The following is a 72,089-nucleotide window of genomic DNA, read 5'->3' on the forward strand; positions in this document are numbered from 1 at the left end:
CTTTACAAGCACCATAAGGCGACGAGAGTTGAGGGAAATGAGAGAGTCTTATTAATGAAAACCCCTCGAAGGGCACTATAAGGCGACGAAGGGTCAAAAGAGGCAAACAAGATAAGATTGACGGAAAGGATCCGTCGCGATATCAAGCAGTGCAAAGATGTTGAGTCGACAAAAGAATTGGGCGCTTACGTATCCCCGACGAAGTAAGGCCATCAGAAAGATTGATTGATATAAATAGACTGGGTTGGCTAATCCAAAATTCACGACGTGATCATTGGGATCGGTTGTACCATTCAGATAAGCTCTTTTCTTTTTCTTCTCCCCAACATTTTTCAGAAAACTATTCTTCTCTTATTTTTCTTGAATTCATCATTTTTTATTTTTAAAAGACTTTATCTCCCCAGCAGTTTGTTTTTGAAAAGGATTTTCAGAGCTTATTACCAGTTGCCACGATGGTGCAAAAACACAATGTGGATAGGACGGGCCAAAGGTAATGCAATGGAATGAGAAAGACGTTCGTTGCAAAACCAAATGATGGATTGGTCTAGGGTTTCGGGGAGAGTATGGAGAAAAGTGGGAAGCGACAATTGGTGAATAAAGAATCGTCAAGAAACAAGAGCATCCCTGGCAGATTATCGACCAAGTTCCAAGAGGGTCGAACAACACGGAGCGGGGAAAGAAGAGGGGAAAACCAGCCCCAGCAGGAATATGATCGCCAGCAGGAATATCATCCCCAACAAATAATCTCATCCCCAGCAAGCTTTGGTGATGTAATGGAACACAAAGCTGGGAAAAGAGAAAGAGAAAACCATCCCCAGCAGGAGTGGCACGACCATTCACCACGTTTTAAACTAACAAAATTTTTCTTTGATTTAAAGCAAGGATAGGAAATGTTATAGATGATGAAAAGACATCATGATACAAGAAAGATTGTCAAATTGGGGCAGAAATTTTTCTTTCATTTTGAAAAATTTTCTGGAAGTCCGGTACCCACTTGGGGAAGAAGCAAGATAACACAAGTTTGGGGGAAAATGGTATCCCCAGCAGTTTTCGGAAGAAGGCCAAACAAGTTTTAATGGAAGAAACTTCGGAAGGAAGATGACACAAGTCTTAAGGGAAGTAGTTTTAGTGGAAGGAAAGCACCAACTTAAGGGAAGTAGTCTTTGAAGGAGGAAAATAACATATTTTTGAATAAAACACCGGTGTTATCCCCAGCAGTTTTCAGAGGAATGAAACACCAGATTTGAGGGAAGCAGTTCTGAAAGGAGATGATTCAAGTTAGAAGGAAAATAGTTCAAGAGGCAGGAAGGAACCACGGCGATAGAACTCATTTTTAAGAAATAGTTGAAGTCAGGAGCCCGCCTGGAGAATGGAGGTGTTATATTTTCAAGTCGTAGTTGAAGTCAGGAGCCCGCCTGGAGAATAGAGGTATTACATTTCAAGTTGAAGTTGAAGTCAGGAACCCGCCTGGAGAATGGAGGTGTTATAATGTTAAGAAGCTGTTGAAGTCAGGAGCCCGCCTAGAGAATGGAGGTGTTATATTTTAAGGTTTATTGAAGTCAGGAGCCCGCCTGGAGAACGAAGGTGGTACATTTTAAGAAGTTGCTGGAGTCAGAAGCCCGCCTGTAGAACAGAGGTTGTTATGTTTTAAGTTGAAGAAGTCACGAGCCCGCCTGTTAGATTGGAGGTTGTTATATTTGAAGTTGATGAAGTCAGGAGCCCGCCTGTAGAACGGAGGTTGTTATATTTTAAGTTAAAGGAGTCAGGAGCCCCCCTGTTAGAACGTAGGTTGTTATATTTTAAGTTGAAGAAGTCAGGAGCCCGCCTGTTAGAACGGAGGTTGTTATATTTTAAGTTGAAGAAGTCAGGAGCCCGCCTGTAGAATAGAGGAGTACATTTCAAAACAAGTCAGGAGCCCGGCTGTAGAACAAAGGAATAAATTTCAAGTTCGAAGTCAGGAGCCCGCCTGTAGAACAGAGGACTACACTCAATTTCAAGTCAGAAGTCAGTAAAGCGGAGGGTTACAACAAAATATCCTCAGCATAAATTCCGCTGCAGAAATCAGAAGGAAGACTACAAGAGCAAGTTTGAAGATAGATAAGATGTTGTAATCCCTACTTTAGTCTAGCTTCTTGTTTTCTTTTGGCGTGGTGTAATAAGGAGATCGAAAAGCAGTAGCAACATCATGCAGCAACAGTAACAGCAAAAATGCAGTCCCATGGTAGTCCCAACTACCAAAACTTCCCGAACTACATTAACCTGATTCCCTTTTAGCCAGGGATATGTAGAAAACCTTTGAAGCAAAGGTTCGGTTAAATCTTTTCAAAAATGCTTCACACGGATTATTCCAACGGGCAAAAATCGCTCGTATCCGCTCACTTTATCTTTGCACGAAAACTCTTTGTGTTTTCGGACAAAGAGGGGCAGCTGTGAGCACGTGATTTTTGCTTCACGAAAACTACTCCAAAAGAAATCAAAAAATAAAACAAATTGCCTTTGGGTACAATTTTGAGAATTTTTGCGTAACATTTTGGATAATTATTTTTGTCTGTGAATGTTTATCTTGTTTTAATTAATTGAAAAATACCAAAATACATGTTGCATGTATATTTAGGATTTAATTGTGCATTTTTGAATTAATTAAACCATATCCTATTTTTAAAAGAATGAAAATCACAAAAATATGAATTTTGGTAGCTTTGTCATTTTTATTGTTTAATTGTGTGATTTTATTTTAATCAATATTTGATCTTGTGTGTTAATTATTGTTAAGGGTTAATTAATATATTTTTAAAAATAATCTTGGTTTTACAATTTAATTTAGGAATTTTGGTTTTTAGAATTAAAAGAAAATGAAAAAAAAGAAAGGAGTGAAAATTGGACCAAATCGGAACTGGGCCAATTTCAATGCAAAATCAGGCCCAAATCATATTAAACGATCCAGTCCAATAAGCCTGGTCTCTCAGAAAATCCAAACGACGCCGTTTCGGTGCCTCAGATCTAAGCCGTTGATTTGTTTCCATCAGACGGCTCAGTTCAACCCAGCATTATTTGAAACGATGCCGTTTTAGGCAAATTGATCCGAGTCGTCCGTTCCCAGTGATCTAATGGTCCCAACCTTCCCCCATAACCCGGTCCATTTCAACCCGGGTCGACCTAGTCTCGATGCATGACCAAACGTCACTGTTTCCTTTGAGTGAATTAATCCAGGCCGTTGATCGTGCTTGATCCAACGGCCAAGATTAAACCACCCCCTCCCTATATAACCTTAATCTCTACCCAGCCCACCCAAACCAGACCCCCCTGTTCATCGTCTCTCTTAGAGGCGGAGCCTCACCCTAGCCCAAACCCTGCCGCCCTCTCACACCTTCGTCTGAAACCCGGCGGCAACAACGCCGCCGGTCACCAAACTAACACCCCTAGAGCACCTAAACACCCCTGATCCAAATCCATGAACCACTTGCCTCGAATCAACCTGGAACTTCTCGAATCTCCATTTGGAGATTCGAGCAGAACTCGAACCTACCCCAACCAAGCCCAAATTCATACCCTGGCACCCCCTGACCTCCCTCGTGCCCAAACCGCCTTTGGTTTGGGTCGAATCTGGCTAGAAACACTCGAACCCCAAATCGAAATGTAAGAACCCTAGAAAACCAAAACTGGTTTCTGTCCGAAATTGAAGGGAATTTTGGTGTTTAACTGACCTTAGTCGAAGTGTTCTCAGTTGAGAACACTCGATTAAGGTCCGTTTGACCTCAAAAAGTTCAAGTCCGAGTCAATTCAAGTCCGTCTGTTCTTTGTTCCATTTAAGGTATTTTTCTTTCTTTCCTTTTTTTTTATTTTTGATGTTTTAAATGTTTGTTTATTTGTTTAGAATTGTTATATTAATTTTTTCATTTTTGTCAATTGTTCTGTTCTTCTCACTCGGACCTTTTTATTTGGTCAAATTTGCTTCTGTTCGTTGCTGTGTATATATTATAGGTTGTATAATCGATTCGAATAGTTTCGTCGATTAGTTAAGTCTTATTATAAATCCATGTTCTTGTCAATGCCGCTTGAATTGCCTGATTATCTATTTCTGATTGTTTGTTGTCAGTTGTTATAGGCAATCAGTTAATTAGTTATCGTCGATTAATTCAGTTTTATTAGTAGTTTTCGTCAAATGGTTTGATATAGAATGTTGTATGTACTGATCTTTAGGCAATTAGCTTCAGGGCATTGTCAATATACTGAAAATGATCCTGCATTCTTGTATAGGTTTGACTTAGAATTATGTTAGTTTAAACCGTGCATTCATGTGATTTTGATTCAGTTTTAGCTTCAGCTTTAATGATTCTGTTGAGTTCTGTGTTGTGTTAGTTTGGTTTTGATTTAAATTCAGTTCATTTGTTTCAATTGGAATTCAACCTTAGTCATTCAGTTGTCAGGAGGATTGGTTATAGCTGTTAATCAGAGTTAGTTTTAGATAATTGTTAGCTTGAGCAGATTTTAGAGTTAAAGGTTTTAATGCAGAAGAATAGATTGTATTAGGGCAGTAGTATTAAGGGGTTTTAGGAGTGATTTGGGAATGGAACAGTTAGGATAATATTTTAATGATAGTGTCTTGTTAGTGGGGTATTAAATGTCTTTAAATTAATAAGTTAATGGGGAACAAGAGGGAATTGGGGAGGAAAATAAGGAAAAACATTCCTTAGTGGGTTTTAAGTGGAAATATGCAGATTTTGGTTGATGGGGGAGGGATCAAGAATTCAGAATTAGAAATATATAAAAATAGGCTGGCTTTTAAGGTGGATGAGTCAGTTTTAGTTTGAAAGAAAAAAGTGGCTGGATTTTAACAAAAAATTTCAATTAGTTAGAGAGTGAAAATAGGCTGCATTTCAATACTAAGAATTCAATATTGAGAGTAAGGAAGCCTAGTCTTCTTTGATTGCTGAAAATCATTTAAAAGAGTAGAGTTTCTTGAAAGTGTTCTTCTTTGATAGTTAAAGAATAGAGAATCAGAAAGTACTGTTTCATTGCATTTCTGAGTTGATTTCTGCCCCCTGCTTGTTTCTGGGAGTTCTCTGGTTCAGTTTGGTATTGTTGGGATTTTGCTGGTTTTAATCTGTTATTGGGTTGTTGCTGTTTGTTGTTGTTGCTGCGTTGCTACTGCATCTGCTGTTTCTCATCTTCCTCTTCTTTTGTTTCCAATACCAGGTACACGACTGTAATATTGGCTATTGTAAGCGGAAATATGTGGAAGCATGAATATATAAAAAAAGGAAGTCTGAAGTTTGATTCAGCTTTTTCTTTTTTTACTGATTGTAGTTAGAACATTTTGTATACTACTGTTATGTAAATTTCTGCTGCTTTGTATAGGTAGACTATTTTTAGTTGATTTGGATTAATTGAAGTTATAGTTATAATGAACTATTAGGTGGTATTTATAGTTGTAGTTGGTTTTGTTTGTATGATAGCATTTTTCTGTTCGAAGTTAAAAATTAGGAACAATTTAAGCAAGTTGTTAGATTGAAATCAGTAAGTCCATGCCTCCTTAGTAAATGCAATAGTTAAATATCAGTAGAGTAGGTTTCAATTGTCAAAATTAATATGCCTTTGAGTTCATTATTTTAGAGCAGACATTGGTAACTTCAGTAGTTGGCGTTATGAGTCACTAGAACCAAACTTGCAATCTCGTATGTTTTTTTTTATATAATTTCAATTGTAGCGATATTCGCTTATAGAATAAGGCACGAAACAATTTTCCGTTTTTATGAGTTCAAGTGCAATTTTCTGTTAGCATCTTTTGTAATTTAATAATTAATAAGAGGCCCGAACTTGCCAAGCATGTAATTTAATTAGGACTTTTTCTTCTTTCATTTTTGAGACGAACAAAAATAGAAAAAACGTAGTCATTTTAGGATTATCCTTTTAAAATAAATGAGACGAGCCTCGCTAAATAAAACGCACAAGCCGTGGGGCCCTCATAAATGCATATATATTAAAAACATTTAGAATTCGGGATGGGTCGTTTAGTAAGTTTTACGGCCCTTTCCAAAGATAATAACGCGCTAGTCACTTTAGGCGCGCTTTTTAATAATTTACTTTCTTAAACTTGGGTGCACATTTATGTGACCCAAATACGAATCTCGACGGAGTTGAAATGTGTCGATAACCACGGGTGCATTGATGTGACGTGGTTCGAGATGTATTTTTACGACGTTGCAATTCTTGTTAAAAATAATAATAATAAAAGCGGTAAAGAGTTTAAAATTTGCACATAGGTTTAAACATGTACTAAAATCAGATAATAAGCTAATTATAACAGTTGAGCGACCGTACTAGAACCACGTAACTCGGGAATGCCTAACACCTTCTCCTGGGTTAACGGAATTCCTTACTCGGATTTCTGTGTTCGCGGACTGTAAAACAAAGTCAATCTTTTCCTCGATTCGGGATTTGAACCGGTGACTTGGGACACCATAAAATATTCCCAAGTGGCGACTCTGAATTTTTAAATAAATGAATCCCGTTTCGATTGTCACTTTAATTGGAAAAAAACTCCCTTATATACTCCCTTCTCGGGGGTGTTGTGTAAAATGGAGGCGTGACAGGTAGTGCCAAAAGCTAAGGCACCAATTCCTAGGCCTTCTCCTCCATATCCTCAAAGGCTTGCCAAAAAAAAATGGTGAGAATCAATTCAAAAAGTTTATTGACATGATGAAGATTCTATCTATCAATGTGCCATTGGTTGAGGCTTTGGAGCAAATGTCCGGTTATGCAAAGTTCATGAAGGACTTGGTGACAAAGAAGAGGTAGATGAATTGTGAAACTATAAAGATGACTCATCAAGTGAGTGCAATTGTGCATTCAATGGCTCATAAATTGGAAGATCCCGGTGCTTTCACAAACCCTTATACCATTAGAAGTGCCGACTTTGCTAAAACTCTTTGTGATCTTGGGGTAAGTATCAATTTGATGCCCTATTCGGTTTTCAAGACTTTGGGAATTGGAAACCAAGACCCACATCTATGAGATTACAAATGGTGGATCGTACCATGAAGAGACCATTGGGTATGATTGATGATGTATTGGTTCGTGTTTCATTCTCCGTGGGGATTTTGTTATTCTTGATTGTAAGGTTGACTATGAGGTGCCGATTTTTCTTGGGAAACCTTTCCTTGCTACGGGGAAGGCTATAGTTGATGTTGAAGCCGAAGAACTTACCTTCCGGGTTGGTGATGAGAAAGTGTTTTTCCATGTGTGTAAGTCTACGAGGCAACCCAATAGCAATGAGGTGTGCTCTTTCGTGGACTTGGTGACCGATGTGATTATTGATGAAACAAGTCCCGCGATGAATGTTGATGATACTTTGAAGGACGTCTTGCTTAATTGTGATGATGAAGAAATGGGGGGTTACGTGGAATGTGTGAACGCTTTGCAAGGAATAGGGTCGTACACCTATGAGCCCCATAAATTGTCCTTGGATCTTGAGAATAGAACCACTCCTCCAACAAAGCCTTCAATTGAGGAGCCTCCCATCTTGGAGTTGAAGCCAATACCTCCACATATTCGGTATGCATTTCTTGGCCTTTCTTCTACTTTATCGGTTATTCATTCCTCTTGTTTGACTAATATGCAGGTAGATTCCACATTAGCGGTGCTACAAAAGAGGAAGAATGCTATTGATGGACATTGGCGGATATTCGGGTGATAAGCCCCGCATTTTGCATGCATAAGATCAACTTGGAGGAAGGTTCCAAACCATCTATTGAACATCAAAGGAGACTCAATAAACCCATGCAAGAGGTTGTCAAAAAGGAGGTCATCAAGTGGTTGGATGCTGGGGTTGTGTACCCCATTTTCGATAGTTCATGGATTTCTCTGGTTCAATGTGTCCCAAAGAAAGGGGTCATGACAGTGGTCACCAATGACAAGAATGAGTTGATTCATACAAGAACGGTGACCGGGTAGAGAGTATGTATGAACTATCTCAAGCTCAATAAAGTCACAAGGAAGGATCATTTCCCACTTCCTTTCCTATATCAAATGCTTGATAGATTGACCGGTCGTGCTTTCTATTGTTTCCTTGATGGGTATTCCAGCTACAATCAAATTCTTATTGCTCCGGAGGATCAAAAGAAAACTACTTTCACATTTCCTTATGGTACTTTCGCATTCTCGTGGATGCCATTTGGGTTATGCAATACAATGCCGACTTTTCAAAGATGTATGATGGGTATCTTCACAGATATAGTGGAAGATTTCCTTGAAATCTTCATGGATGACTTTTCGGTGGTCGGGGATTCTTTTGATGATTGTCTAGCAAACATGGACAAAGTGTTGGCAAGATGTGAAGAAATAAACTTGGTGCTCAATTGAGAGAAGTGTCATTTCATGGTTGAGGAAGGTATTATCCTTGGCCACAAAATCTCAAATAATGGCATTGAAGTCGACAAGGCAAAGATTGAGGTGATTTCTAAACTTCCACCTCCAACTTCAATCAAAGGCGTGCAGAGTTTCTAATCTTAGGCCACGCGGGATTTTACCGGCATTTCATCAAGTATTTCTCTAAAGTGGTAAACCCGTCGTGCAAGCTTTTGGAGAAAGATGCCAAGTTCCATTTCAATGATGATTGCATGAGAGCCTTTGAGTTGATAAAGCTCAAGTTGACTACTACTCCCATCATCACCGCTCCAAATTGGAGTGTTCCTTTTGAGCTTATGTGCGATGCAAGTGATATAGCTGTAGGGGCTATTTTGGGGAAACACATCAACAAGATCTTTCATCCGGTATATTATGAAATCAAGGCTATTAATAATGCCCAAGTCAACTACACCGTTACAGAGAAAGAGATTCTTTCCATTGTGTTTGCTATTGAGAAGTTTTGCCCGTACTTGATGGGTGTAAAAGTGATTGTTCATACAGATCATGCGGCACTTTGTTATCTCATGAGAAAAAAAGATTCCAAAGCCCATTTGATGAGATGGGTACTTTTGTTGAAAGAGTTTGATAATGATATCCAAGATCGGAAAGTGAGTAAAAACCAAGTGGCAGACCACTTGTTTCGTTTGGAGGAGGAGGGGAGGCCGCATAATGACCTTGAAATCAATGACTCCTTCCCGAATGAGCAAATCTTGGCTAATTCAATGAAAGAGGTGCCTTGGTTCGCGAATCTAGCAAACTATCTTATGAGTGGTATCATTTCGATTGAGTTCTCTTCAAACCAAAGAAAGAAGCGCAAACGGGATTGTCAAGACTACTATTGTGATGAGCAACACCTTTTCCAGATTTGTAAGGATGTAGTGATTAGAAGATGTGTACCGGAGGAGGAACAAGTTGAAATTCTTGGGGCTTGTCATTCTTCGCCTTATGGTGGTCACCACGGTGGGGCAAGAACGATAGCCAAAGTGTTACGTTGCAGTTTCTATTGGCCCACTCTCTACAAGGATGCAAAATCTTGTCAAGCGTTGTGATGAATGTCAAAGGGCTGCTGTAACCTCAAAGAAAAATGAAATTCCCCTCACCGCTATATAGGAGATTGACATTTTCGATGTGTGGGGTATTGACTTCATGGGTCCTTTTGTGAGTTCCTGTGGAAATACCTACATTTTGGTCACGGTTGATTATGTATCCAAATGGGTTGAGGCTGTTTCTTTGCCAACAATAAAGCGAGAAGTGTTGTGGCATTTTTTAAGAAGAACATCTTTACAAGATTTGGTACTCCAAGGGCTATCATAAGTGATGGGGGATCGCATTTTTGAAACAAACCTTTCGATACCTTACTATCTAAGTATGGTGTCACTCATAAAGTCACAACCCACTGTCATCCTCAAGAAAGTGGTCAAGTGGAAGTCTCCAACTAGGAGATAAAGAGTATTTTATCCAAAATAGTGAATGTCAACCGGACGGGTTGGTCAAAGAAACTTGATGATGCTTTATGGGGTTATAGGACGACTTACAAAACACCGATTTGGAATGTCTCCATACCGGTTGGTATTCGGGAAAGCTTGTTATCTTCCGGTGGAACTTGAGCACAAAGCCATGTGGGCATTAAAGAAGTTGAATCTTGAGTGGGATGTCGTCGCCAACTTAAGGATGGCATAATTAAATGAGCTAGATGAGTTCTGGTACCATGCATATACAAGTTTGTCCTTATACAAGGAGAAGATGAAGTACCTCCATGACAAGTACATTGGAAACAAGGATTTTAAAGAAGGTGATCTTGTATTGTTGTTCAATTCTCGGTTACGGATGTTTCCGGAAAAGTTGAAGTCTAAATGGAGTGAACCGTTTGAGGTTGTGAGCGTGACACCCTTTGGTGTATTGGAATTGAAAAATAAAAATGATGAGGTGTTTAGAGTCAATGGTCACCGGGTGAAGCACTATCTGGGAAAAGTTGATGATGGCCACGTCGTGGCGGTTCTTCATTTCAAGTGATGATGTTAATCAGGCACTTCTTGTGCTAACTGGTTTTGAAGTGTGTTGCAGGAATGAGTGTGCTTTGCAGGGACTGTGCTCAGAAAAACTAGCTAAGTATGGAAAAAGTGCAAACCATACATTTATTGTGCAAACCGCACAATTTTGAGTGCCACAACAGAAAGAGATCTGAGGCCGCACAGTTGGATGTCAAAAAGTGCACACTCTCTGAAATTTGCGTGTCAGAAAAATAGCCAAAGTGTGGATGCACAAGGAAATGTGCGATCCGCACCAAAATCTGCGACCACACTAAAAAATATGCGAACCGCAGATCATCAAAATGAAAATGTGTACCAGGTAAAGGAGTGTGGACCGCACATGAAATTGTGCGGCCGCACTCAACTCTTAAACCCTTGCCTAACCCGTTAAGTATAAATAGTGGCCTCCTCACTACTGTTGAAACTTTACAAACTCTGAGATTAAACACAAAGGCAAAAATAGTGCACTTAAATAATTCAAGCATCTGGAACTCAATTCTTCATCTTTGATTCTTTATTAGCATCACTACATACTAGTATGTTCAATTCATCTTTGAAATTTTTCAATTTTCTGAATTTTATTTATAATTAGTTTAGTTATTTTTAGACCTAATGTCAAATTCATCATAAGATGAGATGTAATTGGTGTTGGGTAACTTCCTATTTGTTATATGGGAGATGGGTACACTTTTTATCATGTTTAATTGGTATTACCATGTCCAATTTATGCTTAAAGTTAGAAACCCTAAGTTTACTGCCGATTGATTATGAATTGTGCTGCCGTACAAGAAATTGTGCGGTCTGCAAATTGCTAGTTTCGAGCATTTGGTGTGAATTGATTATACAAAACACGGTTGAAATTGTGTGATCCATAAAAATTGAACTGCGGCTGCAGAAAAATGTGTGCGGTCGCAGATCATGGCTTTCTCTGTTATCAGAGAGTTGTATTTTGAACTAGAAATAATGTGGTTGCACTCAAAATTGTGCGGTCCACATTTCAATTGTGCGGCTGCACTTGAAATTATATGGACCGCAGAATCACCATTACGGACGCACTTCAAAATTGTGCGGTCCGCACAAACCCATCTGCGGCCGCACTTCCCCATCCTGCATACTGTTTTATCTGCTAGTTCTGATACTCTAAATTTGAACTCTAACTGATTCCTGTTGCTATGTCTTGTGGACAATGTTTAGATCTCGGGAACAAGGTGATACATCCAAAAGGAGGGGTGAATCCTCACGAGGCCGAGGCAAAAGTACCATACCACTCTCCATGCAAAGAGTTATAGCCAAGAAGGCGACAACCGGGAGAGCCCCAGAACCTACTGAGTCTAGTTTGTATGTCCCATCTAGGGAAGCATCAGAGGGTAATTCAGTGCAAGAGTAGCATGATGCACAGTCTTAGCTAAGGCAGCTTCCGGGGAGGTTTCAGCTATGAGATGAGCCTTCCACCTTAACAAGCACTTTTGAGGGTTCGAAAGATGACAGTCAGGGTTTAAAGCCCTCATCTACTCGTGCCCCCGATGCACCAGTTATAGTTGATCATGGTGATGATATTCCGAATGACGGTCGAGGGGTGATACCAGAGTTGCCGGCCTGGAGAGGTCGAAGAAGAAGGAAGTGTGGGAAGACATATTTGTGAGCCTGACTACATTCAACAGGTTCCGAGAGTAGTAGCCTTAGAGATCGCTCACACTTGAGCGTCAGTTTGTTTTGAAAGATTTGGATAGATACAACCAAAATGTGGCAAGATAATTCCGGGAGAGAAAAGGGTGGGACATGGTTCACTCAGAGTGTGGTGGATGCCAAGTAGCACTTAGTCCAGGAATTCTACGCCAATGTAGCACATATCAAGAAGGGGACTAAGGTGACTAAAGTACGGAACTTGAAAGTCAGATTTGATCAGACCTCATTGAACACATATTTGGAGCTCGAGGATATGGAACCGGTGCAATATTTGGAGAAATTTGCACTGGGTGATGCAGCTCGCCCATGGCTAGCTGAGATCTTGGCAGCTCTTGGACCACCACACCATGGATCAATCAGGGGTTCCTATTCAGCGGAACACCTCAACTTTGAAGTAAAAGGGTAGCAGACCTTTGTGTGCAGTTGAATAGATCCAAGACAAAACAAAAACAATCTACCAATCCCGAGGCAATTCTAGTGGCTTCATTATGGCGGGGTACCCAATCAATGTGGGTGCCACCATGTCGGTCAACATGTCTCTGGTTGGTAGGTAGGGTGACAACTCCTACCTATATCCCAATACTATCACGGAGTATCTTACGGATGCGGGGGTAGAGTCCAAGAGCTCTGACACAAAGGTTCGGGCAAAGAAGTCCTTCACATGGTACTCTTTGAAAGACCCGAGGGACCCAAAGAACAAGGATCAACCGACTACTACTGTGGGCCAGTCTGATGAGCCTTCGGTGGTAGCCACAGATTCAGCTGACATTCCTACCACTACAGTCGGGCCTTCTAGTAGTACAACTGCCATTTCTTCCAGGCCGTCAACATCATTTCCATCCACTTCTTCTCTGAAGACAGTGCTTGTGCCAGCTCATCCACTTTCTGTGCTATGAGTCTCCCAGACACTAGCGAGTCTCAAAAACTGGATGCAGATAGCTACTACAAAACTATCTGACCTATCCAGTGTTATTGCAGCCCAAACATCTACCCCAACTCCCCGAATTCCTCCGACAGTGGAGGACACTTTGAAGAAGATTTTGGAGAACCAGAAGACCATCATAGACACCTTGTTGGCACATGGAGCAGCAATTGAGGATCTTGGGAAGAAGGTGAAGAAGATGAGGAAATCTTAGGCTTCGAAGAAATCAGTTGGCAGGTTGAGACGGGAGGTGACCAAGATAGCAGCCGCTGGGGATCTTCCATTTGACTTGCTGATGGAGACAGCTCCAATTGCACCAGCAGACCCAACAGTACCATCAATATCAGTGGAATCAGCTGCTTAGTCTAAGGAGCCAGACCTTGCTGCCCACACTGCTAAGGCGGTGCTACAGATGTTCACCAACCCAACTACTCTCCAAGCAGAGGATGATGAGATCCAGTTGGAGGAGCCTGAGGGAGGTGATGCTGATATGGACATGGAGACCACATAGGGAGTTCTCTATACTCTTTCCCTTCCTTATTTTTATTTTATTAAGCATTGGGGACAATGTTTATTCTTATTTGGGGGGGGGGGGTGGAGTTTATTTGATTTGATGACAGTTGATGTTGGCTTGTAATAACTGATAACATTCTCTTTTTTCTTTTCATTATGTACATATTCTTCTCTCTCTCTCTCTCTCTCTCTCTCTCTCTCTCTCTTTCTCTCTTTCTCTCTCTCTATTGATGTATATATTTTCTTTATTCCTCTCTCATTTGTATATTCATTTATGCTTTCAGTAGTTTACTTTATAGCTTCTTTATTTTATTTTCTTAGTAGTCAATGTTTAGTCTAATAGCTTCTTATTTATTTTAATACCTTCTTTTTAATTTAGTAGTTTCTCTTCATGTTTAAGTGATCAATAAGGCTTTGGTTTTCTTATTGCCACGGTTCTTTCCAAAGATGGTTTTTGTATGAACCAGGTGACTCTTCCCAATGGTGGATGGCGTGACAACCTTCTTAAGAGATTGAGTCCCTCTTTTGATGTTTAGGTAAGAATAACAGTAATAATGAATAAGAGGACCTAGTTGAGTAAAACTAGAAGAGTCAAGCATGCTTCATTTAGTACTAACACACTTAATACATGCTTATGATTAAAAACAAGTTCTTGAAATGAAATAACTCTAGTTGGTGACCTTTTGACTCTTGTGATAACTTAAGCAATCATCGAGTGGTTCAGTTGAAGCATTAGTGATTTTCAACCTTGAATATGGTTGTTGTGGGCCTTCAACTCTATCCTCTTTAACAATCCAGTTGTGTTAGAGGTGAGATATTTTTTTGCAAGTCCAAGTACCTGTGCGAATGGTCTAGAACTTGCCCCGAATGTGTTTCTAGGAGAAATTTTAAGTTTTACTTGGCTTGAGAAGTGATTGTAGGCTCTTTTTGACCTGCTGAAATTTTTCATGTCCCACAAATGTTACTATCCCTAGTCAACCCATTTGAGCCTAAGACCTTTCTCATTTGATAACCATGTTACAAGCCTTTACCAATTTTGTAGTGACCCTCTTTTGGCATCGAGCTTTCCTTAACACTTTTGAGAAACAATTGGCTAAAACATAAGTTTGGAGGAGAGGCAAGGAGTTTGAAAGTGGTATCAAGGCACAAAACACTACAAGAAATCACCCTTATTGTGGCGACGAAAGTCGCCACAAACTCCCTAGGAGTCGCTGCTAAAAGGTATTAGCGGCGATTTTTGTATTGCCACAAGGAAAACCGTAACTGAAGGTTATTTGTGGCGACATTTGTAGTCGCCACTAAAAGAATATATTTTGTGGCGACAGAGTTGCCACAAAAGGTTGGAAAAAACGCTACAAAAAACTATTCCATAAGAACAAATATTAGATGGGTCGCCACTATATATTCACCCTTAGCAGCGAGTATGGTCGCCACAAAATATATTTATGTTCAGTGGCAAGATTATGTCGCCACTATAAATTTTATTTAGTAGCAACTAAAATTGCCACAAAAAATATTTATGTTCAGTGGCAAGATTATGTCGCCACTATAAATGTCATTTAGTAGCGACTAAAGTGGTCACAATAGTTTTAACCATGAAAGACACAATATTTTTTGTAGCGACCTTAGTCACTGCAAAAGAATTGACCTTCTGTGGCAATTTATATATGGCAACAGTTACTAATTTTTTGACAAAACTATGTCGCCACTAAAAGTTATTTTCTCAGCAATTATAACGACCAAAATTATATGCATTTTCATGCCAGTAGGAACCTAATTCTCTAAAATTTCATATAGAGATATTCATATCAATTGACTATCAATATTAAAGAAACCAATAATGCTTGACAAAAACCAAAAGAATTTCTCAAGTCGAATATTATAGATATTATCATTACTAAAAAGTCAATTACATATATACTACCCGACACTTCATTGTGCATTGTAATTTTATGCATATACAAATCCCAAGAACGATAAAATATTAAGTACCTTGTAACGACTCTTTGCCCGACACCATCCTTGAACGATACCACTGTTTAAGTGCCTTGTCCCTGATAGACAAAAGTAACATATATAAAGAACATAATGAGATTTGTTATATCCAACTACTATAAAAATTATAAGAATTTATTAGAATTTTCAATCTATGTCAAAGGAAAGCTAGAAGTTGCAATATGGTTTTATTTGTAGGACTTTATTCATAATAGAGTCAGCTATCCAGATTTCCTAAAAATATTAACCTCAACAAGAAGTCTATGCCATGTATGTCAAATGAATCATCTTCACAATTATAATGATCATATTGAATAATGTATAATGCCTTTCATAAGACAAACACACAAAAAAAAAATAGAGGCGGCTGTTCAAGAATCATACGAGATGGACTTAGGAAATCTCATGGCTTCATACCCACGTCACAACTTTTATTCTCCACCTATTTCCAGGGAGGAACTTGTGAAGGAGTATTTACAGGAGGGAACCAAGTTAGTTCAAGCTATTGCAGATGCGCTATTCAACTTACCTTCAACAGAAAGTCATGATGGTCCTCTATTCAAGTTGCCTCAACCAAATACGAGATTGCCTCGACAGAAACCTCTTCCAAAGCCTAAACCTCCAACAAAATGTTATTTGGGCTCTCACATAGTTTTCTAAATATATATTAAGTAGTGTAACTTAATAACAGGGAATAACTCAAAAATTGAAAGTTGAGACTTCTTTCCTTTTTCTCTTTCTTTACTGTCATGATATATAAGTGGCAAATGACAAACAAGTTTGTCCTTGTTTCCTTCTATTTCTAGGTATTTTCTTGTTTTCTTTGTATTGACTATAACAACAACTTCTTGCCTCATTTGTTTCTCTTTAAGTCAACCTTGTATAGTACCAACTTAATTTTCTACTACTATGCTTTAAATTTAGAAGCTAGGCCTTTTTGGGTTCTTCAACTTACTCCAAAGGCCAAGAATATGAGTCAGGATTCCTTGTGAGTGTGGCTACTTTTTCTTTTTAATTGAATATACTCAAAAAAAGATCAAAGCTTTATTGCTTTATTGTTCAAGATTTTACATGACCATCAAATAACGTCCTACTTCTCCGCCATGGATGGTCCATGGGAAGGAAGCGACGATGACCCATATAATACAACTTACTACGCAAAGAAGTCGATTGCGTATCTTTATGGCAATAAGGGCATGCAAGCTTGCTTTTGGTTGACCATCCTGAAAGATTTCCATAAGCAAGAAAGTCATTGATCGTCCACATGATAGCCACACGCATCAGAAAATTAGATTTTGAGTGTGCATCATAAGTCTCCACCCCCTCCCATAATTCTTTCAACTCTTCAATCATTGGTTGTAAATATACATCGATATCATTGTCTGGACACTTGGGACCTGGAATAAGAAGCTTCATCATGAAATATGGATTTTTCATGCAATCCCATGGTAGCAAGTTATACGTAGCTAGTACGACTGGCCAAATGCTATGATTAGAACTCATGTTCCCAAAAGGTTGGAACCCGTCACTCGCCAAACCTAATCGAACATTTCTTAATTCAGCTGAAAAGTTGGGATGTCGTGCATCAAAGGATTTCCATGTTATTGAGTCAGATGGATGTCGCAAGACACCATCATCAACATTTCCCTCCTTGTGCCACCTCATCTTTTTAGCTATTTTTCTTGCCATGTACAATCTTTGAAGCCTTGGTTTGATTAGAAAATGCCGCAAGATTTTATGAGCTACTTTCTTGCCTTCGTGTTCTTCGGACTTCCATCTAGACTTACCACACTTAGGACATACTTGGACATTGGCATAATCACGCCAATATAAAATTCAATCATTCCGACATGCATCTATTTTGATGTACTCCAAGCCGAGGTCACAAAGAACTTTCTTTGCTTCATAGAAAGAATTAGGCACAAATGAACCCTCGGGAATAACTTATTTAAAGAAGCTCAATAATGCATCCATCGATTTGTTGCTCCAATGGTTAAGACACTTTAAGTGAAGTAGTTTAACAACAAAAGACAACTTTGAGACTTTTTTACAACCAAGATAAAGTTCTGTCTCAGCATCTTCTAACAGTTTGTAGAACTTTGTTGCATGTACATTTGGCTCTTCATTGTCCTATGAATTATTATTATTATCCTCCACATTTGTATATCCACAAGCATCGTGAATCATTTCAGTAATATTATCCTCTTCAATGCTATCATCTTCCGCTCATCACTAACTGCAGTATTAGAAGTTTAAACTCTAACTAACACTTCTCCATGCAAGTCCCATACTTTATAAGAATTACAGAAACCCTTCTTCAATAAATCTCCTCTTACACCAACCCTTAGCTTGAACACGGTATTCATACACCCTTTACAAGGACACCGAATCATAGTGCTCAATGTTGGTTGACTGAACCCAATTAAGTAAGTTGTCTACTCTATCTCTATATCTTTGGTCGACTCTATTCCTAATATTCAACCAACTTTTATCCATTCCTAATTTTAGAATAACAATCAATCAATCAATTAGTTAATAAATCTCAAGAACCACAAAAACCAATACAGCTACAAGAACATAACCAGATGTTACTATAACTCATCTTGCTTCCCTAAAGTAAGAAAAAATTTCTCTTTACAAAGAGTTCTCCATGGGTCAAAGTCAACACTTACCGATGATATATGTCATAGCAAAATATAATATCAAAAACATGGTACAAAGAGTGTCGCAATTAACTTTAAACCAATAGTTGCATCTGTCAACAAATAAAATTATATAACACAAACAAGAGTTCTTTTCTAGTATATCTCTAAAGATAAAGGAATGATAAAGTCATGAAATATTTTACATAAGGAATGACAAGGCTAGAACCTAGATACATTTATGAACTAATTAGACTAAGAAACAATTCATTTCAAGATTATGAAAATTTCAGCCGACCAAAAAGTTAAGAAAATATAACTTTCAAATGCAAAATTAAGTTATCTAAGGGGATATCATCAAAATACATTGGCTGCGATAAATAGATGAACTAGAACTTAATTGACTCCATTTATCTATTTAGTTTGTCTAAGTTATTTTCAATTTAACACTATAAATTGACCAATTATATTATCTATTAAATCAATTAGCAGAAAATATCAAGAACTAATTTAGCACTTGGTAGAGATATAAAGAAGCTCAAAAAATGAAAACAGATGTATATCACAAAGATGATGTACAAATAGAGAAGGGATGATGAACAAAATAAATGAAGTAACATCTTAAAAATAAATCCTAATGCTTTCCGCTTATGATATATTTCTTAATGTATAGCTCAAAAGAATATTCACTGATTTCACTACCTAAAATATTATTGGGTGAAGACAGAGGAGTACCTACATATATGGTAGAAGGGTCACGGGACCCCGTAAACATCGGAATAAATTCTGTATATATATGTATTATATGTAGATATATACCTTGAGAAATGGCTTTATATTTAATGAGGCACCCTAAAATACAAAAAGCATGTTGGGGGCATTGGTCAAAAGTGCTACTTACCTTTGCTTCCGTGCAGGATGTCCTAGGTTCGAATCTGGACTCCCTCACCTTCCTCAAATAATTTTCTTTTTCAGCTTAAATATTAATTGTATCCTAGACTTTTTATTTAGGTAGAATCTTGCCTTTTTAACTTAGGATTCAACCCCTCTCCCCCCAAGCCATTTTTTTTTAATTATTTTTTCAAATGTTTTGTGTTTTGATTAAACCCCAGCCTTAAAAGCTCTAAATCACTTCTCTCTTCCCTTTTCCCAAACTCCATACCCAACTTCACCTCCTAACTCACTTATATATGTCAATTATTACCGAAAGTTTGTCGGCATTCGGCAGGACCTAACAACTATTGGTAAAGTTCTCCACGAATAGTGCCCCCGTCATCTTCAAATCCTGGGTCCGCCTCTGAGTGAATATGTATGATACATATTAGATTTTTTCGGAAACAATCAGGAAAAATAACAGACCCATACTACAAAACATCTCATTTCAGCATTTTGAAAGGAATACCAAACATGCAATCACCAAAAAGTTCATAATTTCAAAAAAAAAACTTACCCATTTAAAGAGATCGTCAACACCGAGAAGGGCTTTACACAATGATATTGTTGAAAAAATTACTTTCTACTCCCGTAGATTTCAAATGGGTTAAAGAAATTAGAGGTAAAATTGATGAAATAGTCATTCTCGCTAACTGTATTTAACACCCAAAAGGATTTAGGGTTTGAGAACATTACCTGATTTGAATACAATCTTAGAATAAAAATGGTGTTAGGGCTTTTGGGTTTCATAAATTAGGTTCACATCTTGTGATTAAACAAAAGTGAAAGATTAAAATTTGAGAAACTTGAAGAAGTAATGGAGCTTTTGCAGAGAGAGTTCGAGAAGAGGGAAGAAGAAAATGGAGCTTTGGTCTTCTTTTGTATAGAGCTTTTTTAGGACTTAAGTATTTTTAGGTCCTTTAATTTAGTTTTTTATTTTTATATCTCAGATATTTATACAATTAGAGGCGACCCAGTCGCCACAAAACACCTTCAGAGGCGACTCTCTATTAGTCGCTACTAAACATTTGGAGCCAAATTTATGGTCATAGTGGGAACTAATAATTTAGGATTTAGTGGCACATATTAGAGGCGACCTACAAAAGTCACCGCTAAAAGTTTATATATTGTAGCGACATATTAAGTCGCCACAATAAATATACCATTTGTAGTAATAAATATAGTCGCTACTAAATATCGCCACTAAAGGACAGATTTCTTGTAGTGAAAAGAGAAAAGAAATGAAAAAAGGGAAGGCAAAGAAAAAGAAAGAAAGAACAAAAGAAAAATGCAAAAAGAAAGTGAATAAGTTGAAGGGTTGAAGGGATTCAAAAAAAGGCAATGATGCAAAGCACGGAGAAAAAAAAAAGAAAGAGAAAATGAATATCATGACCAAGAAAGAATTATGTTAAGTCTCTCTAGTTCCCCTAAGGAAAAAGAAAATGCCTCAAAGAGTCGGCAAAACATGAGCCAAAAAAAGAGAAAATGGAGTGCTTAAGGAAAGATGAACCCGTTCTATTCCAACATTTCCTACCTTAGTCCAAAAGCCTTCATTACATTCCAAAAAAGCCCTACGTGATTTCAAGCCGAGTGAACTTACATTAGTGGTGATTTACATGAGGGACAAGCATATGGTACTTAGAGTCGTACTTGTGACATTCTTTTGAGAGAGATGAGCAAACTTTTCACAAATCTTTGAATTGAGTGCTTCGTTCTAAAGTGAGATATGCTAACAGAGAGTAGAGGAGGAGGAGTTTGGGATCCACAATGACCTGCATGAAAGAGCGAGCTTCCTTGATGAATAAAGTCAACTCTTGATGCTCCAGTGTCACATTAGAATTATTTGTGCTTAATAACTCAAATCATTGTCTTGTTGATAATTCATAAGTATTGTGGATAATTGTTGGTCCCAATTGATGTGTGATTGATGCACCTTAGATTAGCTATAATAGATCTTAACTTGTGGAGGTGAAAATTACTTTATTTGCTTGAGGAAAAGCAAAAGCTTAAGTTTGGGGGAGTTGATAAGTGGGGACTTTGACTACTTATTAGCGCCTTTTAGCTTTCGTTTTAGTCCAAAGTGTTTAGTTGTATTCCCGAAAACTGATGAAATATATTTAATTGCATGAGTATTAGAAAATAAGCCATAAAGATAAAAATCCAACTCAAAAAGGAGTGATATGAACTCAAGGACAACAATCAGGCACAAAGACTTAAAGTGCGGACCGCAGATTTTCCATTTGCGGCCGCAGAATGTGAAGGGAAGTCTATCAGAAGACCAGTGCAATGTGGAGACCGCACAAGCTATGCCAGAGCTACACTTCAGAGAAGTCTCATTTCAAGTTCAAAGGAGAATGCGGACCGCACAATTATTGTGCGGCCGCAGAAGTCAGCTATGCAGTCGCACTCAGAAATGTGCGGTCCGCGTAAGAGCCCTGTGCAGCGGTACCAAGATTTGTGCGAACCGCAGAACATGAGACATGCGGTCGCATTCTAGAATTGTGCAGCCACAGATTCCACTCCTGTCAAGTCTGAGGCAAAGTGCGAACAACACATGGACTAGTTTGACGAAATTAGGTCAAGTTTTGAATATTGAAACTCTTGTAGCCACTTTTTCTTACCGCTTTAGGCAACTTTAGTTTACTTTGGTGATTTAACATTGTATTTTTATCTTTTAATCTTTCAATATGAGTTTTATCATCTTTTCTTCCTTGTTTTCTTTTATACCCATTATGAGTAGCTAGATTTTTAACTAGGGTTGTGACCCAATCTTAGTGTGTAAACCTAATGGGTATTTAATTTATGGCTTGTTTATGATTTTGTGTTTATTATTTAGCCTTGTTCTGGCTTTTAATTGTAGAATTAATAGTTGCAATATTAGTTCATGCCTTTGACTTGGTATCTACTTGAGAAAGAGAGATTTAGTCCAGGAAAACTTAGCTAACAAGAATTTGGGATGAAATCAAGAGATTGATAGTCCCAATTAAAGGGTTGAACCTAGAGATAGTAAAATCCAACTTGAGCATTTTATCAATTGTTTGGTTCAATACCCATTTGGACTTGAGAAAGCCAAATTGGGCGAAATCACCCTCTTATCGAGAGGTATTGAGTGAGTGCTTGATTTGATAGATATAATACATCCCAACCAACAAAACAAGCTTTAAACTTTACAACCCGTTAGGCAAACACCTAGGTGAAGGTCATAGCCCTAAGCCTTTTACATTATTTGAAAACAACAACAAAAATACAATTTCTTAGTTTCAATTGTTTATCTTGCAATCTTAGTTTAAATTAGACCTAGACACAACCAATTTTGTGGAAGTTCAATCTAAGATAGTTTAAGCTCATTCACTACAATATATACTGCTAAATCGCGTTCATATAGCTCCCTGTGGAATTTGACCCCGACTCTCAATTGGGTATTACTATTGCATTGACTGTTTCATAACTTCGAATAGAGGTGTGACTTGGACAATATCAATGGCCATGGCGATAAGACTGAATGTAATTGTTCCCTGGGTTGGTAAATCATCGGAGCATATCTTTGGCATTTGTCACATTATTGTACGAACTCTTTCGCATCCTTTTCCATGTCGATTTAGTAATAGCCAGCTCTTTCACCTTTTGACCCAATGATTTAGCGCCTGAATGATTTCCGCAGGTGCCTTCATGAACTTCCCTTAAAACATATTCGGTATCTCCGGTCCCAAGAATATTGCTAGTGGGCCATCGAACATTCTTCTGAACAAAGTTCTGTCCTCGGACAAGCTGAATTGGGCAGCCTTTGTGCGTAGGGCCCTCGATTCCTTTAGATCTGAGGGAAGTTTTTCGGTCTTCAAATACTCTATGTATTTATTTCTCCAATCCCAAGTTAAGCTTGTGGAGTTTATTTCGGCGTGACCTTCTTCTATTACTGACCTCATGAGGTATACGACTGCCCCTCGAGTTGAGCTCGTCATCTTCGACCGACGACCCTAAGATTGCAAGGATATCTATCTTACTATTTTGATCTCGAGGTACGTGTTGCAAAGTCCGTTCTTTGAACCGATGCAATGTTACTTGTAACTTGTCTAGGTACCTTTGCATTCATTTTTCTCTGACTTCGAACGTTCCTTAACTTGATTCACTACAAGGAGGGAGTCACACTTAGCTTCGATCACCTCGTCCCCAAGCTTTTGGATATTTCGAGACCTGAAATCGTGGCCTCATATTTGGCCTCATTGTTAGTCAATTTTACAGTTCTAATAGATTGTCTAACTATATTGCCTGTGGGTGGCTTCGGTACGATGCCGAGTTCGGACCCCTTTACGTTCGAGGCACCGTCTGTAAAGAGGGTCCAAAATCTCGAAGATGTTCCCGAGTTTACCAACAACTCTCTTTTGACTTCAGGTATTAGGGCCGGCGTAAAGTCGGCCACGAAATCTGCCAAAATTTGAGATTTAATGGTTGTTCGGGGCTGATATTTGATATTGTACCCGCTAATTCTACCATTTGGCCAATCGTTCCGAGAGTTAGGGTTTATACATTATATTTTTTAATGGGTAGGTTGTGACAACATATATAGGATGGTACTGAAAATATGGTTTTAGTTTTTTAAAGGCGCTTAGCAAAGCGAGTGTCAATCTTTCTAAGTGAGGATATCTAGTTTCGGCTTCACCTAAGGTCCTGCTAACATAATAAATTGGAAACTACGTACCTTGTTCTTCATGGAATAGGACTCCATTAGCTCTATTTTCAATACCGCTAAATAGAAGTATAGTCATTCGTCTTCCCTCGACGTGTGAAGCAGTGGCGGGCTCGATAAATATCGCTTAAGTTCTTCTAAGGCCCGTTGGCATTCCGGGGTCCATGTGAAGTTGTTTTTCTTCTTCAGTAACTAGAAAAATCGATGGCTTTTAGCAGAAGACCTCAAGATGAATTGCCCCAAGGCGGTAATGCGCCTAGTTAGCCTTTGTACGACCTTGACATTATCCACTACCGTGATATCCTCGATAGCTTTGATCTTGTTGGGGTTGATCTCGATTCCTCGGTTAGACACCATGAACTCGAGAAATTTACCTGATCCGACTCCAAACGCGCACTTTTCTGGATTCAGCTTCATGTTGTACTTCTTTAATATACTGAAGGTTTTCTGGAAATGCTTTAAATGGTCCTTTGCTCGCAGGGACTTAACTAACATATCGTCAATGTAAACTTTCATCGATTTTCCTATTTGTTCTTCGAACATTCGGTTTATTAGGCGTTGATAAGTGGCACCGACATTTTTTTAATCCAAATGGTATTATGTTAAAGCAGTATGTGCCATACTTAGTGATGAAAGAGGTCTTTTCTTGATCATCCAGGTTTATCCGTATTTGGTTGTACCTGGAGTAAACACTGAGAAAACTGAGGACCTCATGGCCGGCAGTGGCATTGATCATGTGATGATGTTAGGCAAAGGGAAAGAGTATTTGAGCATGCCTTATTTAAATCTTTATAATCCACACACATTCTTAGTTTGTTCTCTTTTTTAGGAACTACTACATTTGCTAACCATTCCGGGTATTTGACCTCCCGGATGGACCCTATTTTAAGGAGTTTAGTTTCCTCATCCTTGATGAAGGCATGTTTGATCTCGGATTGAGGTCTCCTTTTCTACTTCACCGGGTGGAATTTTGGGTCCAGGCTCAGCTCGTGAATAGTGATCTGCGATCCAGTAGGATCCTTGTCATATCGAGATGGGACCAAGCAAAACAATCCATGTTAGCTATAATAAATTGAATGAGATTTTTCCTGAGGTCAGGAGTTAACTCTGTGCCTAGGTATACCTTTTAATCGGGAATATGTTCGATCAGCATGACCTGCTCCAGCTCTTCGACCATTGCTTTGGTATCGTCCGAATCATCGGGAGCTATAAAGGATCGAGGAACCCTGTAATCGTTGTCTTCGTTATCCCTTGCTTGTCCGGTTGCATCGAGGCTGGCATCAGTGATTGCTATTTGGCTTCTTGTTTTGCTTTCGAACCTGAGTCCTTTGTCGATGAGAGTGTTCATATCGAAATTACTTTATCGACGACAAATATCTCTTTTGCGGTGGGTTGCTCCCCATAAACCGTTTCTACCCCTTCTGGTGTTAGAAATTTTAATACCTGGTGAAGGGTCGAGGGCACAACTCTCATGTTGTGGATCCATGGACTCCCAAATAGAGCATGGTACCGCATGTCCCCTTCAATCACATAAAACTTGGTCTCCTGGGTGGTACCAGCTACGTTTACCGGTAACGTTATTTTTCCCTTAGTAGTTTCACAAGCCATGTTAAATCCGTTTAGCACTCGGGCCGCATGCACAATTTGGTCCTGTAGGCCGAGTTATTTTATGACCCTCGATCGAATGATGTTGGCCGAGCTACATGGATCAATTAACACACGCTTAACTCGAGTTTTATTCATGAGTACAAAAATTACCAGTGCAATTTTATGGGGCTGCATGATACCTTCTACATCCTCGTCATTGAAAGATAAAGTTCCTTTTGGTATGTAATCTCGGGTATGTTTTTCCCTTATGATTGATACTTTGGCATTTTAACATCGGACCTTGAGGAACATCGACCTCTCTAATGATCATATGAATGATGTGTTGGGGTTCATCTTGCTCGTTGTTTATTGGAATCCCTATTTCTGAAATGATTCTTGGCTCGGTCGCTCAAAAATTACCAAAGATGTCCGTTGTTGAATAACCATGCTACTTCTTCTCTCAATTGTCGATAATCCTCCGTTCTGTGGCCAAGTGTGCCATGGCATTTGCATATCTGCTGGGATCCATTTGGGCTGGATCGTTTTGTAAAGGCCGAGGCCACTTAGTATCTTTGATGCGTCCGATAGTCGATCTGATGGCAGCTGCATCAACATTAAAGTTGTAGTTTGATAATCGTGGTGCTTCTTTAGGTCTAATAGGTCTATCGAAATCGTTCTTGCTCATGAGCCCTCGAGAGCTCTGGCTCCGATCACTTCTCCTTTCATTTCGTGTAGAATTTTTCCCAGATCCGTTGTTCCTACGATCTCCATTATACGCTGGTATCTTTCTCTGTTCGACCTCGGTTCTCGGTCAATATCGTTCTTGATTATATTGATGGGTCTAATAGGATAAACGGATCCGGAAGGAGACCCAAGTTGATCTTCTTCGACCCTGATCTTCAATTGGTACCGGTTATGCACATTAGGGTTGTGCACGGATCGGATCGGATTTAGTACATTTTGAATTCGGATTTCGTATTTCGAATTCTAGAAAATGCAATCCGAATCCGATCCGAATCCGATCCGAATCATATCGGATCGGATTTTAAAGTTTGGATTGGATCGGATTTTCGATCATATTATTATGCCTCAAAGTTGCAAACTAAAATGTATATTTTCTTTGTAAAAGAGGTAAAATATTAAGAAAAATTCATGTTTATGCAATTATGAGAGTACTATGGTGCCAATATAGCTAAATCTAGCAATTGTAAAGGCAATAACCTGGAGGAAGATGTAAAGGAAGTACTGACTATCCGAAATTAAAGTGTAGTATTTATACATTGCCTAATAATTTTGGATTTCGGATCGGATTAAAATAAACCATTCCGATCTGAAACTCAAAATTTTAATAAACATAATCCGAAATTCGAAATTGAATTGATCGGTTCGAATTTCGGATATCCGATCCGAATGAACAGCCCTAATGCACATCGGCCCAAGTAACATCAGGGTACTCTATCAGATTCCGCTTTAACTACTGCGAAGCCACCGAGCTTCGAACATTGAGTCCTTCGGTGAAAGCTTGAACAACCCAATCATCAGCGACCAGTGGTAGGTCCATCCGTTCCATTTGGAATCAAGACACAAATTCTCTAAGCATTTTATTGTCCTTCTGTCTTACATTGAAAAGTCCGATTTCCTAGTTTCGACTTGATGGCCCTGACGTGTGCCTTTACGAAAGAATCTGCAAGCATAGCAAATAAGCCAATAGAATTAGGTAGTAAAATATGGTACCATATATATCTCCCTTTAACAAGGTCTCTCCGAATTTCTTTAGCAGGACAGATTCGAGCTCGCCATCCTCTAGATCATTCCCTTTGATATCACATGTGTAAGAGTAAGAGGTGACATGCTCGTTTGGATCGGTTGTCCCATTGTACTTAGGAATCTCGGGCATGCGAAACTTTTTTGGGATCGCCTTTGGAGCAGCGCTCAGGGGAAAGGTTTTTGCACGAACTTTTTGGAGTCCAGTCCCTTCAATATTGGCGGTACCTCTGGGATTTGATCGACCCTAGAGTTGTAAGTTTCCACCTTCTTGTCGTTTGCCTCGATCTTCTTTTCCCCCGACTCAATTCGTTTTGTTAGCTCTTCGAGCATCTTCATGATTACAGGATTGGTCTCCGATTCTTTCTCATTCGATTTCCTTGAAACCGATTCGACCCTGTGAACAACTTCCTGTGACGACTCAGGCTCAATCCTACGGTGGGCGCCAAAGTGTTTACCCTTAAAATTGGATAATTGAATTTGTACGCAGTTTTAAGGATACGTGATATAACTTGATACATATTAAGAAGACATATTAATATTAAAATTAACGATAATAAAATAAATGCAAACCACAAAATTGAACAGCCTTAGCCTCTGAGTTTGATCATCCTTGAGCCACGAAATGTCTCAACTAGTATTAGAACTGAACAACAAGATGATAAGAACTAGAAATGATCAGTATATTGCTTCTTTTTACGTGTTACAAAATGTTCTACAAATGATCAGAACCCTCTTTTATATAGTTGGGGTATTCTACTTTTGGTATAATTCTATACAAGGTAAAAATCTCATAATGTGCTAATTAACTGGCTTCTTCTTGATATGCGCTGAGATTTTCGCCGTGATCCTAGACCGATTGCGGATATTTCGGCTTTTCGTTGTTTGGCTCAGTAAGTTTCCCTCGATCTTGCTCGGTCTCGATCTTACTCGGTCTCGATCTTGCTCGGTCTCGATCTTGTTCGGTCTTTGGGTCACGAGCTCAATAATCTAATTTTGGGCCTTGGTTCAATATAATCTGAGCTCAAGCCTTGACCTGCCATGTTTCAACCTCGATTGGTCAAACAATGGACGAACCTAGTTTCGACATTTTAGAGGTATATAACACATATTGAATACTCTTTATCGGAAATTTTTTACTTTTTTCAAATTTAAATACCCCTAAATAAATTCTTAGCTTCACCACTGTCTTTTGCTAGAAAATTTAATCATAATATATTTTCATTGGTTCTGCAAGTTTGCCACTAGAATTGTCTAAAAGCCATATCAGATCACCACAAATTGTACACTAAGAAATGGGGACCGCTAAAGATCACATCAAGACTGAATTGTCGAACTAAAGGGAATATTGTTGTCTAATATACATTTAGAAAAACCAACTAATAATAATAAAGGACGGTTAATGAACAAGAAATGAAGTCATTTAGTCACATCGTTATAAAGGACTTGTATGAGTAGCACATGATTAGCACATGATTAGCTTATCCTAAAACTATTTGTAATCAAGTAGCTCTAAACCATTTAAATAAGATGGATGTAGGCTCATAGTCCGACAATACCATAACAAGTAGCTATCGCAAGGCCATTTCGACCAATTAGCTAATAACCTTCCTCATATGGACAAAAATTGGAAGCAAAAAATAAGAAAAGCGTAATTAATTCAAATAGCCGTTCACCCAACTTAAAATTGTCGGTTATAGTATAATATATATATATATATATATATATATATATATATATATAATCAATGTATAATCTATGTATATGACTAGAAAAAGTAAACAATAAATATGAACGACTATTTGTGTAAAGATTCCGATTTTTACGCCTGATATATTTGTTTGATTTAAATAAAGATTGAGGCTTCAGAGTAAAAATTGTACGTGGCGCCCTATTTGGTCCCCCCATTTAACCTATACTCATTTTTTAAAAAAGTTTTAAATTATACTCACTTTTTAAACAATTTCAGCCCCCTTTCTTCTTCTTCTTCTTCTTCTTCTTTTTCTTCTTCTTCTTCTTCTTCTTCTTCTTCTTCTTCTTCTTCTTCTTCTTTATTCTGCTGATGTTGGTGCTGCTATGAAAGTTCAGTTCATGGGATGATTGCCATAAATATGTTTATTAGATTATTTAAAAATAAATTATAAATAATTACGTAAGTTAGTAGACAATAATTTGTGAATATTTCCACGTACATAAGTTAGTATACAATGATAATTCAAAAATTATGATTTAGATATTGTTGACAATCTGATTATTTATCTAGTATGTTAGAAATCCATGACAAAAAACTTCAGCTTATATAGTGCTGAAGTTTTTACAAATAAACTAGATAACTTCAGCATCTTCTGCTGAAGTTTTTGAAAAAGTTTTATGACAAAACTAATGAATCCAGGACAAAAAAACTTCAGCTTTTAGTGCTGAAGTTTTTACAAATGAACTAAATAACTTCAGCATCTTCTGCTGAAGTTTTTGAAAAAGCTTATCCAGAACAAAAAAACTTCAGCTTATTTAGTGCTGAAATTACTAAATAACTTCAGCATCTTCTGTTGAAGTTTATGAAAAAGTTTAATGACAAAACTAATGAATCCGGAATAAAAAAACTTCAGCTTATTTAGTGCAATTACAAATAAAAACTTCAGCAAATAGAGAACAAAACTTCAGCTACTATACTTAAGTTCAGCAATTACAAAAAAACTTCAGCAAATAGAGAACAAAACTTCAGCTATTACAAACAAAAACTTCAGCACACTTGGTTCAGCATACTTGCTACTTCAGGCCCGTCGACTAGAATGCTGAAGTTTTGCGTGATTGCATTTGCTTCTTCAGCCTTGTATGCTGAAGTTACGCGAAAAAGTGGGTACACTTGCAATTTTTTTTACAAAGCGGACACAAGTTAAAACGTGACCCAAAAAATGGGTATAGATACAAATGCCCCGACTTCGGACTGCAGTTACGACGCACTTGAAATTCCAACTATTACAATTAAACGAATAGAGTAACATTTCAATGTCTTATACTAGTTCTGATGATCAATTTGCGGCCCTGGGTTATACTACCCATTAAGTTGCCAAAGCATTATTTTATTAATGCGAAACCCTTTTAAAATCCAGCCTCCTATTGTCACCTAACGGTCTTCTCTTGCTTTAATTTGTAGTGTCCCAGAGATTTTTCTTACTTCATCTTAAGTTATTAATTTTAGCGTACACGCTTTCATTAGTATTCTTTTAATACCTTATTGAAAGCCACTAGTTTAAAAAAGGAGAAAGAGATGTGCAGTTCTCATTTCTTATTGACAAAAATTTCCAATTATAAAATAAATATGACACATAGGTACAAGTCAATCAATCTATATATCAACAGGAATCTGAATTCGTACAAGAAATGATAAATCACTTTTAACTAACACTTAACAACAAAAATGTAAAGGCTAAAGTAATGACTTCAGTAAGCGAATTGTCAATTATGAAACTAAAATTTATATCTACATTTTGGACATCGTACCTCCAAATCATAGAGAAATACTATTACACCTGATTAATTAATGCCGCAACTAGTTTCTTACTTCAGCAAGCGAAAGTTACTATCAGGCTGTCTATTTGCCGTCGAAGTTGATTTATTCGGAACAATTTGAAGAGCAATTAATTGGATATATTATTTCTTTGAGGTAGATGGGAAGCTGAAAAGAACTGGAAATGGTTCGGTAACCTTCAAATTTTGGCCAGATTTTTCTTCAATACCACCTGCATGATTTCCGCCGCTTGAGCCAATGATAGATGTAAGAGCTACAGCCAATGCAGATTGAAAATTTGGATCGGATGTTATTGCTTTTGTTGCAGCTGCAATTGTACCTTGTGTTAATAAAGTTTGTGTAGGTTTTGCACTAATATTATTTTGTAGATAAGATTGGAAAATATTTTCTTGTGGCTGTTTTGCAAAGCTGAGAGAACTAATTTCTTGGTTCTTGGGATAGGCCCCATTACTCCAAGACACGGGAAGAAGAGGATTAGAGTCCAAGGAACCAAAGTTGAGAATATTTGTAGAAGAATTATATCTGGGGAGATAATTACTACTCATTCTGTTATGGTTGGGCAATAAGGAAGTGGACGAGCTTGAGGTTAAATCAAGAGTGATTGTAGGGGGCGAGGATGAAGAAGAGATGGATGTATTTTGAAGGTAAAATGGTTTTGGGTTTGAGCTATTGGAGAGATACAAGTTGAGTCCATTGATATTGGTGGTGTCAGTTGCTGGTAGATTGGGGCCTGATTCAGAGGTGGACGATGAAGCAGATAATAGCATGGAAGCAGCTGCTGAAGTTGTGAAAGCCATAGATGTTGCTGAAAGAGAAAGTGGATGATTGTGTGTTCCTTCATATGTAGTGATCAAGATTGACATATCCTCAATGCATCTTTGAACCTGTAATCCAATTGCATAGAGTACAAGGGTGAAAACATTATATTTTTGATTGGTATTCAAGTATAGAATCCTATAAATTTTCTAAAAATAAAATTTATATATTTAAAACTACATTATAATTAAGTATTACAAGTCAACATAGCTAATTGTTCCAAATTTTTTTTTAAAAAGTTTGAGAAAATTGTAATCAAAGAAAAAATTGTTTAACTCCCTAAATTGTATATCTTCACGTAAAATGGGACGAGGAAGTAATACACAACCAGAAAGGATCCTTTGGTACCTGAATAAGGTGGAATAAAGGGTGGTACTAAATTTATTACTACTATATTTGGTTGACGGTATAAATTTATCCCGGGATAAATTTATACCGTCAACCAAACATAAACTTGGTACATTTTATCCTACTTTTCATGTGAGATAAACTAGTTTAAGGATTATAATCCCATGATAATAACTCCGAAACAATTTGGTCCGTGTACCAAACGATCCGAAGTATACAAGGATATCATATTTTTGAGATTTAACGTGATAAACATTAATATTACCTGCTTTCTCACTGGGCAGGAGGGTGCTACTGTGCAACGGTAGTAAGCTCGAGGACATGGGTTTCCTTTTGCAATTTTTTGTCCATATTTCCTCCATTGACATCCATCATTCATCTAATATTTATGATTAATGAATATGAAAAAATTAATTCGTTGCAGTGTTCACTTCGTTATAATAATTTGTCACTAAAAAACTATTCCACAAACTAGCTTCATGAAATTAAATACTAATATTTCATTCTTACCGTCGGGGCATCACATCTGACTCTAACAGAAACCTTTGCTCTTTTAGAAGGGTTTAGTTGTGTATCATCTTCTCCATTTCTCATTGTCTTGAGAATTTTATGGGGTGGCCATGTTTCTCCTTTTTCGTCCTTAACTTCCTCTGAGCTATTCTCTTCACTGATATTTGCAGTTGAAAATTCTGTCGGTGTTGTTTTTACAGACAAATCAATCCTGCAATCCAATCCTAGGGTTAGGCCTCCTTTATTGTCTTCTTCCTTTGCATTATCTTTGCTCAAGATTTTGGATAACTCTTCCTTTTTAATGTCGCTTGAAGTTCTTCCTAAGCTAAGGGAGACAAATTTAGCTTCGTTACATTCATTATGCCGAGTATTAATAATATTAATATTGGTTTTTTCAGCATCTCTTTGAACAATGTCGTGAAATTGCAGCTGAAGGTTACGATAATCCTTCATAATTCGATCCAAGTGCATCTTCAGCCTCTGATTTTCTTCCATTACCTCTTTCATATCAGCTTTCACTGATTGTAGCTGATCGTCCTACAAAATCAGACACACATCCAAAAAAAAGAAATCAGTTGAATCACTAAATTAAAAATGGATATATAGTTGGAAGGACCAGAACTACGTACTTTACTCAATTGCAACTATACCCTTGAGGTACTATACAAAATCAGACACGCACCAAAAATAAAAAATAAAAAATAAAAAAAGAATCAGATGAATCACTAAATTATAATGGATATATAGTTGGAATGACCAGAGCTACCCATGAGGTACAGATGATTATCTTTTTGTGATCTTTAGTCTTGCCCAAGAACACCGGCAAGAAGAAGACCTAGAATATATATAATGATAAAATAAACTCCTTAAATTTTATCATGTGTGGTTTATTCTTAGAAAAATATATATAGCCAAAAATTGGTTATCCATAAGTCAAACAGGTCGGTTCTGACCAGTAAGGATGACTATGCCCTACTTTAATTGCTGTGGTCAAAGGTTTGGAAATTAAAGACTGAAAAATTAATGTTTGAACAACTCTGCCAGTTACTATATGACTTTTTCCTGCCAAAACATTTCAGAAACAAGTTGATTGGTTTGAGGGTGTTTGGATTCGCTTTTTAAGCTAATCAAATTAGTTTTTAAGCCTTTTTAGTTTTTTTAGTGTTTGACAAAGTAAAAAATATTTAAAATAAGTATAAAAATACTTAAAACAAGCCAAAAGCAAGAAATTGAATAACCCTAACTTATTGTTTTTTGGCTTAAAAGCTATTTATGCTCAAAAATTTCTTTTGTTTAAGCCAATTCAAATGGGCTTTTTATCTTGCATGTCTCTTTTCTTTTCTGTATTTTCATATACCATCATCTTGATGCGGAAGGCATCAACCTTTTCAGCTATATTTCCAAGTTATATGAAGATAGCTTAGCTAGCGTTTGAAACTTGAAATAAGAATTTTTGAAGTTGTATTGAAAAGTAATTTTTGAAAGTTGAAGTTGCGTTTAAATATGTATTTTATTTGAAAGAAAGCCGAAATTTTGTGAGTGGAAAAATAATTTTTACCCAGAAAATGCCCTAAACTAGTTTTTGGAAACTTGAAAAATGATTTCAATTTTTTTTCCTTCAAAAACTGATTATATTACATTAACAAACAATTTTTTTTTTTTTTGAAAAAAAGTAGCCAAAATCTATGGTCAAACGGAAGCTTAGTAATCATGCATAAAGTTTAAGGAGATTTCGCTGGGGATATAACATAATTTTGTTTATATGTACTCTTTTTCCTCCAAACTATTCATAATTATGAAGTATTAGCATATTGCAAGTTAGTGCAGTGATATAGAAACTAATCACATGCATAATTCAAATATTGTGAACTGAATCGGAAACTCAATTAGGAATGGACAAGATTCAGGATATATCAATTATACCTCCTTGTCACTGTCGATATCCTTTTGCTGAGGAGACTTCGAATTATTGTCCTCATGGACTTCTCTTTCCTTCCCGACCTGTAGCATATTGCATATCAATATATCATCACGTGAGATCTAAATGGAGTACAACAACAACAACATACTCAATATATTCTCACAAATGATCTAATTAATGGAGTAATAGCTGAAATAGGTTAAGCTCAGTTAATAATATAATTTCCATCATCGTTCATGTTTTTTAAAAATCATCCTTTGTATTTGATTTATTTATAGATAATTTTTTGACTTAAGAAAATGGCCTCGCCAAGTTATCAGTTGAAGGAGAGGAGGAAAAATTAATATATTAACCATAATTGTAAAAACGGTTCTCCTAGATTGGAATTGAATCGTATTAAAATCAACAAGCAAGACTGTACCTGCTGCAGTTTGGAGCTCACTTCCTTTTCTTATGCAGAATATAGATTTAAAATTCTATATATAGATGTCCCAAAAATTTTCTCTTTTTTTTTCAACACAATTTTAGAACCACGCAGACATTTTAAAAAGTTGGATTCAAAAGAGAGTCTTCGCATAAATATATTCATTATCTCATGCATCACTCATATGGAACCTAATAAAATTTATTTCATAGTATAGTGTATATTTGGACGACAGAAAGCTTTGAATAAAAGAAAAAAGAGTTGATATATGAAGCACTAGAGCAAGGTAAAGTTTACCTTAAGAACATTACTGTTTTCAAAAAAACCTTCCTTATCAGAATTGGATTGATCAGCTAATTTGTTATTCCTCTTCTCCTCTTTGACTAAATCTCCATTAATAGATTTTCTGAAAGTAGCTTCCATGTCATAGACCTTATCTCCTCTATTCTGTCTTTCTTTCTCTGTGAATTTTCACCTTTAGCTATATATTTCTGAAAAGCAAAGGTCTGTTTTATAAGGAAGAGCCAACAGTATTTGACTTGTCTAAACTAATAAAAGTTCAAAGTGATAGCACCACAAACAAAAATGTCAATGGCCCAGTTGCACACAACTTAGGAATATACTGATATTTAATTAATTAGCTATTTTTTCTTAATTAATTTTTAAAATCCATATTTTAAAAAATGCTTGAAGAAGAAATCAAATTCAACGCTGAAGTCTTTTAAATAGGTTATGTAAAATGTCAGAAAAGAGGGTTTTACTCCGCAAGGTTCGGTCTCCAGACTCCACACCATGTCTGAGTTTTATAGATAGTATTGTTGTCTTTTAATTTCCTCCGACCTAACTAGTTGCAACTAGGGGTGTACATGAACCGGGTTGATTCGGTTTTTATCAAAACCAAACCAAACCAACTATATCGGTTTGGATTGATTCGGTTTTGTCGGGTTTTTCGGATTTTTTTGTTACATGAATATTATTTCAATCTTATTTTATTAAAATTGTAGATAAAGCTTTGATAAATGAATATATGTTTAGTAAATATGAAAAAAAAATTGACAAACATATAATCTATTAAAATATTTTAATGGGAGAATTTTTTTAGTAACACATGATAGTTATTTTCTTAGTCGTCTAACAATAATTTTTCGTTAATTTACGCTTTCAAGGTTAATACATGAGAGGATACCAAATATTTCTACATTTTCTAAAGAAAATTCACTATAAAGTCTTAAAAATATAAATAAAATTTATATATTTATATGTCGGTTTGGTTTGGATTTTTTTACTCAATACCAAACCAAGTCAAACCAAACCTAATCGGGTTTTTTAATCGATTTGGTTTGATTTTTCGGTTTGGTGCGATTTTCCGGTTCGGTTTGAACACCCCTAGTTGCAACAGCTGTTGTTGAAGCTTCCTACGTTAAGGGAAGTAACATGGCCACGCTGCTTGCTAGTGAAACAGCTAATTAGCTAGCTATTAGGATTTCTCTTTTAATTTACAAGTTTAATTGTAGTCCTTTTTAGATCAATTGCCAGTAATTAATGATGAGTCCACTTTTGGATATATCTTTGAACTGGGAAATCTAAAACCTATTGCACCAGCTAACCATTTCATTTTTTACAATCATCTGGTCCGAAAATAATTGGCCAATTAATCTAGATTTGTGTTGCATGGGACCCATTAAGGAGATAAGCATCCCTTACGAGGGGTTTCTCCATTGGCTAGACTCGAATTTGAGATATATAATTAATGGCACAGGAATCTTATATATTCCACCACACCCATTAGAGCTGACAATTTACAAGTTAATTAAGCCTCTTGAATTAAGAATGGACGAACACAAAATATTCTCAAGCAATCAAGATGATATCCCTAAAACTTTTTAAACATAGAAGAGAGAGATATGATGTAGCGTGTGTACTTAATTATATATTGATCAAGTCTGACTTGAGTTGAGGTAATTTATTTACTTGCTTGCTTCAGACGTGCAGGTTAACAATCCAACTTTAATATTATAATTCTGTTAGTGCATGATCATGATTTTATTAATACTTCTCAAAAGCATTATAATATGCGAAAAAGGAGTAGAATTAATCAAATTTTAAATGCCCAATATAACGGCAGGAAAGACCATTGAATTTTATATTTAGTCTTAATACCCCTTACATATTTGTCCAGCTAAAGCATGGAAGCCATTTTCTTACTAAATTTTTCTCTATGCATGATTTGAGTCATTTTTATGTTTTACTACAATCGATTAAGCATGATCATATTTTCATAATATAGTCTCATAAACAGACGTAAAGTATTGTTTTATTATGGATCTACTACGAGAAGGTCAATATGCAATCTTAGCGTTTCAAATGTCTACTGAGGTGTGTGAATTTTATAAATGTCAATGAGTGAAATTTCAAAAGATATGAGGAAGAAAGGCACGAGTATGCTGCCGCGATCTTTACTCTTGTCATTTACTACCAATTTATGCATTTTTAGTAGCATTTACTATACACCAACATTGTATATATCCTACTTGCTATGAAAATATTCCTATTATTATAAGTGAACTTTAATCTAAAGTAAAATCTATATAATACACAAAAAGCATCCAAGGGTGTGGCCTCGGTTAATGGATCGGAGTGGATGAGAACCATGAAGCCTCAAGTTTAAATTTCAATGGAGGCAAAAAATACACTAAGTGATTTCTTCTTATTTATCCAAATCCTAATGCCTTCGTGGATAGAATTACCTGAAATCTGAAAATTATGGATAGAATTACCTGAAATCTTAAAATTATTTAGATATGTGGGGGAATTGTGGGGCCCGGAGAAAATATGGGAAGAGTTGGTTATGCCAAACATGTAAGCAACAAGTAGCATTAATTAATTACCATAAGGTCAATGACAATATTTTATTATTGTAAGGACGATATATATATCAGCCGTTTTGTCATGCAGATATTATATCAGTTCCCTTTTCTTAAATATTAATGAAATTTAAGACTTGGTTTCCAACCAGTCATATATACAAGCAACTTAAAATACGAGCGAAATAATAGAGAAACAAATTGTTCAATTACTTGTACCGTGCCATAGGACATTATATTATGATGGATTTAGACCATAAACTAAACAAAATCAAAACAGACCTACGACTTCTTTTGCTAACGTCTTTGTTATGTTAGCTAAGGTGTGCTATATTATATATCAATAGAAAAAGGTCAATGGTTTCTGTTAGCATCTAATTAGTTTAAGCGCTTGCTTAAATAACTGGGATTTCATTTTCTTATCTTGCTCTGAAATATTATCTTTAACTTTTGCTTTTATTTTAACTGATTGCAAGTCCTCATAAATAATAAATATGTGGTATAGACGGTACCTTATCTCATTCTACTATTGCTTTTTTTTTTTCGTTTAATGTCAAAATATGCCTTTAGGCCAATCATACATTATTTTCTTCTATCCAAGCATAACTTATGGCTATGTCTATATTTTAATTTGCTGTGACTATGCTTGCTTGAGGCGAGGTCTCTTGGAAACAATTTTTCTATGGAACAGTTTTGCTTGAGGCGAGGTCTGCATACACACTACCCTCCTCAGATTCCACATGTGTCAATACACTGGGCAATGTTGTTATTGTTGTTTTTTCCAAACATAACATATGGGATTTGACTTTTACCAATTTTTTCGTTTCTTATTTTTTCTAAACTTAACTTTGTGCTTCCAATATATTTTTACAAACTTCTTTTTCTGGGTTCGCACTTAACACAAGATATAGCTTGAATAGAAGCCCCTTGACGAACGATAGGGAAAAACAAATGGAACGGATAATGGTAAACAATTACCAGCTGATGAATTCATGTAATTTATCATTAAAATACTCACACACACTAATGTCATCAGTTAAATTCTTACACCACGGGAGATTAGAATATCTTTTTTTTTTTTACTTTCGAGCATTCGTAAATATATCTGTTATTAAATATTAAAAATTGTGCTTTCAAAGATTACATAAAATGGTAAAAATAGCTCGGGCTAGCTAGTTTTCGGACTGGTCATTGAAAAATAGCCAACGTTTGCAAAGTCATTGAAAAATAACCACTATTTTGTTGTATCACGGAAAGTTCCAGCATAATATACTGAAGATCGTCGGTGCACCTATGTATGAACTTCCAGCATATTATGCTGGAACTCCAACACGCAGAAAGTTCCAGCATAATATACTGGAGATTGGAGCACCTGTGTATGAACTTCCAGCATATTATGCTGGATCGCTATATTATACTGGAAAACTCCAGTATAATATACTGGAGTTCCAGTATACTTATGCTGGAACTCCAGTATATTATACTGGAGTATTTAGTCTATTATACTGGAATTTCAGTATATTATGTTGGAGTATTTTTCGGATTTTGAAACAGTGTTTTCATTCAGATTTATATTTACATGAAAAGTGGCAAAATTTCGATTACTTTTGAAACTGTAACTATTTTTAAATGACCACTTGTAAATTTGACTATTTTTGAATTTCTCCCATAAAATGACCAAGGACTTCGATTATATTTTTTGAAAAGAGGAACTATTTTTTAAATAAAATTAATGAAAAGGAAAATAGAGAGCACCTTAGATCTTGCACATGAATACAACTAATTGTCATTTCTTTAATAGGTCATACTATTATTGAGTCGTGAGAAAGAGTCAATGATCATCACCAAATTCTCAAACTCCAAGTTATTTATGCCTCGTGCCAGCCAAAAAAAATGTGAAGATACGAGCAATTCAAGATACAAGCTCTCAAAAAGTCAATGAGCTTTATGTAGTAAAATATTTACAATTTGGACTTGAGTGGTACTAGGTCAAAATTATTATATATCCTCAACATATTTAAATAATAATAGTTGGAGAATTTCACGTTCAAATAAAAATCGGCGTGACTACATCGTGTTGTTTTTCTTTATTTTAGATTTCAATGTCTATCTATGTTTATAACAATTTTTCGTGGCTTAAATTAAACAGTTGACTACCAAGCTATATTAATGTTTAAGCATAATTTCTTTCCTAGATTGGGTTCCCATTATATTTGATGTAGTCATTCCTTTAATTTTATTAAAATTATTCCAGGGGCCTTTCTCCTGGTTACCTCTCGTAATATTCACATTTCTTATGGTTTAAGTTATTAAACTCATCTACCTTATTTTGATTTTCTTGTGAATGATAATAGATTAAATGATAAATGTTTATAATATTCCAAAACAGTTTTTAGTTTTTTCTGTGGCATTGATTAAATGTTCTAGTTTTAGAATTTATCTTTTCTTTTTCATTGTATTTATATATATATAGATTAAAATCTTACGTGATGCGCCCTTTTAAGTTGTCCTCAACTATCAACTGAATACCCCAACCGAGCTATTTTTCATTTTAACACTTTAAGTGGCTATTAAGTAGGTCAAGTAAATACCCGAGTACAACAGATCATATGCGTGAGTTGCATTCGCCAATGACATGTCAAATGGACCAATAAAGAAAATGACATATGTAATTTTGCCATAAAAATTTAACACGTGTAATTAAAAAAAAAATACATTTAAAGAAACCTTCTTTACCGTCTCCTGTCTCATTTTGACATAGCAGCTACCTGCTCCTCTCTCCCTCCGTTTCTGCCGCTGCATCGCCACCAATCACCACCTCCGGAGGTGATGACCGGATAGGCGGCGACCTTCCTTTCAACCACATCCACCCTTTACCCCCCCCCCCTGTCACTGTTCTGTCGCGACAGAACCCTCACCGGTAGGCCTTCAAACACTGGTGAGATCTACAAAGTTGGTGACCCCATTAAAACCGGTCAATTTTAGGTAGAGACTTTAGATATATCCAGATCTGGCTGAAGATATGCTTTTGCGTCATGTTCGTGGACTGTTTTTCACGAGTTTGGACGGATCTACGTTTTTCAGCGACCCCCTTGCTTATGTCCTTTTTACTGCTCTATATATTCCTTTGTGTTGATAATTAAAAATCAATTCCCACGAATTGATAATACACTGAAACTAACAAATTGATAATTGATATTTAAAAAACTGAATCTTGAACAAGAAATCCAGCATAAATTCTCTTCTTTTGTAATTCTTTTCAACTAGCTAGTATAAGTTAAATTATGTACTGAAGTGAAGGTACGGTGGAAAGGAATGAAACAAAAGGAAATTAAGCACGAGAAAATGGAGGTAGAGGTGATTTAGGATAGAGGAGGGTGTCGAATGGTGGAGGAGAAAATTGGAGGAGCAGGAGAGGAGGTATGAAAATTGGGTTGGGTCCACATTATTTTAGAAAAATAAAAGAAAAAACCTAATTTTAGGTAGGCAACTCGCGTTCAGAGAGTGCATTTCACGCTATGGAGGCAGACATGGTGGAGTGTTTAGTTGAACTTCTTTTGTGAATAAATAAAGTGTATAGCTGAAAATGGCCTTTGTTGAGGTGTTCAGTTGATCGTTGAGGACAATTTAAAGAGGCGCTTTATGTATTTTGCCATTTAAATATATTGGTTGATAATATAGAAATTTTATTACTTAAATGAGTATCATCCGCTACCAAAAATAAAAAAGAAGAATTAACCCAAACACCCGCCCTTACAACTGTTTAAACTGTTTAAACTAAAAATAGTCAGTAAAAATATAATATATATATAAATTATGTATTATATGTATATAATTATGTATAATCAATAAAAAAATAAAGGGACGAAATGCGTAGTCCCTTATAGTCCATCACTGTACAAGTCCATGGGCCAAGCATAAAGCAAGTAGATCCATTCATTTTTGGGCCTTGTAGTCGGAGATGTCTGGGCTCGATAGTGGATAGTTGGTAAAAATTGCAAGGGACGTCCTATTTGGTCGTCCACATTTAACTTATACCTATTTATTTTTTAAACTTTTAATTTGTACTCACTTTTTAAACAACTTCAGTCCCCTTTCTCCTCCTCCTTCTCCTCCTCAAAGTTATATCCGCCCTCAACCTCTTTCTGAAGTCCGTAACAGTGTCTCCAAGCTCCGTGATATCACTAAAGGTGTTTGTGTATGAAAATCCAACACCAACAGGGGATTCCAAGAACAATAAGTTTGCAGCTGGAAATATTAATATTAATATACATAATTATTAATACTATGAAGAGATTTTGATTTCTAATTCTTTGATGAAGGTCTGCAGGATAAATTCAAATGTCTAAAAAGAAAAGGAAATATGAGCTAACAAAAATATTTTTCGATCTAATTTCAAGCTGGGTCGTTATTTAAAATGATCAATCATTTCAAGACAAAAACTTTAGAAGTCTCTACATTAACACAGAAAAATTACTTCTAATGTTGATTAATTAGAGCAGATATTTGGTTACATAAGGAAGATTATTTTCTTCACAATATCATTATGAAGGATAGAAGACTCTAGAGCTGAAGTTTGCCAGTTACAAACAAAAACTTCAGCTCTAGTTAAGTTCGTCAGTTACAAAACAAAAACTTCAGCTCTAGAGCTGAAGTTCGCCAGTTACAAAAACAAAAACTTCAGCTCTAGATCTGAAGTTCGCCAGTTACAAAAACAAAAACTTGCTACTTCAGTCCCGTCTATAGAATGCTGAAGTTTTGCGTGATTGTCTTTGCTACTTCAGTCCTATATGCTGAAGTTACGCGAAAAAGTGGGTACGCTTCCATTTTTTTTTTTTGCAAATGGGGCACAAGTTAAAACGTGACTAAAAAAGCGGGTATAGATGCAAATGCCCCAGATAGTTGTGTCACAATCCTTTTCCATTCCATTTATTGTCCGATGTGACAACGCCTATTTTGGAAAATCACATAGTATAACCGCTTCCAAAAATAATACTATATAATATAATTATTTTTTGTACATTTGACTAGCAAATATAAATTATTTTTGATTGACGGGCCAAATGTACAACTTAGACCTCTTTTTTATTTTATGGTTTCTTCTTCGAAGCGTTCACGACTCAAATTGTGTTTAACATTTCGAAAGCTGCTCAATCAGAAGTTTTGACAAAAGTGATGCTCATACACTTCTTATCCAAACATGACTCAAATTTATTACATTCTTGAATCTGATTATTTATTAATCTTCCTATACGTGCAATATTTTTTTTTTCCAACTATACGTGCAGTATATCACATTGGCCTTTTTGCCGCAATGATCTTGAAATCCACTAATTTCCTAGTGCCGTGGATTCCAAAAAGTGATATTGAAAAATCAAGGAACGAAGGATACTTTCAACTACCAAACAGATGAGTTGATAAATAGAGGAAGAAATGACTTAATTTGAAAAATATCAACTGAAATTTCTTTGTATGCTCATGTAGCTATGCGAAGAATTCTGAAGAGACCAATAGGAGTCCAAGATTGGCTACTTAGAAGAGTTATATACACAAGTTATGGTCTTTATATTTGAATTGTAGGACCCTCATATGTTCCCCCTAACACCACGAACTGCTCGTTTTTTTCTTTAAGCCATGCATATCTTGTGCCATCTTCTTCCACCTTCACTTCTTTAACATCTGCAATTCCATTCACAAATTAAATTAAGTAGTCGACAAGCAAACTATTGTAGCTTAAGTACAGACACAGGTACCTTCTGTCATACCAGAAAAACAGTCATAAGTGAAATCTTGATAGTATGTACAATGACGGCCTTCAGATTCCGAGTATGGTGGCCCTAAAACATCTAGTAGAATACATGGTGTTAGAGCTTTGAAGCAGTGCAAATTTCCTCCTGATTCCGGGAATAGAACTGATGCATCGCACGGTGCAGTGATGTCTGCATCAAAATGAACCTTTGCTAGCCGGATTCCAGATTGCTGCTCGCCTGTACCCAATTTTTCAATGCATGTTCGATGAGTTTAACACTATTCATGTTGGGTGTGTGAACAAAGTCTCACATTGATAGCTGAAAATATTAGGAGCCTACATATAAGATGTATGAATCTCTTAATGCATGGTACGTGGGTATGAGGCCTTTTGGGGAAAACCGTGCAGGCTTGGCAAAAAATGAATAATATCACACCATGTTAAGAGTATCAGGCCGATTTAGCCCAACAATACAGTATTTACAATGTAAATCAATTTTACAATATCAGGTCATAAAAATATTTCCAGGCAATTGCCGATAGTAAGTTAAATTGATAATCTAGATAATATTGAGAGAGGTAGCTTGCTATACATAAGTAAAACTGTAATAGAGATAGTGAAAATATTATTTGCACCATTAACATTTATAAGTTAAATTGGTGCTCAATAAGTATATATCAATTACGTACGCACTAATTAAAATTAAATGATTTCTTACAACGGTTAAACTGTTGGTGATTCTGCACCCAATCATATGACGTGGCATTCATGGTTCCAGCTAGAAGCTTGCAGAACACGGTCATGCCGGGATGATTATGAAGAGGAATTACCCCACAAGGTGGCAAACAGAAGATCCCTATCTACACATGAGTTAAAATCATGAATTAAAAGTAATTAAATTTCCATTGCACCAACAAGCATTTATATATATTTTGGAAATAAAGAAAAACTTTTTGGACTTATATATATATATATATATATATATATATATATATATATATACCGAAAGATACATGCATACTCCATAATAATGTAGGTGACAAGAGGAGCTTCATCTTCAGTTCCATTTCTACTTGAAAATTCCAAGCTTGGCGCTGTAAGCTTGATATCCTTTTGGTTCCAGACTATCTGCCCTTAGTACGTAGAAGTTAGTTATGGCATGTAACAAGCTTAATTAATTATCACTAGCTTCATTAAGTCACGTAGAGAAATCTGAATTAATTTTTGAAAGAAAGTATAATCAGCAAGTAGAGGAAATTAACGGCTTGTGAATTCCATATATACACTTTGTAAATAGTAAATCATATTTTTTTGCTGACGTATTTCATATATATTAATCGTTACAAAAATTCATCCTTCTTCTAAGTACAAATTTGATTTGAGAGATCATTAACATAAGTGTCATATACAAGAGAAGGTGGGGAAAAAAACGTAGAAGAGCAAAAAGTATATTAGTAGCACAACTAAAAGACCAAGAGAAGGAAAAGAAAGGATAGGAGTAAAATACATGGAGAGATAAGTTCTCTTATCGATAGATTATCTAAGAATTTTGTTTCATATAATTTCAGAAAGTTTCTGAAGTTCGTAGCTAATTTCAATTTTTTTTAGCAGTGTTGATAGATCTCAATGTTCATAAATATATAAGCAAGCAAAAGTAGTATATATACATACCGAGTACCAACTTTAGTCGGTGGATGTCGGAGGGAGGAGGAACATAGCCAGCCTTACCATTAGCAAACACTTCCTTGCAAGTATCATACAACTTTTGAACCATATTCTTCTCTTTTAGTGATCTCTTTCTAATTAGCTTTCTCCTTTCAGATTCCTTCTTCGTTTTCTTCTTCATCTTCTTCGATAAATAAGAATAAGTTCGTCCTGTCAACAGGCTCTTTTTAGTTAACAAAATCCTCCCAATATTCATGCAGGAAATAACAAGTATATTACCTAGCTATAGCTAATCCAAGTTTAACTTAACAAATTTGTGAACTACAGTTACTTTGCTGCAAATCTTGATGTGAATATATGTTGGGGGCAAGTGAAAATAGCCAGCCAGGTGGTGGGGTTGTTTGATAGCTGTAAAATGACGAGGATTTTGCTATTGCTTTATAGTATGATTTTACGTTTATATTACTCAGTTTATGGAAGTCAAAGGTTACAAAACCAGGGGCCATGCAAAAATCATTCCTATGTGCTAGACCAGATAGTGGATTTTTATCCATTTGGAATGCTCTCTCCCTTGTAAACAAATGTACTAATCATCAATCGACAGCTTTCATCACTTCTAATTTCTAAGGATTCCGCACACCATATGACTAATGAATTTCATACTTAATCTTGATTTTAAATTTTATTTCTATTTTGTCGCTTGGGATGCTAGAATGTGTTGTTGCAATTCTCCTATTCACACATGTACCGTTTACCTAACTTTCCTATTTTGGGTTATGCTTGTATAATGATTTTCATGACTTACGTCAAAAAATGAATTTTTCATGCCTAGAATTCTATAGTGTTTCTCTTCCACTTGTAGATTTGTTTTAATTTTAAGACCTCAAGGCCATAAACCATATATAGGCATGTTTATGGGTGTACATGGATAGGGTTGGTTCGGTTTTTATTAAAACTAAACCAAACTGACTATATCGGTTTGGATTGGTTCGATTTTATCGGGTTTTTTTGGGATTTTTTGTTGCATGAATATTGTTTCAATCTTACTTTGTTATTTTCTTTACAAATAAATATATGTTTAGTAAAAATTAAAAAATTAACAAACATGATCTATTAAGCTAATTTTATGAGAGAATTTTGTTAATAACACATGATAGTTACTTTTTTGGTCGTCTGACAATAATTTTTTGTTGATGTATACTTTCAAGGTTAAATGAATTTACTAATTAAACATAAAAATCAATATGATACCTAATTAATGATATGTTCTATTTAATTTTAGATTGTCGAAATACTACTTCAAATTCAAAAAAGATATAAGAATTTAATAAATCTTGACATATGAACATGGAAGAACAAAGAGATTGACCTATTTCGGTAACACTTGATAAGAAAGTGATCATATAACCCATTATTTAAGGTTATTAAAAATGGAGTACTTCATATTTATTAAATATTACATCCCATAAGAAAATCTCAAATATTTCTAGAATTTTTGTAAAAATAATTTTATATAAAATCTTAAAAGTTATATATTTATATGTCGGTTTGGTTCAGATTTTTTTTTTTTACTTAATACCAAACTAAATCAAACCAAACCTTGTCGGATTTTTTAATCGATTTGGTACGATTTTCCGATTCAGTTTGTACGCCTCTAGGCATGCTCGAAGTTTTAATTCGTTAATTCAGTTGGCTCGTAAAAAGCATTCGAAATTTTGGTGCTTCAAAGTCGCACTACTTATACCTAATGCGCTAGCATGGAAAAAAAATTAAAAATTAAAAATTAAAAATAATCCATATCAAAACATTTCAAACAGAGATTCAAGTCAGATAATATTAAATTCCATCAGTACAGATGAGACTATGCTAGATCCAGCATAATGTAAACTAGACGGACTTTCAGATAATTTGAAGATTAATTTCAACATCATTTTAGTAAGAACATTGTTGTTGTTGTTGTTGTTGTTTAGTAAGAACAACTCCCAGCTTGCACCTAAATGTAAAACATGCTTTCCATGGTTGTTTCTGTTCTACGGCACAGACATAGCATATTTAATATGGTGACTTGCCAGTATTGGTTACCTACCAAAAGTGTTAATCCCAACATACTACAAGGAATAAGCAAAAAATATCTAAGCTAAATTATATGGCAAAAGTTTCCTTTGCTTTTAGTGCTTTACGTGCAATGAGTCAAACAACAGGGTGAACAAAAAGGAAATTTCCAAAAAACACAAGGGAGAGATTCTAAAATCTAAAGTAGCTGATACGTGGATTGAGCCTTGCGTCAAAAACCTTGTGTAAGTGCAAAAACTCTGCCTGCCAAAGGCGGAGGTATTGCAGAAATAGCCTGCTGAATAACCTGATAAGAAAAAAATTGTTAGAATGATACAAAAGGAAAGAAACAAGTTAGTCCTAGAATTAGATCCTTTCTTCATTAGGGGAAAGAAATTAATTGAGAGAAATTTTATTTGATGTGAGACTCAACTATTTTCAGTTGTATGAGGTCTTCACTGTCCTGACAAGTGTACTCTGCGGTCCATGACTTTTAGTTAATTTCTCTTTTTACTCTTTCTTCTCTCTTCTTCATAACCCCAGAAGAAGAAAGATCCTTCTTTCTTCCTTATTTTCATTTCACAAGGACTCACTGTCCCCTACCCTAAATAAATTCTCTTCCTCCCTTTATTTTTTGGTAATTCTCTTCCCCCTTTACTAAATTCTCTTTCTACTTCTAGCACTTCAAACTATTCTTTTTCCTCTTAAGTTTTCTCACCATCAATCTTCCTCTCAAGCCCTCGTATTGTTTTCTGATGATAGTAAAATCTTCATCTTTGACATTGCAAAGTACCAAAAAGCATACATAAATAGTCTGAAACTCCCAATTAATTTGATTTTGGCTTTATTTTCTTGGAACGGATCAAAATATGGACAGCTCCAAAGAACATATTCAATGCTTCCAAAATGTGATTAAGACCCATCTTGGGTCAACAATTTTCAACCATAAAAAGAGGACTAAAGGCAGTACTTGATCAACACGGTCGAACACACCAAACATTTTGTGTAATGCATTGCTGAAATTGCTTTAATAGGTGCAATTGTTGTAGCTCGTCAATAAAAAATTTCTGTTAAAATTTGGAATTCAAATAAAATGTTGTTCTGCCTTATCACATTCATTTTCCTTCAATTCTATTTGAATTCATGTTGTATAAATAGAAAGACTTTAGGTCTATCTAGTACCAATATATTTCTTTGTTCCATACTTGTTATATACTAGTCATTTAAATTGGTTGAATTGTTGTTCATATTGAAAAGAGTCGAGATTGATAAGGAGTTGTTTAATGATTCTCGAACATGTACTTGTTTTGAGTACCTAGTTATTTTCTATCGTTATCTATGGATTGATCACAAGTCGAAATATGGTTAGAGCCCTTATGTGTCTTGAACTTATATTGAATGCGGATAATATAAATTTAGCAACATTTTCTGGTTTTTTTGATAATCGTCAATTAAAAGGAGGCATTTTTCCAATTTTTGTTATAGTTATTGCAGCCACTGAAGCAGCCCAATAAATCTAAGAGTAAAATAAGAAATTGAGAACCTTTTTAGTTCTTTTTCCCTCAAATAACATGGAAAAAGATAGAGAAGAAGATTTAGAAAAGAAAGAACCAAAAAAAGAACAGTAAAGAAGGAATAGAGAAACTCAGAGACAGAGAGTAAGAGGAAGAAAAATAACAAACAATGAAGGAAAAAAAAAGATGTGATGGAAAGAACGAGGAAGAAGATGGTCCAGAAGAGGAGAGAAAGACTTGGCAAGTGGGACCAATTCTAAAACACTTGTCAAGCATAGAATATGCCCTCATACAACTTTTGTTGGTTGAGTCTCACACTAAATAAAATTTCTCATTAATTGGTATACAGTAGGAACATGAAAATGACAAAAACCCATTCTTTCCTGATAGTCCTTTAGGTTCCAAAACGCTGTACCTAGGTACGACTGTTGTGAAAAAAAAAATGACAACAATACTAAGTGGCTTGTTATTAGTAGTTCTTTTTAAGAGAATGAAATGACCACAAAGGTGAAAAGTTACAACCAACAAGTAAAGACAGACATAAAAAATTAAAGACAGTTGGATTCCATCTCAATCATAGAAACCACCTTTGTACGAACAAAAATGAGAGAGAGAAGCTTACATCCAACTGATAGCGGGCTGAGAAGTGGATCAAAAGGATTGCTTTGTTCTGAAACTTGTCTGCGAAATTGATGATCTGGTAGCATGTCATCAAAGCATAAAGAATCGTATATCAGACTCCTAAATCATTCTACAACACATTCAGAATTTTAGCTTCCACGAGTTGGTGAAATCTTGGGGTTAATAAAAAGGAATATCAGGAACTTATGCAAAAAGAACCACCTCAGACAGATGAGTATGTCCATATTCTCTTGCGTCATCAGCAGTTGTTTTGTCCTCCACATAAGTGCTCTGTCGAAGAATTAAAATGTATGAGAACCAGTAATGTTGATAAGGAAAATTGAACAAAAGATCTTAACACTGCTAATTTTATCGTACGGCTATGATACTATAATTTGCATAAGAGTGAGTTTAATTTTCTTTGGGATTGGTCAAGTAGAACGATACTACTCCTATCTGAAGTAATTAAAAGATCAGTAAGTTTACTCTCATTGTGTCATCATCATAAGGATAAATGACAGTACTAGTCAGCGACTTTGTAACTACTTATCCTAGAAGCATAACTACATATGTAATGATGCCACAATATGTAATATTTCCCTTTAATATATGAATATTTTCTTTCACAGCCAAAAAAGAGAACCTTCTGCAACAACTCTGTCTATGTCCTCCATCAGTTGATAAACTCATGTTCTAGATATTTGTTGGATATGCAAAGAATGCTCAGGTGACCTATTAAAAATAACTCAGCAACGTGTCCAAAGTTGAAGGAGACAAGATATACAATATCAAAATGTAAAAAATCCAATAGCCAGTCTCACACGTCATCCTCCCTGGAAAATTTGCTAAAATTTAAGAAGGATCAACTAAAATCAATAAAAGACCAGATAGTAAATTAGATATAGACCGGAAGTCAGATAGCCCTTCCAAGGGAGAAAGGAAAATAACTGCAAGGAGTCGCAGAAGTTGTGCATCATGTTATAGACAAGGTACATTATTTTAACAAGTGTTAAATACAAGGAATTTACCTCCATAATGAGGACTTTTGCCCTCAAAACATCAACATTTTCAGTATCCTTTATGAAGTCTGACATTGTATCTCCTGTAAATGCAATTTCAGGTGCTGTTGTTGTGTACGTAATCTGTCAAATCCAAAGGTAATCTTTGTCACACATAAGATATCCAGGAGGATGCAATCTTTTGCAAGATTATGTACTAAAACACGCTGCACCTGTTTCTGAAATGAATTGCTGAATGTTTGCTCACAAACTATCTTAAGAAATATAATGGGCAAAAAGGATTAACTCCTCAAATGTGTCCAAAAGTTTTTGAAGTAAACATGGTCATCCCAATGCATAGGTATTCTTACCCTTACTTGATATAGGAAATAGAATCATTATTTTGTACAGTATAAAGTTCTTTGGTTGTTTTGCCCAGCAAAGAAAGACTACAACTCATGGCGCTTATCAGAACCAATAAGATATACAAAAAAGGGTAAAGAGATGGAAAAGAGGCAGACCCATTGGAAAACAAAAAGAGTGTAAAAGATATAGATGGATGTTTATGTAAAGGATTTGCAAACACATTACAGTACTTCTAAAGCAATTATCGATCTAGATTTTTGAGAAAATAATGCAAACAAGTGATCTTCTCAAACCATTACAAATTGAAATCCACCGGGAATGGCTTATAAGATCCATGATACCTTGGGCTTCAATTTAAACCAACACTGAGAAACAAAAGCAATCAGATAAAACTTCTACTATTTGACAATTATATCATGACAGACCTCCACACCTGATAACTTCAACTTCTTAATCTCGTCTCCTGGAAGGCCAACGTATTCTTGCTTGAGCTTCTGCCTTACTGAATATACTATATAACCCTGCAACATACCATAAAAACAAGCCGATTAAAACCTCAGATTAGACACCACTAATAAATATAAAGATCACAATATAAAAACCATAGCGTCCTACTATAGAAGAAGCTTACTCTTGCAGAAAGCACGAAGCAGATTTGTACTTCACATAATCCAGTTTGGACTGGCCAAAAAGAAGCGGGGGTAAGGGGAAATGAGCAGTAATGAGCTCAGATCATTAAGGGAAAATGTTACCTGGCTAGGAATGACATGGTAAGTCTTAAATGCTCTAACTTTAAGATCTTTTCTCAAGTAGAATTCTTCTCCTGCATATGCACAAAGATGCATTCACTTCAACTGCGAAATTAGAGCTAATTCCATTTCTGTAGTAACTAACTGAGTGAGATATATATCAATGCAAGTAGATTTTTACCCACATCCAAACCAATCAAAGTGTGGTTCAATTCTGAGTGATCCATAGATCGGTGAGCTTCAAAAAGCTTCTCAACACTTTGTTTGATAACTTTTGGTACAATAATAGTAGGAGGCTGCATTCTGTAAAGGCCTCGGGTCGCAACATACATAGGCAGTCCTCCAATGTGGTCCATGTGGCCATGGGAGATGAAAAGGAATTGCTGAGAGATGGCACGCTGAGGGCACTTGCCAATATCAAAGGCTAAGTTAAGCGAGGGGACTATTATGCATGTCTCATGACCTGCTATTGATATTCCTTCGAATGAGTATCCTTCAATCTGCAAGCCCCTTTCTCCCTTTTTGCTACTGTTAACCCTCCGATCTGGTTTGATGGATTCAGAATCTTTCGTTGTTTTATTCTCCATTTTGCGAAACACGGATGGACTTTAGCTCTAAAAGTGGGAATCAATAACAGAAGACGGAATAAGGAGCAGAGATACAAGAAGAATTTAGAAGGAGACAATACACTTTCTAACAATTAAGATGCAGGGCAGACGAAAAATTACTTTTGGAGAATCTATGAGATGTTAACTATCAAGTTGCCTAACAGACTCATTTTAACTCAAAGGTTCATTAGGGTAGACTAACTTGGATTAAAGAGGCAATTGAAATCAAATACTATGATGGTAAAAAATTAAACCTGGCTTAAGCTAATTCAGGTTCACATAATTTATACAGATATAAATCAACAAACAAAAAAACAGACATTTAAATAGTCAAAATAAAACTTTCAGGCAATTAAGCTAATTCTCCAACATTCAACAACAACATAAACAACTACCCACTATAATCCCACCAAGTGGGGTCTGGGGAGGGTAGGATGTACGCAGCCTTACCCTTACCCTGGAAGGATAGGGAGATTGTTTACGAATGACCCTCGGGTAAAGAAGGTGAAGGAAGCCCTGATAGCAAGTGATAGCAAGACAAATAGTTAGAAAACTAAATTGGAGATAACAACAAAGAATATGGAAGAAGTACCAATGACAAGTAATAGCAAGATAGTACATTTAGACAAATATGTCCAAGGCAGCACACGAAAATATGACGAAGTCCTGCTAGCAAACTACGGAATTACCGAAGGTAAGTAGTAACAGAACAAGACACGTGGCTATAGCAAACTAAGAAAAAAGGGTACCATACTAGCACTAATACTATCGAACTAGGGAAGACAAAAGGGAAACGCACGACTACTTACTAACCTTCCACCCTAGTCTTCCACCTCCACACCCTTCTATCTAGGGTTCTGTCCTCGGTCAGCTCAAGTTGCGCCATGTCTCGTCTAATCACTTCACCCCAAGACTTCTTAGGTCTACCTCTACCCCTCCTCTCACCTCCCAAGGCCAACCTCTCACATCTCCTGACTGGGGCATTTGTGCTTCTCCTCTTAACATGCCCAAACCATCTCAACATTGCCTCACGCATCTTTGCCTCCACATGGGCCACTCCCACCTTGTCCCGAATAACTTCATTCCTAATTCTATCCAATCTAGTATGTCCACACATCCATCTCAATATCCTCATTTCCGCTACTTTCATATGCTGGACATGTGACTTTTTGACTGGCCAACACTCTGCCTCATACAACATAGTTGGTCTGACCACTATCTTGTAGAACTTACCCTTAAGCTTTAACGGCACATTCTTATCACACAAGACACCGGAAACGAGCCTCCACTTCGTCCATCCTGCTCCGATAAGGTGAGTAACATCCTCATCTATCTCCCCATTCATCTGAATTATAGATCCCAAATATTTGAAACTCTCTCTCTTGGGAATGACTTGCGTATCGAGTCTCATTCCCGTTCGCCTCCTGGGTAACACCAGTGAACTTGCACTCCAAGTATTCTGTCTTGGTCCTGCTCAACTTGAAACTCTTACACTCTAGAGTATGTCTCCAGACCTCCATCCTTTCGTTAACAACACCTCGCGTCTCATCAATCAGGACTATGTCATCCACAAATAACAAGCACCAAGGCACCTCCCCTTGAATGTGACCCGTCAAAGAATCCATCGCCAGGGAAAACAAAAACGGGCTGAGTGTTGATCCCTCATGCAACCCCATCTCAACCGAAAAGTAGTCAGAGTCTCCTCCTGCTGTCCTCACCCGTGTCTTAGCCCCATCATACATGTCCCGAGTCACTCTAATATATGCTACAGGCACACCTCCCCCCTCCAAACATCTCCATAGAACCTCTCTCGATACTTTGTCACAGGCTTTCTCCAGGTCAATGAACACCATATGCAAATCCTTCTTCACCGCAAATCCAACATTCAATTACATTTAAAACAATTAAACTATCAACCTAATATCAAAGTAATCAAACTAAAAACATATAGTTAACCGTAGGAGCCTCAATAGCTAGTTAGTTGGCCTATTGTTCTTGCCTTTCGTTTTTCTCCATGTTAAATTATCAGTATCACACAATCAAAGCACACAATAAAAAATCAACACAGAAGTATTACCATAAAGCTAAACTAAATTGGAAAAAAGTTGGTACCAATTTATACAAGTAAATTCATATTAATTTATTAAAAAAAGTGAGGGGGAAATAACCAGTCGTTAACCGGCGACGGCGGGTAAGCAGCGAGTGGGGAACGGCTGTCGTGGTCGAGACGGGGGATACTACTTTGTCCTGTTTACTCTACTCCCGTTAGAACCCGTGTCTCTCCGTTTAGCCCTCCATTTATATGTTACTTATTTGGTTGTCAAAATTAAATATGTCAAACTAATAAATGCCAATAATATATGCTAATTTTATTCTAGATTTGACTATGTTAGTCAAATACTATATATATAACTGAATTTAAATTAAAGGATAATTTTAAATTTATTGATAAAGTTTTTAAATTTGAACAAAAATAAAAAAAAAACTTATCTTTTGTTATCATATTATCATACTTAATTCGGTTAATGATCATATGCAATCATGTTGGGAACTTTTGTTATCTTATTTAAATTATTTAAATATTACTCGCCTCTCACAACAAAAAAAATACTTCATATAACTATAAAACTCTTTTACATTTAAAATCCTATAATTATAATTCTTTAAAACACTATAGCTAGATTTGAATAAAGCAAATTTCTTTTAAAATAAATGTAATATATATGATACGCGTCTATGTTTATCCAAGTAACAAAAAAGAGTTTAAAAATTAAATAAAAGTTTACTTACATATATAATGAAGTAAACCTACATGCTGGTGAAAAAAAATCACAAAAATAGTCAATACTCAAAACAAGTTATTTTTTTTTTCTTTTTGAAGAATGTTTGTTTGAATAGTCAATTTGTATAAATGGACATCAAACAAAAAATAAAACTTCGGCTATACAATTGCTATCATTATCAATTTAGCACCTTATAGGAATTGAAGTGTATAAGCCGAAACTTCTTTATTTAACCGCAGTCAAGCCAACATTGCAAGGGTATAATATTTTTTTCGTTGAAAAATATTAGTTTTGAATCAATAGATTATGTGAAAGGCTTTTTTTTTTCGAATTCGACAAGAGCGATATTTGTTTCTAATTGATAGTTTCTATAACGATATTTAAGCGTAACAAAAAGAATATTTTTAAAAAAATAAAAAAATTGGTATGAAGTGAAATATTTTTTTAAAAAGGTAAACAAATTATTTCGAATGAGATTATTTTTTAAAATATAATATCATTTTAAAAATAAAAAGATAGAGAGTTTAAAATTATTATAATAGAAGTCATATCATGGATAAAATTAAGAACTATTATGGAATATTTACATAAATATTTGGCTAGATTTATTGTTTACTTTTTATAGCTAATATGCATAGATGATATACCACAACACATGATTATACACATATTATATATGAATTATATATAAATTACACATTCTCAATTTTAATTTAAGTAATTGGGTGAGTACATATTTAGGTTGATTAGATAAATCCAAAAGAAAAATATGAAAGAATTTCCACCAAAGACTAAAACTATAAATAAAGTTTTTATGTAGATAATTTCTATTAAAACTTATTCTTTTATTGCGAAATAAATTATTTTTTTGTAACCAAAGAAAGAAAGACATAAAAATTTGGAAATAAGAGATAATAACAAATTTCTTTTTCTGTTTCATCTTTGTTAAGTATACAAAATTTGGAAGCTGATTTCATCGATTTCAAATATTTTTTCAAGTCAAATACATAGATTATAAGATAAAGATATCTTAGAATATTTGTTTTTTTTTAATTTACATTGTGTGTTATTTTAAAAAAATCACTATTACTAACAAACTGATATGATTTCGAATTTGAATGTAAATGTAATTTGAGTAGTTTGCATTGAGATTAAGCCAAGTATGGTGTCGATAAAAATTACTTGGTAATTTTAAGATAATACATGCAATGTTATATAATAACAATCAACTAATTTAATATTTAATGATTCAAAAAACAAAAAATCTGTATATATAGGGTATTCAAAATTGAAATCTGTGGCTAGAGATATCGATAAACTCAAAATTGAGTAATACAAAAATAAAGTTTCACCGGCTAAAGAATTATTTAAATTTTTAGTTAGCCAATTAAAGTGAATTTTAAATTAAGGATAATATCTTCACTTGCATCATTATAAAGATAATCGCTATAGAAATATATATATAAAGTTTTAGAAATTAAATTTCAAAACAGAAATAGTTTTTGAAAGATAACAGCATACCAAATAAGAGTTCAAGTCGTAATAAAAGAGTCACATCGTAACCAAAGAATCGTTCATATTGTGTCAACCTTTGTGCTTTGCCATAAATACGAATTATTATTTCGCTTTGTGGCTATTTTTAGGTTTCAATGAAACCAATGAGAATTGTGCAAAAATAAAATTATCACTACGAGATTTGAGAAAATATTAGTCTTTTTCATGTAGTATTTCTTAATTAATATCTAACGATTATTTATAATTATCTAGAAGGTTTAAATTTTAAGATTATTTATATATAATTCAAATAACTCAGATATTTAACATGGTTAATATCAAATATCAAAACAGAGTCATAATGGGAAAAAAATTCACTGGCTAAAGAATTTTTAAATTTTTTAGATAGCCGACTAAAATAAGTTTTGAATTAAGGATAACATCTTCAATTAATTTATTATAAAAATAATTATTATTGAAAAATAATTTTTTAGAAACTTAAATTTTAAAATAGAAATATTTTTTTAAAGAATTCAACACACCAAATAAGAGTTCAAGCAGCAGTAAAAGAGCCAAGTCGTATCCAAAGAGTCCTTCATAGTCCCAACATTTGATTGTTTTTCCATAAATATGAGTTCTTATTTTGCTTGCTAAATATTTTTAAGATCCAAGGCAAGAATGGTACAAAAAAAGAAAAATAGAATTATAACTAGGAGATTTGAAAAATGTTTAATCTTTTTCATGTAGTGTTTCTTAATTAATATCCAATGATTATCTATATTTATCTGTCACGACCTGGACTTCCCACCCTCGGGAGTCGCGATGGTGCCTACTCGTGAAACTAGGCAAGCCGAGCGTTATAGATCTTATTACCCTTTTCCTTAACCTTTTAACAATTTTAAGTTTACATGCGATCCACAACGGAATAATAGTAATAATAAAAGAAACGCGGAAGACGAAAGCTGATAATTAACCAAATACTAGTGCGAACACTCCAAAATACAACTCTACCCAGAACTGGTGTCACAATATCTGGACCATCTACGAATACTACAAACAGTTGTCTGAAAAGAAAGATACAATCTGCTTCTGAAGTAAATGAAAACAGAATATAAAAGATAGAAGGGGACACCAAGGCCTGCGGACGTTTGCAGAACTAACTCGGGTCTCCGCTGGACTGAAGGCAGCAACCACTCTAAGGTTTAAAAGCTCAGGTACCGAGATCTGCACATAGTGCAGAGTGTGGTATCAGCACAACCAACCCCATGTGCTGGTAAGTGTCGAGCCTAACCTCGACGAAGTAGTGACGAGGATAGGACAAGACTACCAAATATACTTGTGCAGTTAAAGCATATACGACAAGCAATAATAACGGAACTAGCAGTTAAAGATGGGAAGGGGAACATGCTGCGGGGAATATCAATTACCAACAAAATCTCAGGAGAAAAACATAAAGAACTTCTTAAATTTCGCATCAGTAAGAATAAGGAAAACAATAACGAATCAATGTCCACTTTTATTCTTTATTATTATGGCGCGCAAGCCGATCCAAGTCATATAACACTGTTGCGGCGTGCAACCCGATACAATTCATAGAATACTGTTGTGGCATGCAACCCGATCCAAATCATATATCACTGTTGCGGCGTGCAACCTGACCCCTCCTGTCCTCCCTTATTACTCCTTGTTGCGGCATGCAACCCGATCCCATATAATATTATTGTGGCGTGCAACCCGATCCTAATATACAAATCAACACCAATCATAAAAGAATCCCGGCAAGGGAACAATAAGGAAACAACAATTGCCCGGCAAAGGAATCAACAACAAGAATAAACACATCCCGGCAAGGGAACCAACAATAAGAATTAAATATGTCCCGGTAAGGGAATCAACTATAACCAAACTTGTACCAACAATTAACTTCACAAATGAAACCTCAACTGGAGCCAACGCTCAATAATAAATAAATACCACGAAGATAATCATAATTCTTTCCCAATACGGAGAATCAACAATTTAGACATTTGTAGTACTTATTAAGAAACACAACGATTATAATTTAAGACTCACAGGCATATTTGAAAACGATGTAGATACTCGTCACCATACCTATACGTCGTACACTACACTAGCATATAGCAAATAAAGCACAATGCCTATTCCCTCAAGCTAAGGTTAGACCAAACATTTACCTCGAACTTCCACGGCCAACTCAAGCCTCAAACACCGTTTTCCTATAGAATTCGCCTCCAATTTACTTGTATCTAGCCCAAATTAATTTAACAACATCAATAAATGCTAAAGAATTCAACCCCAATGCTAAATTATAGGTTTTCTATCATTTTTCCCAAAAGGTTAAAAAATCAACCCCGGGCTCGCTTGGTCAAAGCTCGAGGTTCGGACCAAAATCCGATCACCCATTTACCCATGAGCCCGAATATGCAATTAGTTTCGAAATTCGACCCCAAAACGAGGTCTAAATCCCATTTATTCAAAAAGCCTTATCTCTACCCAAATTCCCAAATTCTACCATGAAAATTCTTGATTCTTGATTAAAAAGTGATGAAAAACATTGGGTAATTGAAAGAGTAAAGTTTAGAATTGATTACCAACACTTTGGGGATGAATTTGTGTGAAGAAAATCGTCTCTAGGTCTTGGGAGTTCGAAAATATGAAGAAAATGGGTTCTGCCTGTTTTGAAATCTGTTTTAAAAAGACTAGGCAGGCCTTCATCGCGTTCGCGATGGGCTTGCCGCGTTCGCGATGAGTCAGGCCCAAATGGCCTTCGCGTTCGCATTGTATGGCCTGCGTTCGCGGAGCTTTAGCTCCTCAGGACTTCGCGTCCGCGGTCAAAGTACCGCGTTCGCATAGAGCAATTTGAACTCCCTCCCCCAGGCCCATTAACCCTATTCGTTCGCGTGAGCCTGAACGCGTTCGCGAAGGGTAACTCCCCTTAAAGCTTCACGTTCGCGTCCTGAGCTCCGCATTCGCGAAGAACAAACTGACACCTAAGGGAACTTGCCTTACGCATTCGCGAGTGAAGCCACACGAACACGAAGAACAAAATCACTGAGCACCTGAGATAGCAAAACCTGCAACTTTTCTAAGTGTAAAAACATCTCGTGGCCTATCCGAAACTCACCCGAGCCCTTGGGGATCCAAACCAAACAGGCATACTAACTCAAAAACATCATATGGGCTTACTCGTACGATCAAATCGCCAAATTAACATCTTTAACAACGAATTTAGCATCAAAATCAAACGAAAATTTCAAGAACTCTTAAGTTCAATTTTAACAATCGAGGGTCTGATTCATGTCATATCAAGTCCGTTTCTTACCAAATTTTACAGGCTCAACTTAAATACCATATAAGACCTTTACCGGGCTCCAGAACCAAAATACGGTTCCGATACCATCAAATTCAAACATATTTAATTTACAAAGAATCTTATAATTTCAGTGAAACAATTTTCTTCAAAAATTCATTTCTCGAACTTGGGACCTCGAAATTCAATTCCGGGCATACGCCCAAGTCCCATATTTTTCTACGAACCCTCCGAGACCGTTAAATCACAGGTCCGGGTCCGTTTACCCAAATTATTGATCGAAGTCAACTTAAATTCAATTTTAAAGGCCAAATTAGCATTTTCATCAGATTTTCACAGAAAAACATGTCGGATATACGCCCGAACCGTGCACGCAAATTAAGGTGAGATAAAAGGAGGCTTTTAAGGCCTAGAACATAGAATTTACTTGTAAATCAAGTGATAACCTTTTAGGTCATCACATCCTCCACCTCTAAAATAACCGTTCGTCCTCGTACGGACATAGAAAAGAAGTACCTGAGTCGGGGAAAGGATGGGGATATCGGCTTCGCATATCGGACTGGGACTCCCAGGTAGCTGCCTCAGTAGGCTAACCTCTCCATTGAACACGGCAGAAGGGTAACTCTTCGATCTCAACTGATGAACCTGACGGTCCAGAATGGCCACCGGCTCTTCCTCATAGGTCAGATCCTTGTCCAACTAGACAGTGCTGAAGTCTAACATGTGGGATGGATCATCGTGATACTTCCGAAGCATGGACACATGAAACACTAGGTGCACAACTGATAAACTCGGCGACAACACAAGTCGGTAAGCCACCTCTCCCACTCGATCAAGAATCTCAAAAGGACTAATGAACCTAGGTCTTAGCTTGCCCTTCTTCCTAAATCTCATCACGCCCTTCATGGGCGACACCCGGAGCAACACTCGCTCTCCGACCATAAATGTCACATCACAAACCTTGCGGTCGGCATAACTCTTCTGCCTGGACTGAGTTGTACGAAGCCTGTCCTGAATAATCTTCACCTTATCCAAGGCATCTCGGACTAAATATGTACCCAAAAACCGAGCCTCTCTCGGCTCAAACCATCCAACTGGCGACCAACATCGCCTACCATATAATGCCTCATAGGGAGCCATCTGAATGCTCGACTGGTAGTTGTTGTTGTAGGCAAACTCTGCTAAAGGCAAGAACTGATCCCACGAACCTCCAAAGTCCATAACACAAGCTCAGAGCATATCCTCCAAAATTTGAATAGTACGCTTGGACTGTCCGTCAGTTTGGGGATGAAATGTTGTGCTCAACTTGACCTGTGTGCCCAACTCACGCTGAACTACCCTCCAAAAGTGCGAGGTGAACTGCGTACCTCAGTCAGAAATGATAGAAATAGGCACACCATGAAGACGAATAATCTCCCAAATATAGATCTCAACTAACCTATCGAAGGAATAGGAGACTGTCACAAGAATGAAATGTACTGACTTGGTTAGCCTATCAATAATAACCCATACGCCATCGAACTTCCTCTGAGTCCGTGGGAGTCCAATAACGAAGTCCATAATGATCCGCTCCCACTTCTACTCAGGAATCTCAATCTTCTGAAACAAACCACCAGGTCTCTGATGCTCGTACTTTACCTGCTGACAATTCAAACACCGAGCTACATAGGCAACAATGTCCTTCTTCACCCTTCTCCACTAATAATACTGCCGCAAATCCTGATACATCTTAGCGGCATCCAGATGAATAAAATACCGGGAACTATGAGCCTCCTTTAGAATCAACTCACGAAGTTCATCCATATTAGGCACACAAATACAACTCTGCATCCTCAGAACTCCATCATCTCCAACTATAACCTGCTTGGCACCCCTGTGCCACACTGTGTCTCTAAGGACAAGGAAATGAGGATCATCATACTGTCAATCTCGGATACGCTCAAATAATGAAGAACGAGCTACTGTGCAAGCTACAACACGGCTGGGCTCAGAAACATCCAACCTCACGAACCGATTGGCTAAACCCTGAACATCCAAAGCAAACGGTCTCTTACCGACTGGAATATACGCAAGGCTGCCCATATCGGCTGACTTCCTACTCAATGCATCAGCCACCACATTGGCCTTTCCCTGATAATATAAGATGGTGATATCATAGTCTTTCAATAGCTCCAACCACCTCCTCTACCTCAAATTTAGCTCCTTCTGCTTGAACAAGTATTGCAAACTCTTGTGATCCGCGAACACCTCACATGACACGCCATACAAATAATGCCTCCAAATCTTCAGCGCGTGAACAATGACTGCTAACTCCAAATCATGAACTAGATAATTCTTCTCATGGATCTTCAGCTGTCGCGAAGCATATGCAATAACCTTGCCATTCTGCATCAACACCGCATCAAGTCCAATACGCGATGCATCATAATATACTGTATATGGCCCTGAACCTGTGGGCAAAACCAATACTGGCACCGTAGTCAAAGCTGTCTTGAGCTTCTGAAAGCTCACCTCACACTCATCCGACCACCTGAACTGGGCACCCTTCTGGGTCAACCTGGTTACCGGGGCTGCAATAGATGGAAACCCCTCCATTAACCGACGGTAATAACTCGCCAAACCCAATAAACTCTGGATCTCTATAGCTGATGTGGGTCTAGGCCAGTTCTTGACTGCCGCAATCTTCTTAGGATCCACCTGAATACCATCTGCTGATACAACATGACCCAAGAATGCAACCGATCTCAACCAAAATTTACACTTTGAAAACTTGGCATATAACTGACTATCCCTCAGAGTCTAAAGAACAACTCGAAGATGCTGCTCGTGCTCCTCTCGGCTACGGGAATAGATCAAAATGTCATCAATGAAGACAATCACGAAGAAATCCAAATAAGGCTTGAACACTCAGTTCATCAAGTCCATGAAAGCTGCTGGGGATTCGTCAACCCGAATGACATCACTAAGAACTCATAATGCCCGTACCGAATGTGAAAAGCTGTCTTAGGGACATCAGACGCCCTAATCCTTAACTAATGGTAGCCAAATTTCAAATCAATCTTCGAAACACCTTGGAACCCTAAAGTTGATCAAACAAATCATCAATCCTCGACAATGGATACTTATTCTTGATTGTGACCTTGTTCAACTTCCGATAATCTATACACATCCTCATCGATCCGCCCTTTGTCTTAAGAAACAATACCAGCGCACCCCAAGGCGAGACACTAGGTCTAGTGAAGCCCTTATCAAGCAAGTCATGCAACTGTTCTTTCAATTCTTTCAACTGTGGCAGGGCCATATGATACAGCATAATAGAAATAGTATGAGTGCCCGAAGCCAAATCAATGCAAAAGTCAATATCTCTGTCGGGCGGCATGTTCGGCAAGTCTGCAGGAAATACCTCTGGAAACTCGCGAACAACAGGCACAGAATCCATAGAAGGAACCTCGGTACTAGAATCACGAACATACGCCAAATAGGCCAAACATCCTTTCTCAACCATACGTCAAGCCTTCATATATGAGATAACCCTACGAGTGGAATAACCAAGAGTCCCCCTCCACTCTAAATGAGGTAATCCAGGCAAAGCTAAGGTCACAGTCTTTAGCATGACAGTCCAAGATAGCGTGGTAAGGTGATAACCAATCCATCCTTAATATGACATCAAAATCGACCATATCCAAAAGCAACAGATCTACTCGGGTCTCAAAACCCCCAATCACAACTACACATGAACGATGGACACGATCCACCATAATAGAATCACCCACCAGTGTGGACTCATATACATGAGTACTCAAAGAATCACTAGGCAGGACCAAATAGGGGGCTAGGCATCTCCACAAAGCATCGACAGATGTCGCATCCCCTTTTTCTCTCTCCCCTTTTACGGGGAGGAAAAGGTCCGAGTTTCAACGTTTATGGGGGGTAATAACTCATTTCTCTTTAGGATTTGGGTATTTGCAGAGTCGCCACCTAACGGATTATGGTGCATTAGGGCACCTAGAGAGATTAACTCTTGGATTGGTTTGCATTACTAGAGATTTAGGGTAAGGGCTTGAAATGACCTCGAGGGAAAGGTGTTAGGCACCCCTCTTGGTCCACAAATGTGGGTCCCGACCGAACTTATATTTATGAATTAGTCCATTAACAAATAAATAGTTGAAATAAATAATTGCAAGTAAAGCACGTTGGACGTTGTATAACTCAAATAATAAGACAAAGATTTTGAACAAGTTGTGTTCATATGGAAAAGTAAAGCAAAAGGATTTTTGGAAAGGAGGGGTCCTAGGTTAGTTAGCCTACAGGATCACCCCATGCAATGTCCGGTAAACACTCCTCAATGAGGGGTTACACGTGACATTAGTGTGCAGTCATCATATCCTGTTCTACCCAAGTACCTCCCCTTGGTCATAGCCTAAAGCGTTCTAATAACCTTGACAATGCCTATGCGTGCACTACCCATCCCTTCCTTGTGGCCCTGGAGGTATTTTAGGACCTCTAAATCTGAGCAGTTCTAGACAACCCCAAAGGTGATTAAAAGGAGAAAATTCTAGGCGACAGACAAGAGCAATTTAGGACTATATATAAAGCAAGTTAGAGGCTCACAGTTACCTCCTCAAGCATATCACATAAGTGCACGTCTTCAAACAACATTCAAACACTTAAGAAAACAAATCCTAGAACATGATATCTCAAATCAATCTTTAAAAACACCTTGGCACCCTGAAGCTGATCAAACAAATCATCAATCCTCGGCAATGGATACTTATTCTTGATTGTGACCTTGTTCAACTGCCGATAATCTATACACATCCTCATCGATCCGTCGTTCGCCTTAACAAACAACACTGGTGCACCCCAAGGCGAGATACTAGGTCTAATGAAGCCCTTATCAAGCAAGTCTCGCAGTTGTTCTTTCAATTCTTTCAACTGTAGCAGGGCCATACGACACGGCAGAATAGAAATGGGATGAGTGCCCAGAGCCAAATCAATGCAAAAGTCAATATCCCTGTCGGGCGGCATGCCCAGCAAGTCTGTAGGAAATACCTCTAGAAACTCATGAACAACAGGCACAGAGTCCATAGAAGGAACCTCGACACTAGAATTACGAACATACGCCAAATAGGACAAACATCCCTTCTCAACCATACGTCGAGCCTTCATATATGAGATAACCCTATGGGTGGAATAACCAAGAGTCCCCCTCCACTCTAAACGAGGTAATCTAGGCAAAGCTAAGGTCACAGTCTTGACATGACAGTCCAAGATAACATGGTAAGGTGATACCCCAATATGACATCAAAATCGACCATATCCAAAAGCAACAAATCTACTCGGGTCTCAAAACCCCCAATCACAACTACACATGAACGATGGACACGACCACCACAATAGAATCACCCACCGGTGTGGACACATATACAGGAGAACTCAAAGAATCACTAGGCATGACCAGATACGGGACTAGGCTTCTTCACAAATCATCGGCAGATGTCGTGCCCCTTTTTCTCCCTCTCTTTTTACGGGGAGGAAAAGTGCCGGGTTTCGACGTTTATGGGGGGAATAACTCATTTTTCTTTGGGATTTGGGTATTTGAAGAGTCGCCACCTAACAGATTATGGTGTGTTAGGGTACCTAGAGCGATTAACTCTTGGATTGATTTGCATTACCAGAGATTTAGGGTAAGGGCTCAAAATGACCTCGAGGGGAAGGTGTTAGGCACCCTCTTGGTCCACAACTGTGGATCCCGGCCGAACATATATTTATGAATTAGTCCATTAACAAATAAATAGTTGAAATAAATAATTGCAAGTAAAGCACGTTGGACGTTGTTGTCACACCTCCTTTTTACTACACCCCACAAAGGGCATAAATATAAGGGAGTTTTTTCCAATTAAAGGACAATCAAAATGGGATTAATTATTTACAATTCAGAGTCACCAATTGGGATAATTTATGGTATCCCAAGTTACCGGTTTTAAATCCCAAATCGAGGAAAGTTGACTCTATTTATGGTCTGCGAACACAGAAATCCAGGTAAGGAATTCTGTTAACCCGGGAGAAGGTGTTAGGCATTCCCGAGTTCCGTGATTCTAGCACGGTCGCTTTGATCTTACTTGGCTTATTAAAATTATCTAATTACTGACTTTAGATACTATGTACATTTACCCTTTGCCGCTTTTTAATTAAGAAAATTATCTTGAAACGGGTCACGCGTACGTGTATCCATTTGTTTGGCGCGTCAAAATCATGTCACGCGAACATGTCCACAATTAATAACGCTTATTATTATTAAGAAAGTTTAGCCGAAGTTGCGCGAATGCATACTTCGATTTTGTTTTTAGAAACCGTAATCATGTCACGCGAACGTGTCCACGATTACGGTGGTATATTAAACGGTCCTAAAGCAAACTACGAACATTGGTTATTTTATATCTATATTATGAAATTAACACGAGGGCCATTTGTTACGAAGTGTCTAATTATGGCTCGCCTCAAATTCCCTTTTCAAGACTCTAATTAATTAAACACTAAAGTACTTGACACCTACTTTAGGTGAATAATTCAAACAAAATCCCTTCCAATCAACAAGTCTTCATTAAACCATTTTATTAGCGGAAGGGCCTAAATTAAACAGGCCCAAACTTCTGAACAATGAACCTGTCTAAACGTAGTGATACTCTTTTGACTTAAGAGATTTCGATAATGTTCAGGCCCAAAGGCCCCAAATATTTTAGCAACGTTGGCTGCAAGCAAGGACTTCAGGATCGAATCCCTGAAGCCAAACCTAACAATGATCTTGCTCATAATCTTTTCAACCATTGAGGAGGGGAGAAAAATGAGTTGGGGCATGAATAAGAACCTTATACAGCAATCAATTATAATTCCCTTTTAAACTAAACTAAGGCATAAGCTGTATGGAAACATCAATTGGTTACAGTTGAAATCAAGCAAACTATACATACATAGCCAAAATTTCAGCGTTCTTCCAAATGGCTAAAGCAAATTCAAACCCCTGAGCAGGGCTGGACAACTTAACACGTGAATTATAACAAGAAAACAAAGGTATAAACAACAGAAGCTAATAGAATTTAACATTCAAACAAGATTTCTATTCAAATTCCAATTTGAACATCCAAATCTGCATACAAATTCAGTCTGGTTCCAACTTGTGGCACTTCATTTGTTAGCAAAGGGTATGAAGAAATACCTGGAATTTAAAAACAAGACAGAAGAGATGATCAGCAATTGAGCAGTAACAGGAGCAAGGGTCAGCAACAAAAACAAATCAACAAAACCAACCAACAACTCCAAAATCAAATTTCAAACCCAAAAATTGAAGTAAACGACCAGAAACCAGTTCAATCCAAATAATGGACCAGAAAAACTTCAACCAAGCTGATTTTAATTCATTTCTAAGGTCAGCTAGTCAGGACTTGTTGCATCACCAGTAAAATTTCAGAAATCAGCAGAAGAACTCAATGAAACAGTACTTTCTGAAGTTTTTATTTTTATTTTTAGCCGTCTAGAATTTTTAGGGATTTTAGCTCTTAAAATCCTTGCCTTCTAAGGCAAGTAAGAATGCCTTTATAGGCAAGTCACTAGGGCAGACCCCAGGTCTCAGTTTTCTTCCCTAGTCCTTCCCTTAACTTTATTTTTTGCCCATTGAACCCTCACTTTCTGACTTGCTCCCCAAGTTCAAACACCTAAAATCTGAAATTCCCTTAGAAACCCCCACTAGAAGCTTCCTATTTCTGTTATCAGGGAGATTCCCTTAAGTGACTTACCCAATTTACCCCTATTACCCTTGTATTTTGCCTTGAAGCCCAGCCAGACTTGAACATGGGATATGAATCCCTGAATAGGCTCAATGATTAAATAGACATGGGCTCAGACTCAAACCAAATAGAATTCCTTTAACATGAGGTCTTAGACTGACCTCAGAGCCCAAAGATGAAACCCAAACAAATTCAGAAAACTTAAAAACCAAGCAAATCAACTAATTAATGATCACAAACAGGCGGGGAACTCATTAAGCTAACTAATTAAGCTCAGTGAATAAACCAAAAATTCTAACAGGACAATTAATAAATCAGAAAACAAATTAAAAGAGAGGAAAGGAACAAAGGTGACACATAGACGATTTTGAAAACAAAGATGAACGGGACTTACCAGTTAGACTTGAAATCAAAAACTGAGGCACTGATTCAACCCAACACAGTGACAAACATTTGTTCTTGGTGAGGAACAAACGAGTGTCACTATTTTATGTCAAAACCGACTCGAAACAACTGGAAGATTCCTGAAAATGCTTGCATGCATGATTCCGACCTTAGGCTCTCATGGCTCGACTCTTCGATTTGATATTCGAGGAGTTCCAGAGATGTTTGAAGAAATATGAGTAAGGATTTGGGATGAGGGAGAGAGGACGGTCCTAGGGTATTAATTTGAGGTTGAACAGAGGTGGCGCCGCCGGTTGAGGCGGTGGAAAATAGGACGGTGGATTAGGGTTTGGAACTTCTGAGCCAGATTTGAGACATTCAGGTGTGATTCGAGGGAAAAGGAGTGTGGATTCGGAATGAGGAGAAGGAGAGGGATCTAGGGTGTAAATCCGGTGTCCATCGAAGACCTACCGCCGCCGTAGGGCGATTTCCGGCGGGCGGTTCCGGCGGAGATGATGAGAGTCTGGTGAGAGAGATGAGAGGGGGTGGAGGGGCACGTTTGGACACTTAAATATCAAGTGATCCAAGCTTCAGGACCGTCCGATCAACAAACCTCGACGGTCCTGATCTATCGCCAACGAAACGGGGTCATTTTGATTAAAGGGGGGAAGACCGGATCGGGTTAAGGTGGTTTGGGCCGGGTGAGGGGGTTTGGACGGGTGTGGATGGACGACTTGGGCCTGGGGAATTTCGAACACAAATGGCCCAAATCAGGGTCTTCTAAATCCAACTCTTTTTATTTTCCCTTCTTTTGATTTTTTTTCTAATTTCTTTTAAAATTAAATTTAAAAATTAAAAATTAAAAATTAAAATAAGACCTAAATTAATTCCTAACCAAATTATCCTATCAAATTGAATTAACTAACTCTAAATAATATTCACCACCCCTAATTAAATGCCAAATTAAAGAAAACTAACAAAAATTCGAAAAATTAAAAGTAAAGTGCGAAAAATGAACTATTTTGTGATTTTCTCATTTTTATAAAACACTAAATTATTAGTTAGTTCAAAAATACAAAAATTAAATCCTAAATGCAAATACAACATATTTTGTATTTTCATTAATTAAACAAAATAAGATGCACAGACAAAAATGCAAATAATTAACAGAAACTGCCACGAAATCCACAAAATTGCAAACACTTGAAAGAAATTATTTTGTTTTGAATTTGTTGGAATAATTCATATAGGGAAAAAATCACGTGCTCAAAGCTGCCCCTCTTTGCCCGGAAACACAAAGAGTTTTCGTGCAAAGATAAGTGAGCGGATACGAGCGATTTTTGCCCATTTGAATACTCCGCGGGAAGCATTTTTGAAAGATTTGACCGCACCCTGCTTCCGAGGTTGCCTACATATCCTTGGCTAAAAAGGAATCAGGTCAGTGTAGTTCAGGATTGTTTGGTAGCTGAGACTACCATGAAGCTGTGATTTCACTGTTGCTGCTGTTGCTGCTACTGCTTACTGAACCCTTTATTACACCATGTCAAAAATAAAAGAAGCTAGACTAGACTATGATCTATGCTTTACAAAATCCTATGTAGATCTTCAAACTTGCTCTTGTGTTTCTTGTTGCCTTGTTGTCTTGTATTCTCTTGGTAAAATTCCTTTGTTGCCGCCTCGAGTTGTAAACTGAGATGCTTCCCTTTCTCCAGGCGGGCTCCTGACTGCTACATTTGAAAGTATTCCCTGCTCTCCAGGCGAGCTCCTGACTGCTGCATTTGAAAGTATTCCCTGCTCTCCAGGCGGGCTCCTGACTGCTGACTTGAAATGTACTCCCTGCTCTCCAGGCGGGCTCCTGATTGCTGAACTTGAATGTATTCCCTGCTCTCCAGGCGGGCTCCTAATTGCTGAACTTGAATGTATTCCCTGCTCTCCAGGCGGGTTCCTGACTGCTGCATTTGAAAGTATTCCCTGCTCTCCTGGTGGGCTCCTGACTTTTAACTTGAAATGTATTCCCTTATTCTCCAGGCGGGCTTCTGACTGCTGCATTTGAAAGTATTCCCTACTCTCCAGGCGGGCTCCTGACTTTTAACTTGAAATGTATTCCATTGTTCTCCAGGCGGGCTCCTGACTTCAATTTGAAATGTATTCCCTGCTCTCCAGGCGGGCTCCTGACTTCAACACAGACAAAACAAAGAATCTGAAAGCTAAAATTTAAATTGTACTCCCTTGTTCTCCAGGCAGGCTCCTGACTGCTATGCTTGAAAGTATTCCCTACTTTCCAGGCGGGCTCCTGACTTCATCTTGAGATGTGCTCCCTGCTCTCCAGGCGGGCTCCTGACTGCAACAAAATAGACAAAGAAAATTTTTCTGCCACAGTTTGGTGGCTGGGCACAGATGTGAGTGTAAAATTAAGTCATATTACCAAGTATTACTAAAAATTTGAAAGCTTGGTCCCATTATCCATGGGGGTCCTGACAACTCTTAATTAAATGATAATTTTAAATCTACGTTATATCTTCTAAAGGTGTGACTTATGCTAAATCTTGTTATTTAAAAGGGTTTCCAAACTACTCCCCATTATCCAGGAGGGTCCTGAAAATCAAAGGTCAAATTTTATCTTAAGGGTGACAACTTTCATAGCTGAATTATACTACCCTACAACAGAGTTTACGCTAAATGTTGTTATCTAATCGAAATCTTAAATCTAAGTCTCATTATTCAGGAGGGTCCTGGAAACTCTTAATTGAATCCTATCTCGAACATGCAAACTTCTTAACCAACTTATATTCTTTTGGGATACATTTATGCTAGATTATGCTATTTTCTGAACTTTAAACTAGGTCCCATTTTCCAGGAGGGTCCTGAAAGTTTATGGTCAAACCTGTTTTGATGCTTGCTCTTTACCCTACGGAGAGTTTCTCCGAAACAAACGAATTTTCTGCCCCTGTTTTAATCAAAAAAAATTTTGTCAGTTTAAAGTGGTGGTTAGCTGATGGCATTCTTGCTGAAGATCTTTCCACTACATTGTTTTGTTCTGAATGGCTTTCCCGAACTGGCCCTAAACCGCTTTGACTTTCTGACTGACTTTCAAATCCCATGACCTTTGACGAACCGAGTGTTCTATACCCATGTTGTTGTTTCACACCTCTGACCCCTTTACCTGAACCTTTGCATCTACCATGACATTACAAAGTCATTCCACCGGTGAAACTTCTGGTGATCCCCTGTATCCCACCTTACATCATGCTGTCTTTAGTATGCTCTAACCACGTTGTGATTTACAATTTTGGAAGTTGGTAGCGAGCTTTGAAATTCTTTTCCACTTACTTGGGACAAGACTGACATTAAAATATCTTAGACAAATAAACTCCAAAAGAAAATGAAATGCAATGACTTTGCGGGTTAAGGATAAGAAGAATCCAAAACCAGATGACTGCTACAAAGGGAAAAAGAAAAAGAAACTTATCTGAGTGGAGCAGCTGGTCCCAATGATCATGACATGCATTTCGGATTAATCGGCCCAATCTGTCCAACCAATCAACTTTCAGTTGCAGTACTTTGTTGCCTCAGAATTTCCATGACCTGATTACTTTACCCAAACCTTGATCTTGTTCATCCTGCGGTACCTTGAAATAGTTTTCCACCAACAGACCTTTCTCACTTGTTGACTTTTTAACTCACTTTCGCCTCAAGGTGCCCGTGAGGGTTTTCACCAATAAGACTCTCTCATTTTAATTTCTCTCAACTCCCGTCGCCTTACGGTGCCTGTGAAGGTTTTCACCAATAAGACTCTCTCATTTTATTTCTCTCAACTCCCGTCGCCTTACGGTGCCTGTGAAGGTTTTCACCAATAAGACTCTCTCATTTTTATTTTTCATGCTTGAACCAGAGTGTTGCCCCTGACATGAATTACCTTTACATGCTCGACTTGGCATTTCTCAAAGACTGATCAGAAGGTCTTTCTTTGGACCGTAATGTGGGATTTTGGACAGGGTTGAAAAAAAAGGTATAAAAGGCTCAAAACAATTCAAATGGGTTAGAATTACAACTTTTGGAATCAAGTTTCTCTCAACAACCACAACTTCTGCCCCAGTTTCTTGCTTGGGGACTTTTGGATTTTGTTTGATGAGACCGAACCGTGAGGCTGCCTACGTATCCTTAAAAGGAATCAGGTTGAACGTAGTTCATGTCATATGAATTACTTTGTTATTGTGATTTTTTCTTTTCTCTTTTTTTTTTCTCTTTTCTCTTTTTATTGTTTTTCTTCTTCTTTTCTCTTTTCCTCTTTTTTTTCTTTCTTTTTTCATTTTTTCCTTTCTTTCTCTTTTTCTTTTCTTCCTTTTCTTATCTTTTACGCTTGTGTTTCTGATATTCACTACTGATTCCGAAAGAAGGGTAAGAAAAAAAATAAATA

At 36.9% G+C, this 72,089-nt stretch overlaps 3 protein-coding genes across 8 annotated transcripts; all 3 read right to left on the reverse strand.

The window, feature by feature from the left end:
* Positions 1-30,504: 30,504 nt before the first annotated feature.
* On the reverse strand, positions 30,505-35,203 carry LOC107811446 (WRKY transcription factor 72A-like). Its single transcript, XM_016636374.2, has 5 exons — positions 35,008-35,203; positions 34,289-34,366; positions 32,366-32,902; positions 32,121-32,234; positions 30,505-31,575 (listed from the first exon to the last, which is right to left on the reverse strand). The coding sequence occupies exons 1-5, from the start codon at positions 35,131-35,133 to the stop codon at positions 30,814-30,816; spliced, it is 1,617 nt and encodes a 538-aa protein (XP_016491860.1). The 5' UTR covers positions 35,134-35,203; the 3' UTR covers positions 30,505-30,813.
* A 7,793-nt stretch (positions 35,204-42,996) lies between these two features.
* Positions 42,997-45,426, reverse strand: LOC107811445 (plant cysteine oxidase 2-like). Of its 4 annotated transcripts, none has more exons than XM_075255971.1 (4): positions 45,268-45,425; positions 44,995-45,198; positions 43,328-43,561; positions 42,997-43,253 (listed from the first exon to the last, which is right to left on the reverse strand). In XM_075255971.1, the coding sequence occupies exons 2-4, from the start codon at positions 45,167-45,169 to the stop codon at positions 43,138-43,140; spliced, it is 525 nt and encodes a 174-aa protein (XP_075112072.1). In that variant the 5' UTR covers positions 45,170-45,198; positions 45,268-45,425; the 3' UTR covers positions 42,997-43,137. The 4 variants fall into 4 exon arrangements, with proteins under 4 accessions (XP_075112072.1, XP_075112073.1, XP_075112070.1 ...); XM_075255972.1 differs by adding an exon at positions 44,042-44,183 and having other exon boundaries at positions 44,995-45,424; XM_075255969.1 differs by having other exon boundaries at positions 44,995-45,426.
* Positions 45,427-47,039: 1,613 nt separating this feature from the next.
* On the reverse strand, positions 47,040-54,206 carry LOC107790503 (nuclear ribonuclease Z). Of its 3 annotated transcripts, none has more exons than XM_016612428.2 (9): positions 54,065-54,206; positions 52,353-52,412; positions 51,470-51,902; positions 51,292-51,362; positions 50,965-51,060; positions 50,204-50,317; positions 49,398-49,466; positions 49,177-49,251; positions 47,040-47,347 (listed from the first exon to the last, which is right to left on the reverse strand). In XM_016612428.2, the coding sequence occupies exons 3-9, from the start codon at positions 51,873-51,875 to the stop codon at positions 47,273-47,275; spliced, it is 906 nt and encodes a 301-aa protein (XP_016467914.1). In that variant the 5' UTR covers positions 51,876-51,902; positions 52,353-52,412; positions 54,065-54,206; the 3' UTR covers positions 47,040-47,272. The 3 variants fall into 3 exon arrangements, with proteins under 3 accessions (XP_016467914.1, XP_016467913.1, XP_016467912.1); XM_016612427.2 differs by having other exon boundaries at positions 52,347-52,412; XM_016612426.2 differs by lacking the exon at positions 52,353-52,412.
* Positions 54,207-72,089: the final 17,883 nt, after the last annotated feature.

This window comes from Nicotiana tabacum, chromosome 6 (genome assembly GCF_000715075.1).
Source record: "Nicotiana tabacum cultivar K326 chromosome 6, ASM71507v2, whole genome shotgun sequence".
NCBI lineage: Eukaryota > Viridiplantae > Streptophyta > Magnoliopsida > Solanales > Solanaceae > Nicotiana > Nicotiana tabacum.

What these genes read in the sequence shown, in the direction of transcription:
- LOC107790503 (XM_016612426.2), bottom strand. Translation starts at nt 51,875, where the DNA reads ATGGAGAATAAAACAACGAAAGATTCTGAATCCATCAAACCAGATCGG. An exon ending in TTTGATTGGTTTGGATGTGG is followed by an intron (nt 51,363 to 51,469) that starts GTAAAAATCTAC and finishes GTGCATATGCAG; the next exon opens with GAGAAGAATTCTACTTGAGA. An exon ending in CAAAAGTCCTCATTATGGAG is followed by an intron (nt 49,467 to 50,203) that starts GTAAATTCCTTG and finishes ATTCTTCGACAG; the next exon opens with AGCACTTATGTGGAGGACAA.
- LOC107811446 (XM_016636374.2), bottom strand. Translation starts at nt 35,133, where the DNA reads ATGGAAGCTACTTTCAGAAAATCTATTAATGGAGATTTAGTCAAAGAG. An exon ending in ATATCGACAGTGACAAGGAG is followed by an intron (nt 32,903 to 34,288) that starts GTATAATTGATA and finishes CTGATTTTGTAG; the next exon opens with GACGATCAGCTACAATCAGT. An exon ending in TCAGATGTGATGCCCCGACG is followed by an intron (nt 32,235 to 32,365) that starts GTAAGAATGAAA and finishes CATAAATATTAG; the next exon opens with ATGAATGATGGATGTCAATG.
- LOC107811445 (XM_075255969.1), bottom strand. Translation starts at nt 45,244, where the DNA reads ATGAATATTGGGAGGATTTTGTTAACTAAAAAGAGCCTGTTGACAGGA. An exon ending in CCGACTAAAGTTGGTACTCG is followed by an intron (nt 43,562 to 44,994) that starts GTATGTATATAT and finishes AATTGGGTACAG; the next exon opens with GCGAGCAGCAATCTGGAATC. An exon ending in TTTTTCTGGTATGACAGAAG is followed by an intron (nt 43,254 to 43,327) that starts GTACCTGTGTCT and finishes ATGGAATTGCAG; the next exon opens with ATGTTAAAGAAGTGAAGGTG.